Source organism: Mobula hypostoma, chromosome 7, assembly GCF_963921235.1.
Source record: "Mobula hypostoma chromosome 7, sMobHyp1.1, whole genome shotgun sequence".
In the NCBI taxonomy this organism is placed as follows: Eukaryota; Metazoa; Chordata; class Chondrichthyes; order Myliobatiformes; family Myliobatidae; genus Mobula; species Mobula hypostoma.
This window is the reverse complement of record NC_086103.1, coordinates 94,329,445-94,391,535: the sequence shown is the minus strand read 5'-3', so window position 1 is coordinate 94,391,535 and position 62,091 is coordinate 94,329,445. Positions and strand designations below refer to the sequence as shown.

Genomic DNA, 62,091 nt, shown 5'->3' with positions numbered 1-62,091 from the left:
ACATGGTATTTATTTCTCGGAAATGCTCTGCCCAGATCATATCTGCGTTAAATAAATAGAATTTAATGGATCAAATAGTTACTCAAACATTTGAACTGGAGTAATTTATACGGGACAGAACGTATTAATAATATTTAGAAGTAATTGTGCAAAGACAATATTTTCTACCGTGATCATAAATATATAGAATATACTTGTAGAGTGCGCGTGTGCCCTGCAAATTTGCATATTTAATTAGTGTTTGTTTAAATGTCAATATCTTAAGATACACCATATGTGATGTTTATACATCTGAACCCATGCCTAACGTCTTACACGTGTAAACTTGTCAAACTGCAGCATTTTTTTAAAATTTTAGTTACATGTAATGGTTGTGTGAAAATCTACAGAATTAAATATAAAGGCAAAACTCGATATTCGCACAAGTAAATAAATAAACTGCATTATTCGTAGTTCATATTTCTCGAATTTTATATTTATATATGTAAAACACTAAAGTTTGTTGATACGCACTTGGAGTGCTGATGACAGTGTAAAAAATTTGCATTTTATAATAAAAGATGCACTACTGTGCCTACATAATATGAATAGTGTGCACTGTTCCGACCGCAAAATAATTTCAGGCAAACTTCCTCTAATAATGAATACAATTTTCATATATTTTATACTATTTGTAAATTGACAAGCACTATTTTTGTGTGTTCGTGGAGCGTGTATATAACATTTAATTTATAAGGTTGTGCAAAGTGGAAAACCCCTGGTGGACAGATTTTATCCCGAATTGCTAAGCTTCCTCTCTCGCGACATTGTCGACCGTCACCAGCACAAGATGCCGCAGATTATTTAATATATCACCTCCCAAAAGTTGAGTGTCCATATTACTATTTAGGCTATTTATCTATTTTAATAAACTCTCCTTCATACTACGTTGAGGTATCCTTCACTGATCGTGAAGGTTGAGAGAGTTAGTGTTGGCGGGATCCAGTAATAGCCCGTCCGCGTCTGCATTCGCTGCTTTATTATATTTAGCGAACTTGAGGAACTTCCCGTTTGAAAAGAAAACTCCCTCCCAGAAAGATCTTTAGTAACACGGTGGGGGAATAATCTCAGATCACGAGTGTATTAGAACTGAGAAGAGACGGAGAGAGGGAGATGGCAACAGAGACGGAGAGAGAGTAGAGAAGGGAGAGCGATAGAGAATTCATCCTGTTTTTCGTGCAAAGAACGGATCTCTATCCTCCGGCTAGAAATCCATCAAATGTTCAACAACAGTCTCCATTTTTTTTTACAGCAAGTTAAAACTCCTGGAAACAGCGCACAGATCGCGGGAGGATGGCTGTTCTTATTTTATTCTGCGTCCCGCTTTAGATTGACATTACGCTCTTGTTCTCTGCGCCGCGCACGTCTTTTATTAACCCCCCCCCCCCCGCCCTCGCCCCCCGGGCTGTGTCTGCTCTTCGTAGATTTGGCTCAGAGAACGCGACTAAATCACACATTTACATAAAAAGTGTTCGTTTTTGGGGTGTTTCAGAACGTTTGTGAAAATGAATCTGTTAAGAATCCATTGCTGTTTCCGCTGTCAAAATCATCCTGCTTCACTCTGACAGCCGCTCCCATTCACTGCAGGAGAAAGGTTTCAATCCGGATTCCCTCAAATATCATCAATCTGAAAAAAATCTGCAGAGGGGAGAGGGAGTTTAGATCGGAAACCGGACGAATTGTTACTCTAAAGAAAAGCGCTGTATTTCACTTTGTATATTAGAGCACGATTCAGTGCGTAATACCTCCGCATTCGTAAAACTGCATATTCGGAAGTTGTAATACTACAAAAAAACTATGTATGCAATATTGTAAAATAAGAAGCTATATAAGACACGCAAACAGTACATGTAATTCAGCTATAATGTTGTAGATATGAGCACGGCCTAGTTACAGTACACGAAAGCGAAAAATGCAATTGGCATGTTTTAAATATTCTAACAGCAAAAGTCCATTAGAAATTAGAAGACAACAGAATAGAAAGGAGAGATGGTATAAAATTAAATGCAGCATTTAATATTGGTTTACATATCAATTTTGAACACATGAATTTAGATGTGCTCTGTGTTATATCTTGCACAAAACATAAAATTTTGCATGTATCTTATATTGATTCATATGTACGTAGATGGTTAACTATTTATTCTTGCATATAAACAAACACAGCGTGCATCTGCGTTTAATTCTGCACTTTTCCACAAAAGCAGACATGACGAATAAAATCTGTAAGAAGCTCGATGTGGTTCCTCATTGGTAAGGGAGATTGCGTCCGTTTTAAACTCTTCGCTGTTGGAGCCGTTCTAAAGCCTGTACGAGAGGAATATAAACAATTTATAACACAATGCTTATGAAATTATCTATTTCGTTGTGATATTTTAATGACTTTAATCACACAGATGTTATTTCAATAAAGGTGTTTGCGAGTGGAAAAAGTCACTTTAAGTAAAGAATCTCGCGACAAATTATATAAAATATACAAAAAGTAAGTTGTATTAAATGGAGCCTTAATAGTCTCGAGACAAATGTAGATAAAGAAGCAAGTAAACACTGAACGCCCGAATTAATTAATGAAATATATAATGGAAAATATTGCAATTTAAAATTCCTTGCAGGAAAATTAATGTTTGTGTAAGTGATGTTGGGATCAGCCTCTCAGGTCGAGAAACTCAGCAATCTGTTTCCATCTTTGCTAAGTGTTCAGCATTTCATCCAGCTATTTAAAAAAAACTATTAGAAAGAACCAGCTCTTACATTTCAGGACTGCTTATCTAGTTCCACTACATCTTCTAAACAGCAATCAGCAAATTAGAGAGATTGCTTCTGAAGCGGCTGTTTGGTGCGGTTTATTGCACTGATTTAAATTATTCAGCATGTTTGTGTAATTGAATACGAAGGCTTTGCAAAAGCTAATAATCCCCGCCTTGTAACTGTTTTTTTTATAAAATAACAGAATGATTCCTAACATGCGCTGATAAAATGCTGATTTTATTAATGTAAAATTGTATTCCCACTTTTCATTTCTCTTATAAACAGATAAGTGACTGCACGGCAAGACCGTGGCAGCCTAACCTCGTTTAATTCCTTGTACTTAATATCGTTTAATAGACTGGGTGTGGTTAGGGAGCGTGGTCAAATTTCAAATTATATCCTTTTTTCAGAACAAAAGTATTTCATAATATGTATAAAATCCTAATAAACTGGTTTGGGGGGGGCGGGTCGAACTTGATATCAATCAGTCTTTGTGCCCTGCACTAACTGGTTCTGAGTTATGATCATTTTTGTCCCTACCAATACAAGCTCAAATTTCCTGAAACGGAGCAGTTTCATTCCTGATCCGCGACTGCATGATTTTTTGGTCAATAGCAAACTCGGGAAGGTTTTCATTTTCATACAGGAAATCGACCCAATTTAACACTCCGACGTTTAAGAGTTTGTTCTAATGACTTTTTTTAATGTGAAGGAACAAAGACCAAAAACAATCAAACATAACAACCGGAAATTTAAACACTTATTTTAAAGGCAACTCCGTCAATTTCAAAGCCGTGTTTCACTACCGATTGTCGCAATCCGTTAACGTAAGGCTGAGAACTTCGTTACATTTCATTGTGTTAATTTCCCTCGATGTACCAGTAAATACTGTCTAATTTTAAAAATTAACTTCATAAAGAACAAAAAAATCATTTTAATTTGAGCTTGACCGGCCGGAAGAATTTTTAAGCACATAATTACGCAAGGGCCAGCCTGCCGAGTCTAAGACGTTTAAATAAAATATAATAAATGAGACTTTGCAGTTTAAATTGAGAAGGCAGCGTTAATCAGCAACTATGCGATAAAACTGCGATCGCCACACATCGAGATAAATCCGTGGCACAAACGTTGCACCTGGGCCGTGTCCATCGATTGCTTGGAGTCTTAAATATTGCTGCATTTAACACTGGTTGGTGAATAAAACGTTCCATGTTAATGGTCTTCCTTATCAATGATATTGCTTTGGATTCTCCAGTTAAGGCTGCTGACAAATCCACACGGCCCCTTGGCTCCCCCTTCCTGTGGATTTGCCAGGCGTCGGCCAATAGCAGGTGAAGACCTCGTCGCTCTCAACCAGTAAGGGTGGTGAGTGAGCAGGAACCAGCGCTAGGGTATGTAGTAGGAAGCGTCCGAGAGTGATGAAAGCTCCTTCTCAAAGCTTCCTCTGAAAGCCCACCTTCTTCCTCCAACCCTCGCAAAGTGCAACCAGGAGCATGCTTTGTGGATGTGTTGTGGTGGCGAGGCGCTTCTCCTGAAAGGTGTCTTTTTCTGGGGTACATATTGGTTGGTTAAGGGCGGGACGATGGATCAGTCTGGGAACACACAGACCCAGCCTCAACATGAGCCCATCAGCTTCGGCATCGACCAGATCCTCAGCGGCTCTGACCAGGAGAGCTGCCTGCAGACTAGTGCCAGAGTATCTGAGGCGAGTTACCTGCCTAATCCGGCCGGGGGCACCTACCCGACCCTCGCCCCATCCTACCCGGCCATGGGAGCTACATACGAGGACAGTCTGTCCGGATCTTACAGTGTGAATCTGAGTATGAACGTCAACGGTTTGGCTTCTGCCGGGGTGATCAGAGTGCCGGCGCACCGGCCCATCCCGCAGGCCGCGATGCCTAACGTGCCCAGTATTGGCAGCGTTGCTGGCCTCGGTGGCCTGAACTTTCCTTGGATGGAAAGCAGCCGAAGATTTGCCAAGGACAGGCTGACAGGTAGGGGAGAGCTTTTGTGTTAAACCCGAGGCTGAGGCTGAGGAACGCGGTGCCCTAAACCTGCAAACCGACTCTCCTTTCACCTACAGTTTACATTACGAACCGGTATTTGTTGCTCTGAAGTCGATAAGGTTGTGTTGTTGGTAACGCAATTTTATTTAGAATCAACGAACAACCGGGGAAATTTGCCAAAAGCCTTTGACACTTTGTGAAGTTGGTGGTATTTTACAACTCGCTTAGTTTCATTGCGATTGGTTTCAGTGCCTTGTCCTTTGCTACGATCGGTTTAGGTTTGGTAACAGAATTGGGTGGCAAAGGAATCGTTTTCAAATGTTGTTTAAACAGGGAGTCCTTCCTTGAGGAGTATTAAAGCTGATTTGAACAGATGATCAGACTGATGACATGGAAAAGACTGAATTTACCCCCAGCAATATAACAGTGAAAGAGTAGGGTAATTTGTTGAACATGCGGCTTGAATTAAAAAAGATTAAATCAAAACAAAGAATAAGCGTTAGAAGATTCTGTTGTAAAGGTGACAACTTAAACTAACGTCCTTTCAGAGAGGACAGGCAGAGTCTGGACAGAGCAAGCCCTGTCCTGGAAACCAGGTCCTGTTCCCAAAACGAGGAACTGCAGATGCTGGAATCTATAGCAAAGGAGCACTGAAAGAACTCGGCAACGTCCAGCATCTCTCTCTCTGTCTGTCTGTCTGTCTCTGTCTGTCTGTCTGTCTCTCTCTCTCTGTCTCTCTCTCTCTCTCTCTCTCTCTTCCCCCCCCCCCCCACAAAATGCTGCTTGATCCGCTGAACTGTCCCAACGATTTTTTTTGCTCCAGATTCCACGGGGAGCTGGTCTCACGCAAGAGAGCGAGTCCCAGGTCGAGTGAGCTGTTTCTAATTTAGACAGAGCAGATCGCGGTTCCGAAAGAGAAAAGATCTCAGCCGAAGGGAAGATGCGACCAGAAGCCGGGACAAAAAGATCAGACACTTCCCAAAACAATAAACTTCAGTCTGGACCGGGCAGCTGACACACCAGAGAGGCCGTGCCTCCCTACGGGGAGAGCATGTCTTGGCCCAACAGCCAAGTCCCGCTTCCTTTTTATCTATTTTTTCAGTTCTGGATAATGTTTAATAGGTGTGCCGATATCGCACTCCGAGAGTTTTAGGGAGGGATCTTCTCCGGTGTCTCTTTTCTATATCACTCTTTTAGTTCCGGGAAGGATCTTTTCGGCTCAGATACTCTTTAAAACCCCGGTGGGATCGCCAACTCTGCTCCTTTCTACCTCTTCTCGGGGATCTGGCTCCAACTAAATTTTAATTGGTCAACAGGTTATACCCGTGGTCTACGAGTGACACCGTCACCGTTGGAGATAAAAAATAAATGAATCATCCTGTGACCATTTTAGTGTCCATCGAGCAGCGGCCTTTAAATTTACCGCAACCTCCACCTGTTCCTCCCTTTCCCCCTCCCGCTAAATATTCAATTAATTCCAAATTAATGGAAGGAACCTCTGAAATACAGAGTTCTGTTTATATATTTAATGGGTTCAAATTCATTTAAATTTAGTTGCCACAGTCTTGGATTGATTCGTCAGTACGGCAGCTCCGCATCTATAAATGTCACGATGTCCATAAATGTCACAGACAACCAGTGGCTGAGTGTGTTGAGTGTGTCTCTGTGTTTGTACGTGTGTGTGTGTGTGTGTGTGTTTGTGTGTATGTATGTGTGTTGTGTGTGTGTGTTGTGTATCTGTGTTTGTGTTTGTGTGTGTGTTTGTGTGCGTGTGTTTGTGTTTGTGTGTTTGTGTTGTGTGTTTGTATGTGTGTGTTTGTGTATGTGTTGTGTGTTCCTGTGTGTTTGTGTTTGTGTGTTGTGTGTTGTGTGTGTGTGTTGTGTGTGTGGGTTGTGTGTGTGTGCGCGTGTGTTGTGAGTGTGTTGTGTGTGAGTGTGTGTGTGTGTGTGTGTGCGCGCGCGCGCGCGCGCGCTCTCGCATTTTTGTGAGACTAAGGTTAAAGTTGAGGGTGGAATACAGACTCCTGATTTCCACAGAGGAAGTGCTTTACTGTAGATTAATGGGAATGACAATGGAAGTGGGACCCCCATTTGGATAGATCATTGAGCTCTGTTCTCTTTCCTTCTGACAGCCGCCTTGACCCCTTTCACAGTGACACGGCGGATTGGTCACCCTTACCAAAATAGGACTCCTCCGAAACGAAAGAAGCCGCGCACTTCCTTCACTCGGATCCAAATTTGTGAACTGGAGAAGAGATTCCACCGTCAGAAGTACCTGGCCTCGGCGGAGAGAGCGGCGCTCGCCAAATCCCTCAAAATGACAGATGCTCAAGTCAAAACCTGGTTCCAGAACAGGAGAACTAAATGGAGGTGAGAGAAGACATATTGACCTGCAGTCTCTCGTGCCTCGAAATGTGAATAAAGTTATGAAAGTATGGAGAGAAAGCGTGAAAAGAGAGGCTGGCAATGAAAAGGCGGGGGGCAAGTTAGATGTAGATTAATAACTTAGGAATAAAAAATGCCCAAAAAAAGTTTGAATAAAAGGAACTTTACACTGGATAACGAGATAACAAAATTTAAATCCATGCCCTTAACAGCCTGGACGTCGGGGGACAGGGATTGAAGAAGATAGCTTTAAACTTCCCCCATATTTAGTTAGAGATTGAGACTGCGGGCGAATGGGTAGATTTAAACGGCGGGGGGAGGGGGATATATACAATTATTACAGATCAGCTTGTAACAGGTGATGTAAGAGATCTGGAAGAATACTCGAGTGAATTCAATAGAGTGGAGAGCGCGGAAAATATATTAACCGGTTCAAAACGCAGTGAGTGTGTGTCAATAATTTTAAACTGATAAAAGTAAAACAATAGTTATGAATGAAAGTGAATTTTCCAAAGAGGGAGAAAAATTTACATTTAACACTTATTGAGTATCGAGTAGAGAAGGGGACAGGAATATATTTAGAAACAGTGTAAATGAAAGAGAGAAGGAAAGGTCCATACTAAGATACAAGCGATACTGAGAGAGTGGGCAATTATATATTCTTTTAAACTGTGAGAGGAAAACAAGTGGAGTACAATACACGACAGTGACGCTGACGAACTTAAATACAGCAGATGACATCATCGAAGAACATCGGTTGAGAGGGTCCAGGGTAACAGAGAGAGGAGTCGAAATAGAGTTTAAAGCAGTAGGAGTCGGCAGAGTGGGAACGCGCCAGAATCGGGTTTCATTTTACGAAAGAGAAAGAGAGAGAGAGAGAGAGAGAGAGATTTTTCGAATTACAATCCAAAGAATTGAACTGGAACGATATTCTGTAATGTTGTACATGAGTAATCGATGTGTAATAATGTATGTGCAAGCAGTGTAGCCGACATCCGTACTGGGACTATTGTGTGGTGCTGTTACTGTTCGTCAAGTACGATTTGGATGAATTCGTTTTGTCGAATTTGGATGATATAATACAATTAAATGTGTTTCCAACCAGGCAATGCATGTTTAAAAAGTTCGTTGGCAAGTTTAACTTTGTGATGTAGCAAGAATCTGTTTGAAGTCGATCTGCTAACTGACAGAACTTCCAAAATGAAGCAAAGGGAACTTTTAAGCCTGCCCCGTGTTGAGAAATGTGGGGTAAAAAAGTGACCATGTGCACTGTTCGATATAGGCTCCCCATTCATAATATCTTAGAGATGCATAAAAAAAGAACTGCAGATGTGTCTTGGCATTTTTGTACTGTGCTTTTATGTATGTAATTTTCATTTTATTTAATAATTAAATAAGACATGACTGTCTGTAATATCTGGCTTTGCACCGCAAGGCTGTTTTAATTAACTTTCCCACCAGTAATAACGCCTCTGGGGAAACAATTACTTTCCGAGAGTCGGAATAGGAATGGAAAAAATCGGCTGAATGATAATTTAAATGTCTAAAAAAAAAACCAGCCCCGAGGAAAGAGGGACCATTACTATTAAGGGTTAAATAAATCAAACAATTTAAGGAAATTTGTATTTTTAAAAATTATAACCGCGCCCTCGGCTCTATTTTGAAGTTATCTTTAAGCTCCATTCAATTGACAAAGGTCTTGATAATGCCGAGAAGAAACCGAAATATTTTGGCTCAATGTTTGCTGTGAATATGTTATTGATTAAATAGTACAGCTAAGCAATTTATTCGAATATTGAAGGCGGCCTATATCAAGACGGGGAAGGTTCTGTTACCATTAACATTTGAAACGACCCTAACTGAGATCCGCACACCGATTTTTTTTTCATGATTTTGTCTATTCAGAAAAAGGAATATACTTAAATATAAAAAAGAGATTGGCATTGGAAGGGACTGAACTGTTTACAAGACTGTGTCCCAACATAATAGATTCTAACAAGATGATAGCATTTGTAATAACACCAGTAAACAGCAGCAACGGTGTTATTGGACAATCTGTTATCGACACTGACTGCCCTTCGCTCTTCCTGCCGCCACCCTGAACGGTGATAAAAAGGATTGTGTTTATTCCTCCTTGTGTTCCACAGTTATAAATCTGAAGGGCAACAAAGTGCATGTTTGGCTTTTCTTTCTCTCTGACACAGTCACCTCCGGTGCAATGAATGATGGAGAATATAGAGCAGGGCACTAAATCAGAGCTAAATATTTGAACCCGCTCCGCAAATTGATTACATCCGCGATTTATTATTGAAAACTGGGCACAAGAGGATCTTCGGTGAAATGCGTTTGAGCACGTGTCACCGTGAACGTTAGAGTGAGATTAGATCAAAGAGAATTCGCGCGCGCGCGCGTGTGTGTGTGTGTACCTTAGTGAGTTTCTGTGTGATTTTCTGCCATATTATCCTTGCGGGAAACTGCGTGCGAAAATATGTTAGTACCTTTGCTTGTCTGCTTGTGTTTGGAGGGTGGGAATGTGCACCAGAGAAAGTCCAAGAAAATATTGGTATTAGCATAGATGTGAAGACAAATCTGTTTCTGGTGTGGGATGTGTGACAGTATAAGTCTGTGAGGGAATGTTTGTTAGACTCAGTGTGACGGGGCGGGGGTCGCAATGCATGCGCTGTAGAGTTACAGTATTTAAGGGTAGTGAGTGAAAGAGTACGCGGGGAAAAATGGTTAAATCAGGTGTATTTGAGTTTGGTATATTTGTTAGTACGTTTATTTGTCTGCGTCTGTGTGACTGTTTATCTGTGTGTATCTAGTGTTCGCCTATATCTTCGTTATCTAGCTCTGTGCGTACGTGCGACTAAATGATGTGTGTGTACGCCTTTTTCGACAGGGTGTCATCAGTATTTTGATGCTGAACAAATTAACCTTAAAAAGCGACATTTGAACAGATTACATCTGAACTAGTTATAAAATCCGTGATGATTTTAAGTATACCCGTACACCTGCTCATTAATGCCGGTGCCTAATCAACCAATCATATGGCAGCAACTCAATGCATAAAAGCATACAGACATGGTCAAGAGGTTCAGTTGCTGTTCAGACCAAGCATCATCATGCGGAAGGAATGTGATCTCAGTGACTTTGACCGTGTTGGTGCCAGACGGGGTGGTTTCTGTATTTCAGAAACTGCTGATCTCCTGGGATTTTCACGCATGTCTCTGGAATTTACAGAGTATGATGCGAAAAACAATCAAAAAAATCCGGTTCTGTGGGCGAAGAAGCCTTGTTAATGAGGGAGGTCAGAGGAGAATGGCCAGACTGGTTCAAGCTGACAGGAAGGCGACAGAAACTCAAATAACCACAAGTTACGACAGTGGTGTGCGGAAGAACATCTCTGAATACATTGAAGAGGATGGACTACAGCAGCAGACCACAAATATATACACACTAGCCACTTTATTAAGTACAGGAAGGTAGTTAATAAAATTAGAAAATTAGATCTAAGAAAATTTAAACCCGAAAATGTAAGATACCAGCTGATATATATACACACACACGCGTGTGTGTGTGTGTGTGTGTGTGTGTTATTGATATACTATTATAAACACGTATATTTAAATTCCCATAAGCTCTCTGAACATGAGTTTCCAACTGAGTTGTTTCAATCATTTAAAAATATAGATTAAATGCAACCATGAAGATAACGATTTACTTCATTTGTCACACGTTCACACACAGTGAAATGCGACGGTTTGCGTTGAATCAAATAATTAACGAGGATTATACTGGTCAGCCTCACAAGTGCCGCCACGCTTCGGGCGCCAACACAAAATGCCCACAACTCACTAACCGTACGTCTGGAGCATCCGGAAGAAACCCACGCAGTCACGGAGATAATTTACGGACTCCTTACAGCCAGTGGGGGTAATTAAACCCCGATCTGTAATCGTTGGGGCTGTAAAATTGAACGCTAACCGCTACGCTATTATGCATATATTTCGAGGAACAGGACCCAACTCGATCCCACATCTCTCCCATCTCCCAATTAACCAACGGGCCCGCTCCATCCCGCTCTATTTCGTTTCTGAATCCCACAGTTCCTATTCTGTAACGGTTCACCTGCCTTCAGCCATTTGAGTCTGCAAGAGGGAAATGCAGAGTTGGGGATTCTTTGCAGGGAACAGTATATTACTGGCTCAGTTACTATATGCTCGAAGGCCTGATTTATTTATTTAGCAATACGGCGCAGAGAAGGCCCTTCTGTGGGAGAAAACTTGAGCAACCGGGGAAACCCCCATCCATGCATTGCACGGGGATGACGTACAGAACATCATACAGAACGGCGTCGGAATTGAACTCCAGACTCCGGAATCGAGCTAACCCCTGCGTTACCGTGGTCCTCATTCGCAGTTTATTCCTTCTGCATCACCATACAATGCCTTGTAAACTCTTTGTTCACATAAATGACTAATGCAACCAGAGAATTTTATCAACTTAACAGAGAGTTTTTATTTGTGAATCACATACTCCTTTTTCCACAAAAGAACTCAAAAACAGGGTAAATTGTAAAGCATGTAAAACTAAAATTCATAAACTGAAATGTCAGCTGTTCAAATCTATTTATCCCTCTTTGCTCGGTACTTGGTTGAATCAGTTTCGTAGATATTACAGCCAGTAGTCTTTTGGATAAGTTTCTTGTTAGTTTTGCACAACATAATGGGGCAAGATTTTCCCATCTCTCCTTGCAAAGTTGCTGAAGCTATGCCAGTTAGTTAGGGAGTGGCGCTGAACAGCAATCTTGCCGGAGATGTCCGAGTTAAGATCAGGACTCTCACTGGGCATCAATTTTATTCATTTGAAGCCACTCCATGGTTGCTCCGGCAGCGTGCTTTGAGTCGTTGTCCTGCTGAAAGAGGAACTTCGTCCGCAGTTTAAGCTTTCTGGCAGAAGCTAGCAGGTTTTATCCAGGATCTCTCTGTATTTAACAGAATTCACCTTCCCATCAATTCTGACCAGATTTCCAGTCCCAGCTTCTGAAAAGCACCCAAATAGCATTATGCCACCTCCACCATACTCTGCAGTAGGGATGGCGTTAACTGGCTGAAGCGAAGTATTCGCTTAGCGTTGAGCCGAAAAGTTCCACTTTTGTCTCACCTGACCACAAAAACTTCTTCCACGTCTTTACAGTATCTTCTTATAGTCTTTACAGTATCTTGTAAAGTGACGCTTTGTAAAGTATTTACGGACAAGGATATGTTTTATTTTAGCGGTAAACCGCCACTTCCCAACTAACCGGATACGGCTTGAGCAATTTTACAAGGAGAAATGAGAAAATCTTGCTCCATCACGTTGTGCAAAGCTAATAGAAACTTATCGAAGAAGGCGGCTGGCCGTAATAGCTGCGAGAGGTGGTTCGACTGTATTGGGCAAAGGTGATGAATACTTCAGAACTGCTGACATTTCAGCTCTTGAATTTTTGGTTTTCATGCCTAACAACTTCTTTGGGGGGGGGGGCTCTATTTTGAATAAAGGAGCATATGATTCACAAATAAAAATTCTCAGTTAAATTGATAAAATTCCCGGTTAGTATTATTCATTTATGTGAACACAGCGTTGGGGGCTAAATATTTTTCAAGGCGCTGTAACACCATAGGGAATTCACTGAAGACAATATTCCACCAACATTGAACTACTGACTGCACAGGAGAAAGGCAAAGATCTGAAGCAGCCACTGATGGGTAGGATAGACAATATTTTTCCACCACTGCCAAGTATGCATAAGGTGTCCCCTCCCTTATACTCTATGGGAAATAACAATATCGGAAGGGGAAGAGAACCGACAGAAGATCCGGGCCATGTGGGGCCAAGGGATATAAATGAATTAAGACTCTGCAGTCAGGATTAATCTTAAGAGCATGAGCTAATGATTAGGGGAATAGTTGAATGAAGCAAGGAAGATATCGGCAGATGCTGGAGCCACCCAAACGTCGACTGTACTTTTTCCATGGATGCTATCTGGCCTGCTGAGTTCCTCCAGCATTTTGTTGCTCGAATGAATCTGCTTGGCTGGAGAAATGAGGCAGATTCAGATTCTGCAGCCATGGTGACTTACGTTAGAAGACAGGGGATTATTGTATTCCATGCTGATTTCATAGATGCAGTGAGGAAAGATTTCCAGTTAGTTACAAAAGGATGCAAAGCAGAAACACTATTTTAGATATGGAATACAAGGCTCCCAGATGACAGAGAAGAATAAATGGCAAATAGACAATAGACGATAGGTGCAGAAGTAGACCATTCGGCCCTTCGAGCCTGCACCGCCTTTCTGAGATCATGGCTGATCATCTATTATCAATACCCGGTTCTTGCCTTATCCCCATAACCCTTGATTCCCCTATCCATAAGATACCTATCTAGCTCCTTCTTGAAAGCATCCAGAGAATTGGACTCCACTGCCTTCTAAGGCAGCGCGTTCCACACCTCCACAACTCTCTGGGAGAAGAAGTTCCTCCTCAACTCTGTCCTAAATGACCGACCCCTTGTTCTTAAACCATGCCCTCTGGTACTGGACTCTCCCAGCATTCCTGCCTCTATCTTGTCCAATCCCTTAATAATCTTATATGTCTCAATCAGATCCCCCCTCAATCTCCTTAATTCCAGCGTGTACAAGCCCAGTCTCTCTAACCTCTCTACGTAAGACAGTCCGGACATCCCAGGAATTAACCTAGTGAACCTACGCTGCACCTCCTCCACAGCCAGAATGTCCTTCCTTAACCCTGGAGACCAAAACTGCACACAATACTCCAGGTGTGGTCTCACCAGGGCCGTGTACAAATGCAAAATGATTTCCTTGCTCTTGTACTTAATTTCCTTTGTAATAAAGGTCAACATTCCATTAGCCTTCTTCACTGCCTGCTGCACTTGCTCATTCACCTTCAGAGACTGATGAACAAGTACTCCTAGATCTCTTTGTATTTCACCCTTACCTAACTCCACACCGTTCAGATAATAATCTGCCTTCCTGTTCTTGCTCGCAAAGTGAATGGATTAGTTCAGGAACAGTAGAGTCAGACTGGAGAAAGGGAATGCAGCCTAAGATGGGTTTGGGACTCGGGCAAAGCAACAAGTATGGCTAATAAGGTGAATATATTGCAAGCACAGGGCACAACCTACACCTAAGATATAACTCAAGAAAGGGGAAAACTAAGAACATTAATATTCTGGTACAATATATTATGAGAAGGGATCTTACAATCATGTTAATAATTATAGAAGTTGTGTTATTGAAAGCTCAGAGGCAGAGTACATGGTGGCATTGACAAGCCACGGAGATGTCATTGCACTGTTGGTTGGATTCTGTAGATCATTGGTCAGGCTAGAGAAGAGTTGCAACAAAAAACTGCAATCTACAGAACTTGGATAGTATATGACTTCAGTAATTCAGGCATGGATTATGATATCAATAGTAATGAAAAGAGGAAGGAGCAATTCTTGAATCCATTGAAAATGATCAATGTTTTACCTTCTAATTATGGCAGAATAAGATGCTGGATATGGTTCTTGAGAACAAAGAGGAGGAATTGGAGAGCATTTGAGTGGGTGAATATTTGGAAGACAGTGGCCATAATACCATCGGGTTTAGAATAGCAATGGCTATGAAGAAATTAACTAGAGGAGAGCAGGAAAATGGTCTGAGTGGAATGGAATTAAAACGTTGTTGGCAACTTTAAACCATGAAACAATACAACTAAATGTGAAATAATGAGAGACCGTTAAATAGGCGCTGGATTTTAAAAATGGTTGCCTCATAAAAGACAGAGAGTTGAAATCAATGTGACCTCTTCAGACTGGAGAGATTTACCTAGCGGAGTTCCCCAGGGATCGATTCTTTGTCCTCAATTGTTTACTGTTTTTTTAATAATCCAGAGGAAGGAGAAGTATGATTTGTCAATGATGCAAAGGTGGAAGAATGTGATGTGTTAAGGATACTGTAATTCTGCAAGTGAGCAAAAGATCAGCAAATATAATTTAATGTGGAGAATTGTGATACATTTGCAAGTAAAATCAACAGGCAGCTCATTATCTAAATGGAGAGAGACTGCAGGTGAGTGACGTACAGATGGATCTATACATAGAAACATAGAAAATAGGTGCAGGAGTAGGCCATTCTGCCCTTCGAGCCTGCACCGCCATTTATTATGATCATGGCTGATCATCCAACTCAGAACCCCGCCCCAGCCTTCCCTCCATACCCCCTGACCCCCGTAGCCACAAGGGCCATATCTAACTCCCTCTTAAATATAGCCAATGAACTGGCCTCAACTGTTTCCTGTGGCAGAGAATTCCACAGATTCACCACTCTCTGTGTGAAGAAGTTTTTCCTAATCTCGGTCCTAAAAGGCTTCCCCTCTATCCACAAACTGTGGCCCCTCGTTCTGGACTTCCCCAACATCGGGAACAATCGTCCTGCATCTAGCCTGTCCAACCCCTTTAGGATCTTATACGTTTCAATCAGATCCCCCCTCAATCTTCTAAATTCCAACGAGTACAAGCCCAGTTCATCCAGTCTTTCTTCATATGAAAGTCCTGCCATCCCAGGAATCAATCTGGTGAACCTTCTTTGTACTCCCTCTATGGCAAGGATGTCTTTCCTCAGATTAGGGGACCAAAACTGCACACAATACTCCAGGTGTGGTCTCACCAAGGCCTTGTACAACTGCAGCAGTACCTCCCTGCTCCTGTACTCGAATCCTCTCGCTATCAAAGCCAGCATACCATTCGCCTTTTTCACCGCCTGCTGTACCTGCATGCCCACTTTCAATGACTGGTGTATAATGACACCCAGGTCTCGTTGCACCTCCCCTTTTCCTAATCGGCCACCATTCAGATAATAATCTGTTTTCTTATTTTTGCCACCAAAGTTTCAATGCATGGATCACAATAAGTAAGCAGGCAGGTCCAACAAGTACTTATGAAGGGAACTGACATTTAAGAATAGGGAGGATTTGTAACTGTATAGTTTGTTGGTGAGGTCCACCCTGAATACTGTGTACAGTTTTGGTCCCATTACCTAAAATAAAATTACCTAAAATAAAGTCAATACTGGGTACAGTCCAAAATGAGATTCACCAAGGTAATTCATGGGATGGCATGAGATCTTTTCAAGAGAGACTAAATAGTTTGGTCTGAATTCCTTGGAGTTTAGAATAATCAAAGGTGGTCTTGTTCAGACATATGAGATACTCAGGGGGTTTGACAGGTTAGATATTGGATGTTTCCACCAGTGGGAGAGTAATAAAGGGGACACAACTACAAAATGGGCAGGGGGGTTGAAATTGCTTCTCTCAGAAGTTGTGGAATCTCAGGAATTGTCTGCCCCAATCAGTACTTGAAATCGGATAATTCTTCTTCACGTGCCTTGCGTGTTACACGCTTGGGTGATCATGGTTCTCCACATCGAACGATCCCTCGCAGCGTCAATGATATCTCGCACACTTAGATCTGTTAGTTCTTTCACAGTGTCCATATACTTTCTCCTTTGCCTTCTTCTTCTGCATTTCCCAGGCATACAGCCTTGTAATGTAAGGCATTCTATTTCACCCTTTCTGATGACATGGCCCAGCAATTTAAGTTTCCTCTCATTATCGGATCATTAGAAGTACTTAAAGTGCATGAATAGACTGAGGAGCAGAGCAGTATGGAGAAATGGCACAGAAGGGGAATTGAGGCTAGTGTGGATAGACCATGATCATATTACATTCAGGGGTCTGATGGCTTGTTCCTGCTCCTACTTTGTTTTTGTGTAACTGGTTTGAATATATACACCCATGGAGTTAGAAAGGAAGGGCACCCAAAACTAACCATTTGCAGATGTCAAAATTAGACGAAAATATAGAAATTACGGAGGTCACAATTACAGATTAAAAAAAACATAATTTGGATGTGGAAGGTGGAATATCGCTCCAAAATTGAGAATAGGGCGAGGTGAGTTGGAAGGGGTAGCCTCTGCAAAGAGAAAGACAATAGATTAGTGGCAAATCTAAAAGTGCAATTAGAGGAAGGTCATAAGGAAGCCAATTGAAATATTCGTGTGGAGGCAGGAGTGTTTTTAGAATCTCGGTTTTACACTAGAGAGAAAATTGTGCCAGTGCAAAGAAGGAAATCAGAAGTACATTATAATTATGGAGAGTGAAAATAACAAGTACGAGAAACACAAGGTCAGCCGACTGTTTTCTCGTGTAGCGAGTGAGAAGAGTGGGAAGCAAGAGCTTTTCGCCTCCACCTTACTTTGGAAATGGGACCCGTGCCAGGGGGTAGGATGTTTGTATTTTGTATTCTGATCAAAGCTGGAGCAACTCCCGTCCCAATGTCAGTCATGCAGCAAACCCTACCAGGAAAAGTCGGATCAATAAATGGAAATCTGAAGGAAAATGTACCTTGGACTCTCTTTTTGTGTACAACCTAGAAACTGAACCGTTTAGGTTTTGGACAGGGTTGGTTAAGGCTGCAGTTAATGCTATGAATATAATTTTCAAAAATAATTTGATAAAGCAAGTACAGCAGACTTGTCAGCAAAATTAATGGATCAATGACACAGTGAGAACATTCCTAAAATGGTCAAAGCAGAGATTATCTATGAGCAGAGTTTTCAGACTAATCAGGGGTGTTCTTGGAATTATTATTGGAACTTCCACTATTGCGACCATTGTCATTGTGACCAGTACTGCATTGCCTAGAACATCAGATTCATTGGTACCATTTCAAAGTGAATTGGCTAATCTTGAAGGAGTAGTATATCCCAGGGTTGCGGAAGAGAGACCGAAGATGTAGGGTCAAATGGATCAGTATAAGTGCGTCTTCTCTGCTCTGTGAAACTTCACCTATCCCACCCGTCTCTTACTATCTTATGCCTGAAAATAGATCAAAAGTTGTCCCTTTTCTATACAAATATCAGCTAACCAGCGGTTTGTGAAAAACCTTCTATATCCCAGTGAGGTCCCAATATACTAAACAGTGAATGAAGTTGTTTCTGAGGTCCTACAAGAGGATAGAAAGTCTCCGAACCAGAGCAGAAATACATCTGCACATTTTCAGTGTTGTAATAAATCTGCATTGATCAGGTGAGGGACTTCTAATAGTCCTGTCAAGGCAGGATTTTCGTAACAAGGAAAAAGCCGACCCTGCACGAGCCAAACTGCTGCCTTCTCTGTAAGTCGATGAAAATGGAGTAAAAGAAGGCTGGAGGACCCCACAGAAAATAGAGATATACGTATGATAATACATTATATACCCCAGAAATGTGCAGCTGCCTGCTTTCTCTGAACCGAACAGGTTGCGGGGTGAGGACAAACTTCCGCCGCCGGTCGCAGTTACCAGGTAAGTCAAACAGCAGACGACACATCCAAACCATTCGACTTCTGACCGAGACTAGGCTTGGCGAGCTCGCCAGATACCGCGATCAAAACGGAAAGCTTTTTGACTTTCATATGGACCGAACTGCACCTTCGGAAAAGGAAAATGCTGGAGGTGTGTGTTTCTCGGTGGTACTCCGATGTAGCGGTTTTGTCAAACTTCTGTTTCCCCGACCTTAAAGTCCTAATCATCAAATGGTGTCCGTTCTATTTGCCAAGGGAGTTCATCTCCATAATTCTGACCACAGTTTACATACCACCAGCGGCCGACTCTAATCAAGCGCTTGAGATACTGCGTGATACCGTCATCAAACAAGAAACAGTCCAGCCCAATGCATTTGAAATCATGGTCGGGTGCTTCATCCAGGCTCGTTTGAAAAAAAACCCTGCCCATTTACCATCAGTATAGGCCCCTGTAGGGCCAGAGGTCCCAACACATTAGGCCACTATTATACCACGATAAGGAACGCCTACCGTTCCCCGTTCCAGCCCAGACCATATTTCAGTAAATCGGATCACTTGACTGTCCTTCTCCTAGCTGCAAATGCTACAGATCAAAGGGCCGGAGATTATGAAAACGGAAAGGAGGTCGTGGGAGGGAGAGGAACGGCTGTGGGATTGCTTCCAGTCATTGGACTCAAGGGCCCATCTGTGAGATCTGAGTGAATACACCATGGTTGTCACTGACTTAAAACAGTTGTAAACTAGTGTGTCCCCGCAAAATCATTCAGAGTCTTCCTCTTATAAAGTTAAATCAAGCGACAAAGGCGACAAAAGGGCTTCGCTTCCAGATGAGCTCAATTCCCTCTATGCTCTTTTACACAATAAAAACATGAAGGAACCATCAAGAACTCCCACAGCCCCCGAAGATCTGTGATTTCAGTCTGAGGGTGACAGACGAGCAGCCTACAAGGGGGCGTACCCACGAAAAGTACCGGCCCAGGCGCGGTACCTGGCCAGGTGCTGAGGACTTACTAATCAACTGGCTGAACTTACCTGCGCTCCAGAAAAACATGATGGCCTCCCTCAATTACTATTGTCCAGTGGCATTTAAATGCACAGTGATGAAGTGTTTGAGAGGTTGGTGATGAAACATGTCATCTCCCGTCTGAGATCTGGCTTAGATCTGCTCCAATTTGCCTACAGGAGCAACAGGACTGCAGTAGATGCCACCTCATTGGCTCTTCACTCAACCCTGGTAGAGCAGTAGATGTAGTGTATATGGATTTCAGCAAGGCATTTGATAAGGTACCCCATGCAAGGCTAATTGAGAAACTAGGGAGGCATGGGATCCAAGGGGACATTGCTTTGTGGGTCCAGAATTTGCTTGTCCACAGATGGCAAAGACCAGTGACCAGTGGTCTGCCTTAGGGATCTGTTCTGGGACCCCTTCTCTTCGTGAATTTTATAAATGACCTGTATGAGGAAGTGGGGGGATGGGTTAGTAAATTTGCTAATGATATGAAGGTTAGGTGTGTTGTGGATAGCGTGGAGGGCTGTGAAAGGTCACAACGGGACATTGATAGGATGCAAAACTGGGCTAAGAAGTGGCAGATGGATTTCAACCCAGATAAGTGTGAGGTGGTTCATTTTGGTAGGTCAAATATGATGGCAGAATATAGCATTAATGCTAAGAGTCTTGGCAGTGTGCAGGATCAGAGGGATCTTGAGGTCCAAGTCCATAGGACGCTCAAAGCAGCTGCGCAGGGTGACTCTGTGGTTAAGAAGGCATATGGTACATTGGCCTTCATCAATCGTAGGATTGAGTTTAAGAGCTGAGAGGTAATGTTGCAGCTATATAGGACCCTGGCCAGACCCCACTTGGAGTACTGTGCTCAGTTCTGGCTGCCTCACTATAGGAAGGATGTGGAAACCATAGAAAGGGTGCAGAGGATGTTGCCCGGATTGGGGAGCATCCCTTATGAGAATAGGTTGAGTGAACCCGGCCTTTTATCCTTGGAGCGACGGAGGATGAGAGGTGACCTGATACAGGTGTACAAGATAATGAGAGGCATTGATCATGTGGATAGTCAGAGGCTTTTCCCCAGGGCTGAAATGGTTAGCACAAGAGGGCATAGTTTTAAGGTGCTTGGAAGTAGGTACAGAAGAGATATCAGGGGTAAGCTTTTTACGCAGAGAGTAGTGAGTGCTTGAAATGGGCTGCCGGCGGCGGTGGTGGAGGCGGATATGATAGGGTCTTTTAAGAGACTCCTGGATAGGTACATGGAGCTTAGAAAAATAGAGGGCAATGGGTAACCCTAGGACCTAACCACCTAAGCAAAGCGTGTGCTACCGGGCCGCGAGGAAATGATATGATTTGACGACATGAAACGATGAGTCAGCTGCACCTTTCCTCATTCCCCGTCACGCCCACTGTTGAACTTGAACGCACGTGAGGTCATCAGTTGGTCATTAAGCTGCAACTACTCGTTAGTAAAAAACAAAAGTCGCTTGAGAGTTTCTTTGGAAGAGATGGTAGGGGACATAAAAGGCCTCACGATGATGATAACGCAGAGACAGCTGAGGCCGAGACTGCAAAAAAAAAGAAAGCTTCCTTCCACAGAAAATACGACGAGTCGTACATAAAATATGTCTTTATTGCGACCGGTGACTCGCACGCTCCAAGACCCCTGTGTGTGATATGTGGAGACAAGCTGTCTAATGAGGCAATGAAGCCCTCAAAACTGCTTCGGAACCTTGAGTTCAAGCACCGTGCACTTAAAGACAAACCCGTTGAGTTTTTTGAGCGGAAAAAAACCTAAGAGCCACCACCTCCATAAATACTGCTGCTCTGAGAGCATCGTACTTAGTGGCTAGCCGTATTGCTAAGGCTAAGAAGCCTTTCATTGTTGGTGAAGAATTGATTCTGCCTGCTGCCAAGGACATGTTGGGAGAAGCCGCAGCTAGGAAGATGGCACAGGTTTCTCTTTCAGCTACCACAGTTTCAAGGAGAATCGATGCCATAGCGGAGGACATCGAAGCACAGCTGTTGGAACGGCTTAACGAGTCACCGGGTCGACGAGTCTACCGATGTCGACAACAGGGCAATACTGCTGATTTAAGTGCGATATATTTTTCAAGACGAAGTGCACGAGGATATGTTGTGTGCACTGCCGCTGCCAACTAACACACTGGGGCAGAACTATTCAAGTCTGTGAATGACTACATGTCAGGCAAACTGGGCTGGAATATGCACAGACAGGACTGCAGCTATGCCTGGATGGCTGTCTAGTTTCACTACCCGAGTCAGAGAGGTTGCTCCTGAATGCCAGTCTACACACTGTGTCACACACAGGGAAATGCTGGCTAGTGAAAAATGTCACCTGATCTTATCAGCGTATTGAGTGACGTTGTTGAAGTTATCAATCACATCAAAGCAAAAGCCTTTAACTCACGTCTGAGCAGTTTTGCGAGGAAATGGATGCAGAGCACAAACTGGAACTGTGGGGACGGCGAGTGGACAGGGGCATATTTGACATGTTCCCGACATTAGCTGGGATTTTGGTAGAGACTGAGGCTGCACCGTCTTTCTCACAGCTGGTGTGTGATCACCTGTCTTCGCTGTCGACAGAATTCGAGCGTTACTTCCCAACCGCAAATGACCCAAGACGTGCAAAGGAATGGGTCCGTGACCCATTTGTGAATGTTCCCGGTGAATCATCCATGTCAGCGCGGGAAGAAGATCAACTCCTCGAGCTTGTAAATGATGGCCGGCTGAAAAGTATGTTTGACATAACATCTGTGCCGGCATTCTGGATCAAAGTCAAGGCTGAATATCCCGAGATAGCCACGAAAGCACTGAAAACGTTGCTTCCATTTCCAACATATCTCTGCGAAGTGGGATTTTCTGCAATGAATGCAACGAAAACTAAATTGCGGAATGGACTGGACATAAGGAACCCCATTCGAGTCTCGCTGTCTCCCATCACCCCTCGATGGGACTGTCTTGTTGCAGGAAAACAAGCCCAGGGCTCCCACTGATTCAGCGATATTGGTGTGTTGCAATGATTTTATATGTTCATACGAGGAAAATATAGGCAGTGTGTTTAACATCCAAACGTTACTTAAAATGTTATGATGCTCTTGACTTATAAGTGACTTATAATTGACTTATCACTATAATCATGCGAGGAAAATATACGCTGTGTGTTTAATATTAAATTCGTTAGATAAACTCCTTTAGAAACGAGATTGAGTGTATTAGCCATTTATAAATGACTTATAGTTGACTTATCACCTATCATTTCGGAGGGCATGTCCTGGGCCCAGCGCGTAAGTGCAATTAAGAAGAAATCATGACCTCTGCTTCCCTGGGACGTTGTGAAGATTCGGCATGACACCTAAAACTTTGACAAACGTCTTTAGATATGTGGTGGAGAATATGTCGCCTGGCTGCATCACACCCCGGCATGGAAACACCAATGCCCTTGAATAGAAAATCATAAAACAAAAGTGGTGATGACGGGTAAAGCACTCCCCACCAATGAGCACACTTACATGAAACGCTATTGAAGGAAAACAGTATCCCCCATCAGGGACCCTGGCCCCCACCATCACCTCCCAGGACATGCTCTCTTCACGCTGCTGTCATCAAGAAGAAAGTTCAGGAGACCCAGGACTCACATCACCAGGTTCAGGAACAGTTACTATCCCTCAATCACAACCAAAGTGGATAGGGGATAACTTCACTCAACTTTATTTGTCCCATTGTTGAATTGTTCCCATACCCAATGGACTCACTTTCAAGGACTCTTCTTCTTATATTTTAGATATTTATTGCTTATTTATTTATTATTATTTCTTTCTTTCTTTTTGTGTCTGCACAGTTTGTCGTCTTTTGCAAACTGGTTGAACACCCAAGTTGGTGCAGCCTTTCACTGAATCTGTTATTTTTTTTATGGATTTTTGAGTATTCCCACAAGAATATATATCTCAGGAATGTAATGGTGACGTATATGTACTTGATAATAAAGTTACTTTGAACTTTGAACTTTTGAACCTCCTGATCAATGCATATGTAGTTCACAAAACAATTTAGAAAGGGCAATCACTGTCCTTAATTCTAATTTTTATCTCTCTGGAAGCCTGCTAATACAAGGGCACAATAAAGTTGGAACAGGAGTAGGCCAATCGGCCCCTCAAGCTTTTCTCACCATGTATTATGATCATAACTGATCTATTCTGGCCTCTTCTGTGGCATATATCCATACCCTTCCGTTCTTCAAGTTATCAAATATTCATGAACCTCCAGTTTGAATATAGAAGTATTAATGATCTAACTTCCACCACCCACCAAAGAATTCCAGATATTCACCACTCTATGTGAGAAGAACTTTGTATCCATCTCAGTTTTAAATGGCCTTCCCTTTATTTTGCAGCAGTGTCCCCTCTTTATAGACTCGCGGAGGTGCGTGCGCTGCTGAGGACCCGTGACTCCGCCTTCAGAGCAGGCGACAAGGCAGCCCTAACAATAGCGAAGGCCAAACTGTCCGGGGCCATCAGAGAGGCAAAGCGTGCACACGCCCAGCGAATCCACAGCCACTTCCAGGACAGCGGCGACACGTGGCGCATGTGGAAGGGCATTCAGGACATCACCGACTACAAGACAACATCACCTGCCTGTGCTGCTGATGCCTCACTCCCAGATGCGTTGAATAACTTCTACACTCGTTTTGAGGTGGGAAATGATCTGAGGAAAACCCTGTGCAGGGTCAACCCATGGAAGGCTGCTGGACCAGTCAATATTCCTGGCAGAGTGTTTAGAGGATGTGCAAACCAGCTAGCAGATATTCTCTCTGACATCTTCAACATCTCCCTGAGCAGCGCCGTCGTTCCTATGTGCTTCAAGGCCGCCACCATCGTCCCCGTGCCAAAGAAGTCTTCAAGTGTCCTGCCCCAACGACTACCGTCCCGTCGCACTCACATCCATCATCGTAAAGTGTTTCGCGAGGCTCGTCATGAGGCACATCAAGACCCTGCTACCCCCTCACTGGACCCCCTGCAGTTCGCATACAGTCCCAACCGTTCAACAGACGATGCCATTGCCATCACCCTCCACCTGGCCCTAACCCACCTGGTCAAAAAAAGACACGTATGTTCGAATGCTGTTCATAGACTTCAGTTCAGCTTTCAACACTATCATTCCTCAGAAACTGATTGGAAAGCTGAGCCTACTGGGCCTGAACGCCTCCCTCTGCAACTGGATCCTAGACTTCCTGACTGACAGACCTCAGTCAGTCCGGATCGAGAGCAGCATCTCCAACGCCATCACACTGAGCATGAGGGCCCCCCCAGGGCTGTGTGCTCAGTCCACTGCTGTTCACTCTGCTGACCCACGACTGTGCTGCAACACACAGCTCAAACCACATCATCAAGTTCACCGATGACACGACCGTGCTGGGTCTCATCAGCAAGAACGATGAGTCAGCATACAGAGAGGAGGTGCAGCGGCTAACGGACTGGTGCAGAGCCAACAATCTGTCTCCGAATGTGAACAAAACAAAAGAGATGGTTGTTGACTTCAGGAGGACACGGAGCGACCACTCTCCGCTGAACATCGACGACTCCTCCTTAGAGATAGTTAAGAGCACCAAATTTCTTGGTGTTCACCTGGCGGAATCTCACCTGGTCCCTCAACACCAGCTCCATAGCCATGAAGGCCCAGCAGCGTCTCTACTTTCTGCGAAGGCTGAGAAAAGTCCCCCCCCATCCTCACCACATTCTACAGAGGTTGTATTGAGAGCATCCTGAGCAGCTGCATCACTGCCTGGTTCGGGAATTGCACCGTCTCGGATCGCAAGACCCTGCAGCGGATAGTGAGGTCAGCTGAGAAGATCATCAGCATCTCTCTTCCTGCCATTACAGACATTTACACCACACGCTGCATCCGTAAAGCAAACAGCATTATGAAGGACCCCATGCACCCCTCATACAAACTCTTCTCCCTCCTGCCATCTGGCAAAAGGCACCGAAGCACTCGGGCTCTCACGACCAGACTATGTAACAGTTTCTTCCCCCAAGCCATCAGACTCCTCAATACCCAGAGCCTGGACTGACACCAACCTACTGCCCTCTACTGTGCATATTGTCTTGTTTATTATTTATTGCAATGCCTGCACTGTTTTGTGCACTTCATGCAGTCCTGAGTAGGTCTGTAGTCTAGTGTAGTTTTGTGTTGTTTTTACGTAGTTCAGTGTAATTTTTGTGTAGTTCGTGTAGCACCATGGTCCTGAAAAACGTTGTCTCCTTTTTACTGTGTAGCGTACCAGCAGTTATGGTCGAAATGACAATAAGAAGTGACGACTTGACTTCTATGAGTGAAAAAATACCAATATCTACCCTGTCAAGCCTCCTTAGGATTTTGTGTGTTTGAATAAGGTCATCCCTCATTCTTCTAAACTCCATGGAATATAAACTCAAATTGCCCAGCCTCTCTTTATAGGAGAACTTTCTCATCTCAGGAATTACTCTGGTAAATATCCTCTGGACTGCCTCCTGTTAGACTATAAGATTGGGGGGCGGGGGGCATTAGGGCAGCAATCCTGTGCATTGTTCCAAGTGTGACCACACTAACACCTTGTACTACTGAAAAAAAATCTTAAACTCTAACTCCTTTGCAATAAAAATCAACATGCAGTTTGCTCTTTGAACTACTAGTTGGACCTGCCTGTTAGCCTTTAGTCATTCACACACAAGAACACCAGACTCCCTGAATTGCATTCTTTCGTTGTCTCTTCATTTAGATGATATTTTGCCTTCTGATCCTCTTACTGATATGAGTGACCTCGTACTTTCCCATATCAAATTCCATTCATCGGGATTCCTACTAATCACACAATCTATCTGTTGCAGAATCACAACGTGCCCTCCCACCTTGTTTTCATATAATCAGCAGACTTGGAAGCCTCTCATTTTGTTCTCTCCTCTGAAACATTAAGGCATATAGTGGCCAATTGTGGGACAAGAACTAATTCCAGAGTACATCATTGACTATGCCCCTCCAGTATCAAAGTGACTCAATTACTCCAACTCTCTGTTTTCTATGTGACAGCCAGTTTTCAATCTATGCTAACGTACTTCCTTCAATATCTTGGGCTCTTCATTCATGCACCTGCCTATTCCTTTAGGATCTCTAAATGCACTATATCTACAGGTTTCCCTCTATTAACACTCATTGGCACATCTTCCAAGAATTTGAACAAATTTATCAAACATGAATTATTTTTCATAAAACCACGTTGATTAGCTTTGGTTTTATTCAGTGTTATTCAACTAAATGACTAGTTAGTACCCTCTAATTATTGACCCCTGGTATTTTACCAAAATTAGTTGTTGAACCAGCTGGTCTGTAGTTCACATCAAAGTTGCTGGTGAACGCAGCAGGCCAGGCAGCATCTTTAGGAAGAGGTACAGTCGACGTTTCGGGCCGAGACCCTTCGTCAGGACTAACTGAAGGAAGAGCTAGTAAGAGATTTGAAAGTGGGAGGGGGAGGGGGAGGGGGAGATCCAAAAGTTCAAATCTCTTACTAGCTCTTCCTTCAGTTAGTCCTGACGAAGGGTCTCGGCCCGAAACGTCGACTGTACCTCTTCCTAGAGATGCTGTCTGGCCTGCTGCGTTCACCAGCAACTTTGATGTGTGTTGCTTGAATTTCCAACATCTGCAGAATTCCTCGTCCTTACGTGGTTTGTAGTTCTCTGCCTTCTCACTTTGTTTTTAACAAGGGGGGTAAGATTAGCTGATTTCCAGTCTCCTAGTACCTTCCCAGAATTAATAGAGTTTTTAAAGGGTTCGACCAATGAATCCGCTAATTGCTTTAAAAACCTTGGATGCAGGTCACCAGGTCCCTGTAATTTGTCTGCCCTTAACCTCCTCTAATGCTCAATCCCTCACAACTGGGATTTTTACAAGTTCTTTCCTGTTATTTGAAAGCAGCCCATCTCTTATTTGAGGAAAATTTACAATGGATTCCATAGGAAAATCAAATGTAAACCCTGATATGATATGCCTGCCATTTGTTTGTGCCCTGTTGCTAATTCAATATCTTCGTAATCTAGAGGTCCCACAATTTCATTAGCCACCTCCTTCCTATTTATGTATCTGTAGAAACTCTTCCTGCTTCTTTGATTTTAGGCTTTTCTCTCAAGACTAATATCCTCCCTTGAATATTTTGCTGCGGGATCCTAAAAAATCCCTCCCCTCTGACCCCTCCTTACTACCACTTTGAATGTACAAACCCCATTTCCAGAAAAGTTGGGATATTTTCCAAAATGCAATAAAAACAAAAATCTGTGATATGTTAATTCACGTGAACCTTTATTTAACTGACAAAAGTACAAAGAAAAGATTTTCAATAGTTTTACTGACCACTTAATTGTATTTTGTAAACATACACAAATTTAGAATTTGATGGTTGCAACACACTCAACAAAAGTTGGGACAGAGTTAAAATAAGATTGAAAAGTGCACAGAATATTCAAGTAACACCGGTTTGGAAGACTCCACATTAAGCAGGCTAATTGGTAGCAGGTGAGGTATCATGACTGGGTATAAAAGTAGCGTCCATCAAAGGCTCAGACTTTGCAAGCAAGGATGGGTCATGGCTCACCCCTTTGTGCCAAAATTCGTGAGAGAATTGTTAGTCAGTTCAAACGGAACATTTCTCAACTGAAGATTGCAGAGAATTTAGGTCTTTCAACATCTACAGTACATAATATTGTGAAAGATTCAGAGAATTCAGAGAAATCTCAGTGCGTAAAGGGCAAGGTCAGAAACCACTGTTGAATGCGCATGATCTTCGAGCCCTCAGGCAGCACTGCCTAAGAAACTGTCATGCTACTGTGACAATTATAGCCACCTGGGCTCGGGAGTACTTCGGAAAACCATTGTCACTCAAGACAGTCCGTCGCTGCATCCAGAAAAGCAAATTGATACTGTATTACGCAAGGAGGAAGCCATACATCAACTCTATGCAGAAACGCAGGTGAGTTCCCTGGGCCCGAGCTCATCTCAGATGGACCGAAAGACTGTGGAACCGTGTGCTGTGGTCAGATGAGCCCACATTTCAGCGAGTTTTCGGAAAAAACGGGCATCGATTTCTCTGTGCCAAAGATGAAAATGACCATCCAGATTGTTATCAGCGAAAGGTGCAAAAGCCAGCATCTGTGATGGTATGGGGGTGCATCAGTGCCCACGGCATGGGTGAGTTGCATGTATGTGAAGGTACCATCGACTCTGAGGTGTATATTAGGATTTTAGAGAAACATATGTTGCCATCAAGGCGACGTCTCTTCCCAGGACGCCCATGCTTATTTCAGCAGGACAATGCCAGACCACATTCTGCACGGGCTACAACAGCGTGGCTTTGTAGACACAGAGTGCGTGTGCTCGACTGGCCTGCTGCCAGTCCAGATCTATCTCCTATTGAAAATGTATGGCGCATCATGAAGAGGAGAATCAGACAACGGAGACCACGGACTGTTGAGCAGCTGAAGTCTTATATCAAGCAAGAATGGACAAAATTTCCAATTGCAAATCTACTACAATTAGTATCCTCAGTTCCAAAACGATTAAAAAGTGTTATTAAAAGGAAAGGTGATGTAACACAATGGTAAACATGCCTCTGTCCCAACTTTTGTTGAGTGTGTTGCAGCCAGCAAATTCTAAATTTGTGTATGTTTACAAAATATAATTAAGTTGGTCAGTAAATTGTTAGTCCTGACGAAGGGTCTCGGCCTGAAACGTCGACTGCGCCTCTTCCTATAGATGCTGCCTGGCCTGCTGCGTTCACCAGCAACTTTGATGTGTGTTGCTTGAAAATCTTTTCTTTGTACTTTTGTCAGTTAAATAAAGGTTCACGTGAATTAACATATCACAGATTTCTGTTTTTATTGCATTTTGGAAAATATCCCAACTTTTCTGGAAATGGGATCACTCTTTCTAAGTGTTCTTGACAAGCTATTGAAAACATGCCTTTGTTCATCTACTTTCTCGCTTCACCCTCATACTGCTTTAAGTTGAAGACAACGGTGTTCACCCTCCAACTGCATTTGAAATTATCTCATATTGCGTTCACTCCTCTAAAGGGATCCTGAATAAGATATTTTATTAATCCTTCCTCATTTCTTATGATCAAAACTAAAATAATCCGTTCCCAGTCAGGTTCTGGAACTTAGTATTCCGGGTAACAGATGACACACTCCACAAATCTTCTTTTAAGATACCCTTACCAGTTTAGATCCCCTAATCAATAGGCAGATTAACATCTCCAATGCTATTTTGAGCGCCCTTCAAACATATCCCCGATATTTTCCCGTATGTGCTGTGCGTTACTGGGAGGTCACATTTTGGGGTCTATGGATTATTCCTACTTCTGCTTTCTATTTCCTTCTATTCGCGATTTCAAGGTAAACCAATATACGTAGATATCATCCATATCACAACATTCTCTGATACATTCCTTCATTAACAGCGCTTCCCCGGCTCCTTCTCCTTTGACCTTTCGCTTACCAGAATGATCCTACACTAATATCAACTTTAAACACAGCTCTAAATACGGATGTTGAACGAGAATCAACAAATAACTAAAACACAGTGAAAACATTTTGGGAACGAAAAGAGTCTGGTTTATAAATCCATTCCCCACTAAGCACTGAAAGGCTGGCGGTTTAAGGATTGAAGCTGAACCTTCTATGGATCAGAAGCGAGACCCCCGGCAGCGTCCCTGTCATATTCCCAGTCTGTCCGGTACTTCAGCGGTAGTTTGACTTTGTAGACGCTAAACTCCTTCTTGATTCTTCCAATCTGCTCCACGCGCTATTGGTGACCAACAGGGTGCACATTTCTGGTATCTTTACACTTCTATCGTCTTTTTAGGAAAGCATTGGGCGCTTGTTTTAGGAATGTAAATGTGAATCGGTACGAGGTAGATGTAAGTTATTTACACCACGTCCTTGAGTATTTTTACATCTTTTTTGAAGACACGGGGATGAATTGAACTGAATATATTTTCTGGTTAGAAATTCGGTGAATTTATAATCCTCTAAGGTTGCTGGGAGTCTACAGGGAGGGCGGAGGCATTCTGCTAAATGTTCGAGGATAAAGGAAGTTTAAGATATACGTTGAAAGTCAAATGCCAGTGGTTCTGCTTTCGGCTGTGAGACTGAGACCAATAATTTCTGAGGGAAAACGGAGAGAAAAAATATTTGATCTAGGACAGAAAAAAAATGGGGTTATGCGAAGCTAACAAAATGGTGAGCGGTTACTTAACAAGACAGGCATATTCTACATTGCCACTGCGTGAGTTTATAATACAGGTATATAGCTCCACGAGGAGTGGCTTTCTCCGAATTATTAGAAAAACACTGCAAACTGTATGTTTAAAATATAATTCAGTACTGAGCTGGGCATTACCCGACTTATCCCTACTGTCGTTTGCACTTTCCATCGTCACACGCGGGTCCTGGTTACCTGTGCAAAACATTCGCCGTTTCACTGTGGGCGCGGATAACGTCCACCAAATCTCTAGCAGGGGAAAGGAGTGTTTTTTTATTGACATCATTTATCTAAGAAATAAATGCTGCCAAGTTGTCAGTCACGTTTTGCTCTGGCAGTATGAGATTCACATCAAGAACGAGGTCTGTGAAAGCCTCCCGCAGCCTAAGACGCTACCCAGTGCGCACCAGTCGCGCTCCGACTGAGGCACATTCTGAGCAGTCATGGAGGTGCTCGTCCTATCAGAATTGTAGATGGAAAAGACGCAAACTGGAATTGCTTTGCAATGACTATTACCAATTATGACGCAAATAAGCGATAGTGAAGGAATTACGGAACGGACAGAGGTGGGCTCCGACCCGTTAACTGATCTTGAGTCATGGTCTTCACGAAGGGGGAAGATTGAACCCACAGGTGGATAGATATTGAGAGGCCTCCATGATTCTTCCCCACTCTCTCACAGTTATAATCACACGTAGGCTTGTTAGGATTAATCTGAGCCTGTTTAAGGTATTGAAAAGCCCATTGCCAGGACTTTGAACCACTACTTTGGGGCCCTTAAATTTAGAGCAGTACAGTACAGGAGTAGTCAGATTAAAGCAAATCACTGTGACTGTACATGATTCATAACCCCCCCCCCCCCCCGTTCCCTAGATACTCGTGCGTCTCTCTAAAAACCTCTTAAATGCCACTATGTATACACTTTCACTGCAATCCTTGGCTGTGCGTTCCAGGCACCCCCACTCTCTGTCTAAAAGTCTTAACCGGCATATCTCCTTTAAACTCCCACGCCCTCCACCCGCCCACGCCCCCCGTCCCAATACGTGTCAGTTCTACCCTCGGAAATGATACCGACTGTTTACCCTGTCTCTGCCTCCCAAAATGTTATAAACTTCGGCCAGGTTGGCAGCGAGGGGCGAGAGCTCGGTGACAGGGACAGATCAATCACTTCCCTCGCCCTTACTGGGTCCAAGGTCCAAGAGTTGGCTTCCGATCTAACGACCTTTTTGTGTCTCTATCCCACCCAGACGGCAGACGGCGGAAGAGAGAGAAGCTGAGAGACAGCAGGCTAACAGACTGATGTTACAGCTCCAACACGACGCCTTCCAGAAGTCCCTCAACGACTCCATTCAGCCCGACCCTCTCTGCCTGCACAACTCCTCACTGTACGCGCTGCAGAACCTACAGCCCTGGGCCGACGAGAACAGCAAGATTCCAGTGGTCACGTCTTTAGTGTGAGGTGGACAGAGCAGGATTCTCCGGGCGTTTATTTGTGTTGTTTTTCTTCCCGTGCTAAATTAGAAAGAGAATGTGACCATGAATAAGTTACAGGTGGGGGTCGTGGTCTCTTATTACAGGGACTAGGGCACTGGGTACTGCCAGCGGGCACGTCCTGGAGACATTAAAATACAAACTTTCCGACACACTCCTTTAACGCGGGCGTCCCAGGAACTGCAGAGTGCGGCAAGTCGCAGTCACCTCTTACTCTGACTTTCTTCCCAGACTCCTCGCATTTCGTGGAATTTTAATAGGTTCGTTTCGTTAACGCTTAAATTTTTAAAAAGAACCCCTCAGAAAACAAAAGCAGAAATTCAAACATTTTTGATCATTTGATCTGCCTGAAGTCTAACTTTGTAAACGTTAATACACGCGGTTGGTGGCGTTGGCGTTTGCCGGTGATGTAAATATGAACCACTTCCCTCACTGGAGAAACCCGCCACACACAGCTGTCTTGCGCCTGCTCTCAAAGTATCGAATTTTTTAACCCGGTTACCGGCAATTTCCCTTTTGGCTTCCCGCAGAACTGCAAAATCCCTATCAGACCCTGAAGCAAATTGAGAAGGAATCCTGAACTAGATATCATTGTGAGAATTCAACGGACATTATCAGACCACGAGCAAAACAACAGCTATGCTCCAGTTTAGTTTATGACTGAAATAATCGCCCTTCTTTCGACGCTCTCTTGTTCACTGAAATCCGGCCTTCAACAGTACAGGCGGCGGGGCGCCGTCATCTTACCTTTCTCTAACAAAGCATGCGCCAGAGCATTCTTTTAATGTATGAGTCCGTATAACGCCATCGACTATAGGTTTAAGTAACGGTAATATAATGTATATAACAAGCACTGTACACTATTACTTTGTACTTATGAAATATGTAAATAAAAGTCTGTTTTCATTAAAAAAAAATCTTGGCCCTAATTTACAGAATTTACACCACTGATTCACAATACGGCTTCGCAGCTCTGTCTAACTCCGAGAACAGAACCCCTCTCCTCCCGCCCCCCCCCATTAATATGCCCTGATTTCTCTGAACATGCAACTGAATATTATCCCCAAATAACTGCAGCCTATTTTATATGAAATCTGAAGTAAAAGATTTACGGCGTTGCCATAGCCCAAAGGACAATAAATACTCTTGGCCGTGGGGGCTAATTTTGCACAGCAAGATCCCATATAAAAAACATTGGTTCTACAGACGCTCTCCGAAGGCGCATCGCTAGCAGTCTCAGCCGAAAGCCCAATAACGGAACACCGCAGATGTGTCTGCCTGTGTTAGCACCTTCAAACCGATGAAGAAAGCTGGTGCCCCTGGTGCTCTGATCCCGAGGCGAGGACACTGGTGCCTCTTCTCTTCTTCCAACTTCCATTCTGCATAGTTTTACTAATTTCATTTTAGCCAAACCCGATCAGCGGTTCTATTGACAACACCGATGCCCCGTGATATGGACCCTTCCCACATAGTCAACAGTGAACACACCCTGAACCCAGGTCAGGGTTCTTGTTTTTGTGTAACCATCAGGGAGTGGTGAAGTTTCCGAGACAGTTCACAGTCCGGCGCAGTACTGACACCCGGGTGCTCTCTGTAGGAGTCCTGCCGAGATTCTAGTGATGTTAAAACTGTCCTCACTGTCACTCTGGCACGGTCAAATACAAGGTTGTAAGCGTCTGCGGAGGACAAACTCAGGGAAGGTGGGGGAATTGATCTGGTCAGTAACCTCAGCGACGGTGCAATGAGAATCGAACCCCAGTGCTTCATTGTGAACATCACATGTGGAGAGGGTGAAATTGGTGGGATATGGAGGGTGGGAATGAGACTGGGAATGCGCAGTCGCCCAGTCTGCGTTGGTCTCACGGAGGATTCAAACCCCTCTTCTCAATCTTCTTCTGCTCGCTGCCTGGATTTCATTCGAACTAATTCCTTCTCCACCGTTTCCATACACTGTCTCCTTTGGACTGAAGGACAGCCCCAAGCATCACACCTATGTGGAACACCGGGTGAGGCCAGGCGCAAACTGAGCGACGGCTTCGCCGACCACCTGCATCATGGCCGTTAGGAGCTTCAGCTCCTAATTATCCCCCCTATGTCTGTATTCTATTTCCTGCTCTTCTGCCCTCATCCCATCCTTCCCAATCAGAACGCGATGGGGCTCCCTTGGCCTTCACCTACCGCCCCACCACCCTATGCGGATTATTCTTCACACCTTCCAGCAGCAACAATGTGATCCTACCAGCAGCCACATCTTCCCCTCTCCACCCTTCTCTTTGTGACCCCCTGGTTCGCTCATCCCTCCTCCCCCAAGGCACTCTCCACTGTAACCATAATCGGTGTAACAGCTGTCTCTGCATCTCCTCTATTACCACTATCCAGGGCTCCAAACAACTTTCCCGTGAAGCAGACCTGCATCTCGTCCACACCTCCCAATTGCGTCTAGTGCTCTGAACGTGGCCTCCTCCCTGACGGCGAGACCAAACACAGACTGAGTGACGTTTTTACATAGCACCTGTGTTCTTTCCACCATCGATGTCAGTGACAGGTTTGCCCTCATGCTCCACCACTGCCAGGGTGAGGCTAAACGCAAACTAGAGGAACAACATCTCATATTCTCCTTGCATAGACTACAGCCTGGTGGCATGACAATTGAATTCTCCAGTGTTTAGGAGTCTGCTTGACCTCTGTCCTTTTCTGTCTCTTTCTGATCTACCAAGTTCCTCCTACACTCACCCCACACATGTTAACCCCGTCAGCCAGTTCTTATCCTCTCTTCTACCTACTTCCCTTCCCCATCACCCACACATGTCTTCCACTAGGTCCTCTTCCCCTTCCCCTTCTTTTCACATCTAGCCTCCCTACCTCTTTCTCAATTCCTTGCCTTCTCCCAATTATATTTCAGTCCAGATGAAAGTCTCAACCTGAATTGATGACTGTACATTTTCTCCACAAATGCTGCCTGGCCCATTGATTTTCTCCAGCAGTTTGTTTGTTTTTTTTTTGTTTTTTGCTCCAGATTCCAGCATCCATAGTCACTTGTGTCTCCGGATTCTAATTCTGAAACCAGGGTGTAGGATAGAGGTGTTCAAATTTAACCTGATTTTTCCCTCACCAGCAATCAACCAGGTACCCACCTGGAAAGTGAGTGCCAATGAGAAATAATCCAACAATTCAATTAGCAAGTGGGTGGCTAACCTAAGGGAGGGTTTAACCTAGCGAGAGGTTACATGATAGGGGGATTACATCAGAAATGGTTACCTAGGGAGGGTTTACACCAAGGAGGGGTTACATCAGGGGAGGAGTTTACGCATGGGAGTGGGTTAACCCGGGGTGAATTAGATGTCATGGTAAGCTACCAGTGCTGGATTTATTCCTGAGCTATGCCTTCATGTTCTTTTAGGTGAATGTAGTGCTGATCTCTGAGGAGAAGCAGAGATCAAAACTACACCAAAGGGGTGGTTAGAGAGTGAGAGCCAAGACTTTTCACACAGTCCTGAGAGCTACAGTAAGGATGTCTTTTTTATGTGATGTAATAACGTATCAAAAGATGTACATCCTTTCCTTCAGTATATTTACAAAACTTAATTTAAAACACAACCATCTTTGTTCATGACCTACCATAACCTCTTCGTTGCCCATCAGTCCCCGAAACCCACAAGAGAGCCAATGGGCACCATGCACTCTCTGTCCTGGGACAACCGCGGCCTGTTGTATAGAAACATAGAAAATAGGTGCAGGAGTAGGCCATTCAGCCCTTTGAGCCTGCACCGCCATTTATTATGATCATGGCTGATGATTGTATCCTGGGAAGAGTTGCATCCAGTTCACTCCACTGGAACTTCAGACAGCTCACTGCCTGGACAACGTAGTCGAAGACCAGGAGCTATCTCATGAGGAAAACACCAGCCAACTTGGTCTTCAACACTTCTGCAACTACTTTGTTTCACCTCAATCAGCCTGAAAATGGCCATTCTCAACCTCCAAGCCCTGATGTCCAGCAGTACCACCTTAATCAGAATGAATCCTGGACAAAGATCCCTCATTTACTTTGGGAAATTGTCTTCAATTGCAAAGATAAAATGGAATTAATATGTGCAGTTATATTAGATCTCTTGTTACTGCCAGATGTTCAAGTGCTTTACAATGTTTGAGGTACTGCATGTTTGAAGAGTATTTCTAATTGTAGGAACCTCAAAATACAGCAATGAAATAATGCCCAAAATTGACAAGCTTTTAATAATGCTAAGATCATATTTTAGTTTAATTTATTACAACTTTGGTGGCAAGAACAGGAAGGCAGATTACTATATGAATGGTGTCAAGTTAGGAAAAGGGGAAGTACAACGAGATCTAGGTGTTCTTGTAGATCAGTCACTGAAAGCAAGCATGCAGGTACAGCAGGCAGTGAAGAAAACTAATGGTATGCTGGCCTTCATAACAAGGGGAATTATAGGAGCAGAGAGGTCCTTCTGCAGTTGTACAGGGCCCTGGTGAGACCACACCTGGAATATTGTGTACAGTTTTGGTCTCCAAATTTAAGGAAGGGCATTTTAGCTATTGAGGGAGTGCAGCGTAGGTTCACGAGGTTTATTCCTGGGATGGCGGGACTGTCATATGTTGAAAGATTGGAGCGACTGGGCTTGTATACACTGGAATTTAGAAGGATGAGAGGGGATCTGATTGAAACATATAAGATTATTAAGGGATTGGATAAGCTAGAGCCAGGAAACATGTTCCCGATGTTTGGGGATTCTAGCACCAGAGGCCACAGTTTAAGAATAATGGATAGGCCATTTAGAACGGAGTTGAGGAAAAACTTTTTCACACAGAGGGTTGTGGTTCTGTGGAATGCTCTGCCTCAGAAGGCAGTGGAGGCCCATTCTCTGGATTCTTTCAAAAAAGCGTTAGATGGAGCTCTTAAATATAGCGCAGTGAAGGGATATGGGGAGAAGGCAGGAAAAGGGTACTGATTGTGGATGATCAGCCATAATCACAGTGAATGGTGGTGCTGGCTCAAAGGGCAGAATGGCCTACTCCTGCACCTATTGTCTATAACTGTTTTTATATTAGGACTGTAATTTAATTATTATATACTGTAGGTATGTAGCATAAATATTCATGCTATTAGAATAATTGTTAGCATCGTTAATCACAGGACAAGTAGTAAAGTGAGGGGTAAAATCATTAAATACTCGAATTTCTAGTTTACAAGCCGGAGTAAGAAAACTCTAAGAGGCATTCTCTGGTGTAAAGTGGTGGATATATCAACAGTGTACAGACTAAGAAAGGACAGAACACATCAAATAAAGGAGAAACTTACTGAAAAGTTTCATGGTCAGATAACCCCTTCTTCTATCAATCAGGGATTCCCAACTTTGGGTCCATGAGCCCCTTGAAAAGTGGTACTGGTCCATGGTATAAAAAGGTTGGGAACCCCTGTTTTATAGCTGATTGATTTGTTCAGATATTTGACATTGCATTTATATTTATTTGATTGGGAACAGCACCATGCTCAATAGATTGTAATCGGTTTGTGATCCCTGCACTGATACTAGCGTGGTGTTAAATTGACTGACACCAGAGCTATGGCCAGTTGATTAATCAGTATTCAATGGGTTGATTTAAAAGTGAATGGTGTCATGTTCAATTCATTTAAATTGGAGCTTGGGTTAATTGAGCAATATTAGGAGTGAAATAATTTGACTGATAGTCGGACACAGTTGAGCTAAATGATAGTATAGCTGCTGTGTACGTACATCTATTGATGCTTCTGGACACATCTTCAGTGATGTTCCTGGAATCATCGGGTGTTTCGGGTCTTTCAACATCATACAACCTCCTCCAGGTGACCCAGCCGGGGCTGATCAGACCCCAGCTAGTATCCAGATGGCTAGCTGCATATGACTCCATGGCTCCCCTCTTTTGAGCCACAGCCATCTTGAGGCCCTCTCTGCTGCGTCAGTGGTACTGCGGATGGGTCTCCTCTTCCTCTCTCCCTCGATGCCCAAAATGCTGAAGGCTCTAACTAAAGAATGGGCTACGAATCCCCTACAACCACCCTCCACTGGGAGACACCTCGCTCTCCATCCAGCCTGCTGACAGTTGCTGACCAGTCCTGCGTACTTGGAGAGCTTCCTTTCAAAGGCCTCCTCCAAGCTATCTTCCCTTGGGACTGTCAGCTCCAGCAGCACCACTTGCTTAGTAGACTCAGACACTAGGACAATGTCTGGTTGCAGGGTGGTGGCTGCGATATGGTTGGGGAACTTCAGCTGCCCTTCAAGGTCCACCAACAGCTGCCAGTCCCTTGCAGAGGTCAAAATGCCTGCAGATGTTCTTTTGGCAGGTATTGGCTGCTCCCCAGCTCTAACAAAGGCAATGGTCTGCTTGGAGGGTCGAAACCACTTCGCCCACTCAACTCCTGTGCTGACTTCTTCAGCGATGGTCTTCAGGACCTGATCATGCCACCACCTGTACCGTCCCTCACCAAGTGCCCTTGCACAGCCGCTGAGGATGTGCTCCAGGGTTCCTCGCTTGGAGCACAGTGGGCACGCAGATGACTCTGCCTTGCCCCATGTATGCAGGTTTGATGGGCTTGGAAGCACATCGTACACTGCCTGGATGAGAAATTGGATGCGGTGTGGTTCGGCTTTCCAAAGATCAGCCCAGGTCACTTTCCTCTCAACCGCATTCTCCCATCTTGTCCAAGCTCCCTGTTGCTTCATTCCCACCGCCTTGCAGGCTCTCACCTCCTCCTGAACTAGACAATGCCTTTCCTTCCCTCTGGTGTCCATTTGGGGAGTTGGAAAGGATCCTAGCCCAGCTCGGCCTCGTATGACCACTCCCACCAGCCTCCTGTGACTCAGCCTCGCCTCTGCCTCCTGAACAGCTTCCTCTGCCCTCCACTTCCTGCCAGTACTTACTTGGATCCCTGCTCTAGCCACCTTTGGGTCACTTGAGTCCCTATACTGTAGCACTTCTTTGGCTCTTGTTACCTTGAATTTTTCCACCAAGGATTTGAAGGGCAGTTGCAGTTTGTTGTGGTGTCCATAGTGCGATGCTGCTCAGGCTCTTTGGAAGCCCCAGCCATCTCCTGAGGTGGTTGCTAACCCTCCTGTCTAAGGTTTCGACTATTGAGATCGGACCTGTATAGACGAGGAGGGGCCACAGGATTCTGGGAAGAATGCTATGCTGATACACCCAGGCTTTAAACTTCCCAGGTAGGCCAGACTTGTCCACAGATTTCAGCCAGTCATCCAACTCAGTGCAGGTTGCCTGAATGGATGTTGTGTCCCTTGAGGAGCTGTCAAAAACTTTGCCTAAGCTCTTGACTGGCTTTTCTGTGATGGTTGGGATGGCTGTGCCTGCGATGCTGAACCAGAACTTGTTCTCCACCTTCCCTTTCCTCAGCACCATCGATCTTGATTTGGCAGGTTTGAAACGCATCCGGGCCCACTCCACCAGCTTTTCGAGCCCTTGCAGAATCCTCCGGCAGCCTGGGACTGATTCTGTGGTGACTGTGAGGTCATCCATGAATGCCCTGATAGGTGGTTGCCGTTGAGCGGAATTCATTCTGAGCCCTCTGCACTCTGGTTCAGCAGACTTAGTGAGCATGTTCATGGCTAGGGAGAACAGTGTCACTGAGATAGTGCACCCTGTGATGATGCCGACCTCCACCTTGTGCCAGGTTGATGTAATTGCTCCTGAAGAGACCCTCAGCCTGAAGTTGCTGTAATAGTCAGCGATAAGGTCTCTGATTCTGCTGGGGACGTGATATTTGGTCAGTGTGAGCTGCAACAGCTTGTGTGGAATGGAGCCATATGCATTTGCCAGGTCGAGCCACAACACTGACAGGTTGCCCTTGTTCTCTCTGGCCTCCCTAATAAGTTGTGTCACCACACCGATGTGCTCCAGATTGCCCGGCATCCCTGAAATGCCCTATAGGTGTTCTTTGCTAGGTAGGTGCACAGCCAGTTAGAAACTGCACTGAAGAAGATCTTCTCGACACACAGCAGGGAGATGATGCGAAACTGATCTAGCTGGGTGCATTTGAAGTTTTCGAAATTGGGACTCTGTTCATTGAGGCTGATGTGTTTGCGTCTGGACACTGAGGTGACAGATAGTGATTGATATTGGAGTCCCGTTGAGTTGACTACTATTGGGATTGTGCTCAATAGAAAAAAGTCTTCACCATGTTGAATTGATTGATTATAACTGTTTGCAATTTATTAATTTAAGACAAAACATAGGAGCAGAGTTAGGCTATTTAGCCCATCATCTCCCTGTTCCATTATGACTGGTTTATTATCCCTCTCAACACCATTCTCTTGCCTTCTCCCCATAATGTTTGATACCCTGACCAATCAAGAACCTGTCAACTTTACTGTGAATACACACAATGATCTGGCCTTTACAGCTACCTATGGCAATTATTTCCACAGATTCACCACCCTCCAGCTAATGAAATTTCCCATCATTTCTGTTCTATTCTGAAGATGTGTCCTGTAGTCCCAGACTCACCAGCTATTGGGAATGTCTTCTTCACATCCACTCTATTTGTTAGCAGTTTGTTAAGTGTGTCCAGGACCGATTCCTGTCACAGTATGCTGACAGGCTGACCAGGGGGAATGCCATACTAGATCTAGTATTAGGTAACAAACCGGGTCAGATCACAGATCTCTCACTGGGTGAGCATCTGGGGGACAGTGACCACCGCTCCCTGGCCTTTAGCATTATCATAGAAAAGGATAAAATCAGAGAGGGCAGGAAAATTTTCATTTGGGGAAAGGGCAAATTATGCAGCTTTAAGGCTAGAACTTGCGGGTGTGAATTGGGATGATGTTTTTGCAGGGAAATGTACTATGGACATGTGGTCGATGTTTAGGGATCTCTTGCAGGATTAGGGATAAATTTGTCCCAGTGAGGAAGATAAAGAACAGTAGGGTGAAGGAACTATGGGTGATGAGTGAGGTGGAAAATCTAGTCAGGTGGAAGAAGGCAGCATACATGAGGTTTAGGAAGCAAGGATCAGATGGGTCTATTGAGGAACATAGGGTAGCAAGAAAGGAGCTTAAGAAGGGGCTGAGAAGGGTAAGAAGGGGGCATGAGAAGGCCTTGGTGAGTAGGGTAAAGGAAAACCCCAAGGCATTCTTCAATTATGTGAAGAACAAAAGGATGACAGGAGTGAAGGTAGGACCCATTAGAGATAAAGGTGGGAAGATGTGCCTGGAGGCTGTGGAAGTGAGCGAGGTCCTCAATGAATACTTCTCTTCGATATTCACCAATGAGAGGGAACTTGATGATGGTGAGGACAATATGAGTGAGGTTGATGTTCTGGAGCATGTTGATATTAAGGGAGAGGAGGTGTTGGAGTTGTTAAAATACATTAGGGCAGATAAGTCCCTGGGGCCTGACAGAATATGCCCCAGGCTGCTCCACGAGGCGAGGGAAGAGATTGCTGAGCCTCTGGCTAGGATCTTTATGTCCTCGTTGTCCACGGGAATGGTACCGGAGGATTGGAGGGAGGTGAATATTGTCCCCTTGTTCAAAAAAAGGTAGTAGGGATAGTCCGGGTAATTATAGACCAGTGAGCCTTATGTCTGTGGTGGGAAAGCTGTTGGAAAAGATTTTTAGATATAGGATCTATGGGCATTTAGAGAATCATGGTCTGATCAGGGACAGTCAGCATGGCTTTGTGAAGGGCAGATCGTGTCTGACAAGCCTGATAGAGTTCTTTGAGGAGGTGACCAGGCATATAGATGAGGGTAGTGCAGTGGATGTGATCTATATGGATTTTAGTAAGGCATTTGACAAGGGTCCAGACAGCAGGCATATTCAGAAAGTCAGAAGGCGTGGGATCCAGGGATGTTTAGCCAGGTGGATTCAGAATTGGTTTGCCTGCAGAAGTCAGATGGTCGTGGTGGAGGGAGTACATTTGGATTGGAGGGTTGTAACTAGTGGTGTCCCACAAGGATCGATCCTGGGACCTGTACTTTTCGTGATTTTTATTAACAAGCTGGATATGGGGGTAGAAGGGTGGGTTGGCAAATTTGCAGACAACACGAAGGTTGGTGGTATTGTACACAGTGTAGAGGATTGTCAAAGATTGCAGAGAGACATTGATAGGATGCAGAAGTGGGCTGAGAAGTGGCAGATGGAGTTCAACCCAGAGAAGTGTGAGGTGGTACACTTTGGAAGGACAAACTCCAAGGTAGAATACAAAGTAAATGGCAGGATACTTGGTAGTGTGGAGGAGTAGAAGGATCTGGGGGTACATGTCCACAGATCCCTGAGAGTTGCCTCACAAGTAGATAGGGTAGTTAAGAAAGCTTATGGGGTGTTAGCTTTCATAAGTCAAGAGATAGAGTTTAAGAGTCACGAGGTAATGCTGCAGCTCTATAAAACTCTCATCAGGCCCCACTTGGAGTACTGTGTCCAGTTCTGGTTGCCTCACTATAGGAAGGATGTAGAAGCATTGGAAAGGGTACAGAGGAGATTTACCAGGATGCTGCCTGGTTTAGAGAGTATGGATTATGTTCAGAGATTAAGGGAGATAGGTCTTTACTCTTTGGAGAGAAGGAGGATGAGAGGAGACATGATAGAGGTATACAAGATATTAAGAGGAATAGATCGAGTGGATAGCCAGCACCTCTTCCCCAGGGCACCACTGCTCAATACATGAGGACATGGCTTTAAGGTAAGGGGTGGGAAGTTCAAGGGGGATATTAGAGGAAGGTTTTTTTTTCACTTAGAGAGTGGTTGGTGTGTGGAATGCACAGCCTGAGTCAGAGGTGGAGGCAGATACACTAGTGAAATTTCAGAGACTACTAGACAGGTATATGGAGGAATTTAAGGTGGGGAGTTATATGTGGGCCTGTACTGTGCTGTACTATTCTACGTCCTATCTAGGCCTTTGACATTTCAATTAGATTTCCCCCTTATTCTTCTAAACACCAGAAAGTACAGGTCCAGAGCCATCAAACACTCGTCATACATTAACCCTTTCATTCTTGGACTCATTCTCATGAACCTACTCTGGATCCTATCCAATGCCAACATATCTTTTTTTAAATAAAGGGACCAAAGCTGCTGACAATACTCCGTGTGGTCTGACCAAAGCCATATAAAGACTCAGTATTCCATCTTTGCTTCTATACTTTAGTCCTTTTGAAATGGATGCTAAGAGTGTATTTGCCTTCCTCACCACCTATTCGACCTGCAAGTTAACTTTCAGAGGATCCTAAATGAGAACTCCCAGGTCCCTTTGCATCTGATTTTTTTTTAATTTCCCCCCCCCATTTAGAAAATAGTCTACACCTTTATTCCTTCTACCAAAGTGCATGACCATACACTTCCTGATACTGTCTCATTTGGTTGACATGGCAACTGGTTCAAAAGATTGATTTTGAGCTCTGATTTATTGATTGATATCAATTAATGGTATATAGATGTGATTATTGATGCATGGTCAGTTACATAGTGTGGGCAGAATTGTGTGTGATATTAGGATACTGTCATTTGTGTTGATTTAATTGAGATTGAGCCTGTGATGGGTTGTTTGGTGAGCTAACTTCTTAAGCCATTGTGCTCTTCTGGTGAAGGTGCCCCCAGTGTTCTGGGGAGTGTGTTCCAGAATTTAAGTCTAATGTGAGCTGGCTAATTAGCATTGAGATAGGAGAGAGGATAGTGGTGGATGGGTGAGTTCTGATAGGAAAGCTGTGACCAGAGGTGTCCTACTGGGATTGGTGCTGAGTTTGTAGGAGGTATGATGAGTAAGTCTACAGCTAGCATGAAAGTTGGTTATGATGTGGAAAATGAGGAAGGCTATCTAAGGATTTTAGATAAAATGGAAAGTTTGGTAAAATGTTAGCAAATGGCATTTAATCCCAATGTGCGAGATGGTGCAATTTGGGGAGTGAATTCTGAGTAGGATGTACACAGTAAAATTGTAGGCCACTGAGGAATGTTGATTAGCAGAGCGAAATTGGGGTTCAAGTCAATGATTGCCTAAAAGTGGCAATACAGGGTAATGGAGTGGTGAAATGTTGCTTTCATAGGTTGGGAATAGGATACAAATTGGGACTTAGTGTTAACACACAAAATGCTGGAGGGATTCAGCAGGCCAGGCAACAACTATGGAAACAAGTACAGTCGATGTTTCGGGGGAAATGACTGTACTTTCTTCCATAGATGCTACCTGGCCTGTTGAGTTCCTCCAGCGTTTTCTTATCATCTGATGATGCTCCTGTGGCCGGTGAGGATGCAAAGATCATTGTCAAGGACACAGCAATGTCTTCCTTCACTTCCCGTGTTGATCAGGTTTCCAGCATCCGCAAATTTTCTCTTGTTTGGGATTTTGTGTTGCAACTTTTCCCTGGAAAGAAAGATGTTGATAATAGAGTGGTATAAAATTTATAAACGCATAGATAGGATAGATAATATCTTCCTTCCCAATGGTTCGGCCTCAAGTGCAAAAAGGTATATGCTGAAGATGAAAGAAATGAGTTTTACATACAGCATTGAACATCACAGCACAGTTCATGGACCACAAGATCCCGCTGTTCTTCCACACTGCTAAGAAACCTGTCATTAACCCTGTATTTTGCCTTCAAATTCAACCTTCCAAAATGAACCACTTCAGGTTTTTTTTCAGTAGAACCCCATCCGTCACTTCTCAGTCCAGCTCTGCATTCTGTCAATGTCCCATTGTAACCCACAACCTTTTACAACTCTAGCAATCTTTCTGTCCTCAGCAAACTCTTCCACTTGCTCATCCAACTCATTTCTAAAAATAAGGAAGGGCTAGGTTCCCAGAACAGATCCCTGCAGAATATCCCCAGTCACCGATAACCAGGCAGAATATTTTCCCCTCTACAACTACCTTATGCCTTCTATCAAGAAGCCAACTCTAAATCCACACAGCCAAGTTACCCTGGATCCCATGCCTCTTGACATTCTGAATGAGCGTACCAAAGGGAACTAATCAAACTACATACACCACATCCACTGCTCTACCTTCAATGTGTTTTGTCACATCTTCAATTAATTCAGTCAGGCTCCTGAGACACGACAGAGCATGATGGCAATCCCTAATCAGACTATGCTTCCCCAAATGTTCATAAATGCTCTATGAATCCTTTCCAATAATTTGTCCAGCACTGAGGTAAGACTCACTGGTCAATGGTTCCCTGCACCACTCCTTGAACAAAGGAATAAAATTTACCAACTTCTTATCATCTGGTGATGCTCCTGTGGCCAGTGAAGATTAAGATCATTGTCAAGGACACTGCAATGTCTTCCTTCACCTCCCGTAGTAACCTGGGGTATACCTTGTCTGGTCTCAGGGACTTTCAGTATCCATCCAATATTTTTCAAAAGTTCCAGCATATCCTCTTTCTTAAAGTCAACATGTTCAAGCATATCAGCCTGTTTTACAGAGTCCTCACAAACGTCAACGTCCAAATGGTGAACATTGAAGAAAAGTATTCATTAAAGAGCTCCATTACTTCCTGTCTCCTGTCCCTGATAGGTCCTACACTCAATTTAGTCATCCTTCTATTCTATACACAAGTGTAGAATGCCTTCAAAGATTCATTTGGGGTTTTCCTTAGTCTGAATTTTAAGGCCTTCTCACACTCTTTCTAGCTTTAAGTCCATTCTTCAGCTTTTTCCTGGCTACCTTGTAACTCTCTAAAGCCCTGTCTGGCCTGTGCTTCCTAAACCTTAAGTAAGCTTCTTTCTTCCTTTTGACTAGATGTTTGACATAGAAACATAGAAAACCTATAGCACAATACAGGCCCTTCGGCCCACAATGCTGTGCTGAACATTACTCAGGGTTACCCATAGCCCTCTATTTTTCTAAGCTCCATGTACCTATCCAGGAGTCTCTTAAAAGACCCCATCACATCCGCCTCCACCACCCTTGCCGGCAGCCCATTCCATGCACTCACCACTCTCTGCATAAAAAAAACTTACCCCTGACATGTCCTCTGTACCTACGTCCAAGCATCTTAAAATGGTGCCCTCTCGTGTTAGCCATTTCAGCCCTGGGAAAAAGCCTCTGACTCTTCACACAATCAATGCCTCTCTTGATCTTATACACCTCTATTAGGTCACCTCTCACCCTCCAACACTCCAAGGAGAAAGGGCCAAGTTCGCTCAACCTATTCTCATAAGGCATGCTCCCCAATCCTGGCAACATCCTTGTAAATCTTCACTGCACCCTTTCTATGGTTTCCACATCCTTCAGAGAGGTGACCAGAACTGAGCACAGTACTCCAAGTGGGGTCTGACCAGTGTCCTATATAGATGTAAAATTACCTCTCGGCTCAAACTCAGTCCCCTAGTTGAGAAGACCAATGCACCATATGTCTTCTTAACTACAGAGTCAACCTGTGCAAAGTATCCTATGGACTTGGACCCCAAGATTCCTCTGATCCTCCACACTGACAAGAGTTTTACTGTTAATACTATATTCTGCCATCAGATTTGACCTACCAAAATGAACCACCTCACACTTATCTGGGTGAACTGCATCTGCCACTTCTCAGCTCAAGTTTTGCATCCTATCAATGTCCTGCTGCAACCTCTGACAGCCCTCCACACTATCCACAACACCCCCAATCTTGGTGTTATCAACTCTTGGCTCCATCCCTCCCCCTCCTGTCTTCTCCTATCATTTTGGATCCCCCCCCTCCCCTTCTCAAATCTCTTACTACCTCTTCCTTCAGTTAATCCTGACGAAGGGTCTCAGCCTGAAACGTCAACCGTACCTCCTCCTAGAGATGCTGGCTGGCCTGATGCGTTCACCAGCGACTTTGATGTGTATTGCTCGTAAGGAACAACCTGCCTTTGACAAAGCTATGCTGACTATTCCTAATCATTATGTTCATAAATGCTGCCTCTCAGGATCTTTTCCATGTAAGACTCACTGGTCTATAATTTCCTGGGCTATCTCTACTCCCTTTCTTGAATAAAGGAACAACATAAAGAATGTAAAAAGAATCTTAAGAAAGAAATTAGAAAAGCTAAAAGAAGATACGAGGCTGCTTTGGCAAGTAAGGTGAAAATAGATCCAAAGGGTTTCTACTGTTATGTTAACAGCAAAAGGATAGTGAGGGTTAAAATTGGTCCCTTAGAGAATCAGAGTGGACGACTATGCGCAGAGGAAAAAGAGATGGGGGAGATTTTGAACAATTTCTTTTCTTCGGTATTCACTAAGGAGAAGGATATTGAATTGTGTAAAGTAAAGTAAACAAGAAGGGTAGTTTTGGAACAGTTAAAGAAGAGGAAGTACTGGCACTTTTAAGGAATATAAAAGTGGATAAGTCTCTGGGTCCGGACAAGATATTCCCTAGGACCTTGAGGAAAGTTAGTGCGGAAATAGCAGAGGCTCTGACAGAAATATTTCAAATGTCATTAGAAGCGGGGATGGTGCCGGAGGATTGACGTATTGCTCATGTGGTTCCATTGTTTAAAAAGGGTTCTAAGAGTAAACCTGGAAATTATTGGCCTGTGAGTTTGACGTCAGTGGTGGGTAAGTTGATAGAAAGTATTCTTTGAGATGGTATATATAATTATCTGGATAGACAGGGTCTGATTAGGAACAGTCAACATGGATTTGTGCGCAGAAGGCCATGTTTGACAAATCTTACTGAATTTTTTGATAAGAAAGTTGACGAGGGTAAAGCAGTGGATGTTGTTTATATGGACTTCAGTAAGGCCTTTGACAAGGTTCTACACAGAAGATTAGTTAGGAAGGTTCAATCGTTAGGCATTAATATCGAAGTAGTAAAATGGATTCAGCAGTGGCTAGATGGGAGACGGCAGAGATTAGTAGTGGATAACTGTGTCAGATTGGAGGAGGGTGTGTAGCGGTGTGCCTCAGGGATCTGTACTGGGTCCAATGTTGTTTGTCATATATATTAATGATCTGGATGATGGGGTGGTAAATTGGATTAGTAAATATGCAGATGATACTAAGATAGGTGGCGTTGTGGATGATGAAGCAGGTTTTCAAAACTTGCAGAGAGATTTAGGCCAGTTAGAAGAGTGGGCTGAAAGATGGCAGATGGAGTTTAATGCTGAAAAATGTGAGGTGCTACATTTTGGTAGGACTAATCAAAATAATAGGATATACATGGTAAATGGTAGGGCATTGAAGAATGCTGTAGAACAGAGGGATCTAGGAATAATGGTGCATAGTTCCCTGAAGGTGGAATCTCATGTGGATAGGGTGGTGAAGAAAGCTTTTGGTATGCTGGCCTTTATTAATCAGAGCATTGAGTATAGGAGTTGGGATGTAATGCTGAAATTGTATAAGGCATTGGTAAGGCCAAATTTGGAATATTGTGTACAGTTCCAGTCACCGAATTATAGGAAAGATGTCAATAAAATAGAGAGAGTACAGAGGAGGTTTACTAAGATGTTGCCTGGGTTTCATCTCCCAAGTTACAGAGATCTCCTAAGTTAGGTCTTTAGATATTTAAAATTATGAGAAGGATAGATAGAGTTGACGTGGATAGGCTTTTTCCATTGAGAATGGGGGAGATTCTAACAAGAGGACATGAGTTGAGAGTTAAAAGGCAAAAGTTTAGGGGTACATGAGGGGGAACTTCTTTACTCAGAGAGCGGTAGCTGTGTGGAATGAGCTTCCAGCAGAAGCAGTTGAGGCCGGTTCAATGTTGTCATTTAAAATTAAATTGGATAGATGTATGGACAGGAAAGGAACGGAGAGTTATGGGCTGAGTGCAGGTCGGTGGGACTAGGTGAGAGTAAGAGTTCAGCACGGACTAGAAGGGCTGAGATGGCCTGTTTCTGTGCTGTAATTGTTATATGGTTATATATCTGCAACCCTCCAATCCTCCGGAACCTCTCCCATCCTCATTGATGATGCAAAGATCATCACCAGAGGCTCAGCAATCTCCTCCCTTGCCTCCCACAGTAGCCTGGGGTACATCTCATCTGGTCCCAGTGACTTATCCAACTTGGTTTCCAAAAGCTCCAGCACATCCTCTTTCTTGATGTCTATATGCTCAAGCTTTTCAGTTCACTGTAGGTCATCTCTACAATTGCCAAAGTCCTTTTCCATTGTGAATCCTGAAGCAAAGTATTAATTAAGTACCTCCACTACCTCCTCCGGTTCCATGCACACTTTTCCACTATCACACTTGATTGGTCCTATTCTCTCAGGTCTTATCCTCTTGCTTTTCACATACTTGTAGAATGCCTTGGGGTTTTCCTTAATCCTGCCGAAGGCCTTCTCATGGCCCCTTCTGACTCTCCTAATTTCATTCTTAAGTATATCGCGAGTATTTTTTTTAAGATTATGAGGACATGCAGTCCTCTTATTGTCATTTGGTAATGCATGCATTAAGACATGATACAATATTCCTCCGGTGTGATATCACAGAAACACAGGACAGACCAAGACTGAAAAACTAACAAAAACCACATAATTATAACATATAGTTACAACAGTGCAACAATACCATAACTTGATGAAGAACAGGCCATGGGCACAGTAAAAAAAGTTCAAAGTCTCCCAAAAGTCCCACATCTCACGCAGACAGGAGAAGGCCATGCCTGACCACAGTCCGATTCTGAGTCGTCCAAAAACTTCGAGCCTCCGACCAGCCCTCTGACACAGAGTACCGAGCACCATCTCTGCCGAACGTTTCAACTCCAGCCCCGGTCGCCAGCAGCAGGCAAAGCCAGGGATTTTGGGGCCTTCCCTCCAGAGATTCTCGATCGCACAGTAGCAGCAGCAGCGAACCGGGCATTTCAGAAGTTCCTCCAGATGTTCCTCTGTGCTCCTCACGTCTGTCTCCATCAAATCAGAATTGTGCACGGCATTCTACTTACAAATACGATATCATTTCACCGGAGAGATGCGCACGCTGCTTACACCGCCATCCTCTCCTCTCGCCTTCTTAAGTACAAGACATCGAGTATATCTGTTCCCAATTTTGCTCCTTTGGTCCAGAATAATTGCAACATAACTTCCCCTCTCCTAATTAAATATTTTCCCCATCTGGTGTGTTCCTATCCCTGTCCCAGATTATGGTAAAGGTCAGGGAGTTGTGGCCACTGTCTCTGAAATGCTCACCTACTCAGAGATCTGAAACTTAACCTGGTTTATTACCTAGCACCAGATCCAGCATGGCTTCTCCTCTAGTCTGCCTGTCTACTATTGTGTCATGATTCCTGGACATATCTAACAAATTCACCCCTATCTAAACCTTTTTACATTAAGGTGGTGCTGATCAACATTGGGGAAGTTCAAGTCACACATGTTAACAACCCTGTTATTTTCGCACCTTTCCAAAACCTGCCTCCCATTCTGTTCCTTGATATCTCGATTGTTTTTGGGATGGTGGGGTGGCTATGGAATTCCCAATAGAGTCATAGAGCCATAGAAAAGTGCAAAACAGACCTTTTGGCCCATCTAGTCCATGCTGAACCATTTTAAACTGTCTACTCCCATCGACCTGCACTGGAACCACAACCATCCATACCCCTACCATCCAAGTATCTATCTAAACTTCACTTTAATATTGAAATCAAGCTCACATACACCACTTGTGTTGGCAGCTCATTCCACACTCACAGCCCTCTGAGTGAAGAAGTTTCCCCTCATGTTCCCTTTAATCTTTTTACTTTTGTCATCTATAGCAACAATCTGGATGACAATATGGTTAACTGGATCAGAAAGTTTGCGTATGGCACCAAGACTGGGGGTGTAGTGAACAGAGAGAAAGGCTATCATGGCTTACAGCGGGATCCAGACCAGCTGGAAAAACTGGCTGAAAAATTGCAGGTGGAATTAAATGCAGACAAGTGTGAGGCATTGCATTTTGGTAGGACCAATCCAGGGTAGGTCTTACAGAGTGAACATTAGGCCACCGAGGAGTGCGGTTGAACAAAGGGATCTAGAAATACAGGTCCATAGTTCATTGAATATGGTGTCACAGGTAGACGGGGTCATTAAGCAAGCTTTTGGCATGTTGGTCTTAATAAATCAAAGTATCGAGTACAGGAGATGGGATGGGATCTTGAAGTTGTATAAGACATTGGTGAGGCCTAATTTGGACTATTGTGTGCAGTTTTGGTCACCTACCTTACAGGAAAGATGTAAATAAGTTTGAAAGAGTACAGAGAACATTTACAAGGATGTTGTTGGGTCTGGAGGACCTAGTTATAAGGAATGATTGAATAGGTAGGACTGTATTCCTTGGAACATAGACTGAGAGGAAATTTGATAAAGGTGTACAAAATTATGAGGGGTATAGATAGGGTAAATGCAAGCAGGTGTTTTCCATTGAAGTAGGGTAAGACTACAACTTAAGGTCATAGGTTAAGATTGAATGGTGAAATGTTTAAAGGGAACATGAGGGAAAAGTTCTTCATTCAGTGGGCTGTGAGAGTGTGGAATGAGCTGCCAGCACAAGTGGTGCATGCAAGCTCAATTTCAAAGTTTAAGATAATTTTGGATAGGTACATGGATGGTAGGTGTATGGAGGTTTATGATCCTGGTGTAGGTACACGGGAGTGGACAACTTAAATGGTTTGGCACAGACTAGAAGGGTCCAAGGGCATGCTTCTGTGCTGTACTTTTCTGTGACACCTTAAACAATGACCTCATTTTTCAGCCCATTTTTCCAACTGGTCCCAGTCCCACGGCAAGCCATAAATAGTAACTACACCCCCAATCTTTGTGTTATTTGCATATTTACTGATCTAGTTAACCACATTATGATCATATTATTCATATAGATGACAAACAACAATGGATCCAGCACCGATCCCTGCGGCACACCACTAGTCACAGGACTCCAGTCAGAGAGGCAATCATCTACTACTACTCTCTGGCTTCTCCCACAAAGCCAATGTCTAATCTAATTTACTACCTCATCTTGACAGAACTTTCTGAACAAACCTTCCATGCGAGGCCTTGCTAAAGTCCATGTAGACAACATCTACTTACCTTCATCAACTTTAATGGTAACTTTCTCCAAAAACTCTTAAGATTGGTTAGGCTTGACCTAGCACACATGAAGCCTTGCTGACCATTCCTAATCAGTTCATGTCTATCCAAATACTTATATCTGGTCCCTTAGAATTTTCCCACTACTGATGTCAGGCTCACCGGCCTATAATTTCCTGGTTTATTTTTTAAGAGCCTTTCTTAAACATTGGAACAACATTGGCTATCCTCCAATTCTCTGGAACCTTACCTGTCGCTAAGGATGATTTAATTATCTCTGCTAGGGCCTGGCAATTTCTGCACTTGACTCCCTCAGGGTCCAAGGGAAAACATTGTCAGGCCCTGGGAATTTATCCACCCCGACTTGCCTCAACACAGCAAACAGCTCCTCCTCTGTAATCTGTACAAGCTCCATGAAGAGTGCTTGCTCCTTTCCTGTTTTTAGCTTCCATCCATACAGACTCCATAGGCAAACCTTCCACAACGTGCTCCCTCTTGGCAGTTGTGACACAATCCCTAATTAACAATGCCACTCCCCCACCTCTTTTACCTCCCTCCCCATCCCTTCTAAAACATCTAAACTTCAGAACATCCAGCAGCCATTCCTGCCCTTGTGGCAGCCAAGTCTCTGTAATGGTCACAATATCATACGTTATGTATTGACCCACACTCCAAGTTCATGCTTGTTCTTGATATTTCTTGCCTTAAAACAGACACATCTCAACCCATCCCACTGACTGAAATTTTGGTCCTTCAACTGCTTATCCTCCCTCAGTCTCTCTACACCAGGAAGTCCCAACCCTTTTTATGCTAGGGACCAATACCGTTAAGCAAGCAGTCCATGGACTCCAGGTCGAGATCCCCAGCTCTACATGCTGCACCTACCTGTATACCAACTGCCCCATCCTCTGACCTATCCCCCTGCCATATTAACTTAAACCCTCCCCAGCAGCTCTAGCAAATTTGTCCACAAGGATATTGGTCCCCTCGAGTTCAAGTGTAACCTATCCTTTGTACAGGTCTTAAACTTCCCAAGAACTGATTCCAGTTATCCACAAATCTGAAACCTGCCCCTGCGCCAGTTCCTCAGCAACACATTCATCCATCAATTAATCCTATTCTTGCCCTCACTGGCATGTGGTACAGGCAACATTCTAGAGATTAATACCTTTGAGGTCCTTCTTTACAGCTTCCTACCTACCTGATTATATTCCTACTTCAGGATCTCTTCCCTTTTCCTATCCATTGTATGTTGTCGGTACCAATATGTCACCTGCCTCCACAACTGAAGTTTATTACATAGACTAGAGTGGTGGATACCTGGAACTCACTGCCAGAGGTGGTGGGGAAGTCAGATACAATCACTGCATTTGAGAAATGACACTTAAAAGACAAGATTTGGAAGAATACAGTCCTAATGCAAGTGAATGGGAAAAGGACAAAAAGATCAACATAGATGTGGTAGGATGAAGGGCTTGTTTCTCCTGTACAACTAAGACTCCATGATTCAGACTTTGTGTTCAATGAATTTCAGATTGGGATGCTGTTCAGTTGATATTCAACTTACACTCAGTTGATTAACAAGTGAGATGCATTCGGTTGGTTAGTACTGGGTTCCTGTCCAGTTGATGAACAAGTGAGATGCATTCGGTTGGTTAGTGCTGGGTTCCTGTCCAGTTGACTGAGTCTTTATTCCATTGACTGATATTGCACTGTGTTCAGTTTGTTAAACTTGGACTGAGTTTACCTTTTTAATTTTAGTATTCACTCCAGCCTAGTGACAGTGGAACTATGGAATTGGAATTGGTTCATTATTGTCACATGTACCAAAAAGCTTGTCTTGCAATTTGTTCATACAGATTAAATTATTACACAGTGCACTGAAGTACAACAAAGTAAAACACAAAGTGGAAAACCTACCAAAAATGCAGAGTAGGTAAACAATGACGTGTAAAATCATAATCAGTTATATTGAGAGGTCAAGAGTTGGTCTTATCAAACTACAGAACTATTAGTGGTCTTATTATAGTGGGACACAAGCTGTTCTTGAGCCTGCTGGTACAGTACATGCTTTTAAGTTTTTGCATCTTCTGCCAAATGGAGGAATCGAGAAAAGAGAAAAGAGAGTCTTTGTTTATGTCATCTTAGAAACACAGAAACATAGAAAACATACAGCACAATACAGGCCCTTCAGCCCACAAAACTGTGCCGAACATGTCCCGACCTTAGAACTACCTAGGCTTCACCTATAGCCCTCTATTTTTTTAAGCTCTATGTAGCCATCCAGGAGTCTCTTAAAAGACCCTATCGTTTCCGTCCCCACCACCGCCACTGGTAGCCCATTCCACGCATTCACCATTCTCTGCATAAAAAGCTTGCCCCTGATATCTCCTCTGTACCTACTTCCAAGCACCTTAAAACTATGCCCTCTCAGCCTAGCCATTACAGCCCTGGGAAAAAGCCTCTGACTATCCACATGATCAATGCCTCTCATTATCTTGTACACCGGTATCAGGTCACCTCTCATCCTCCGTTGCTCCAAGGAGAAAAGGCCGGGTTCACTCAACCTATTCTCATAAGGCATGCTCCCCAATCCAGGCAACATCCTTGTAAATCTCCTCTGCACCCTTTCTATGGTTTCCACATCCTTCCTATAGTGAGGCAACCAGAACTGAGCACAGTACTCTAAGTGGGGTCTGACCAGGGTCCTATATAGCTTCAACATTACCTCTCAGCTCTTAAACTCAATCCCACGATTGATGAAGGCTAATGCACTGTATGCCCTCTTAACCACAGAGTCAACCTGTGTAGCAGCTTTGAGTATCCTATGGACTTGGACCCCAAGATCCCTCTGATCCTCCACACTGCCAAGAGTCTGACCATTAATACTACATTCTGCCATCATATTTGACCTACCAAAATGAACCACCTCACACTTATCTGGGTTGAACTCCATCTGCCACTTCTCAGCCCAGCTTTGCATCCTATCAATGTCCTGCTGTAACCTCTGATAGCCCTCCACACTATCCACAACACACCTAACCTTCATATCATCAGCAAATTTACTAACCCAACCCTCCACTTCCTCATACAGGTCATTTATAAAAATCACAAAGAGTAGAGCTCCCAGAACAGATCCCTAAGGCACACCACCGGTCACCGGCCTCCATGCAGAATATGACCTGTCTACAACCACTCATTGGCTTCTGTGGGCAAGCCAATTCTGGATCCACAAAGCAATGCCCCCTTGGATCCCATGCCTCCTTACTTTCTCAATAAGCCTTGCATGCAGTACCTTATTAAATGCCTTGCTAAAATCTATATGCACTACATCTACGGCCCTACCTTCATCAATGTGTTTCGTCACATCCTCAAAAAATTCAATCAGGCTCATAAGGCACGACCTGCCTTTGACAAAGCTATGCTGACTATTCCGAATCATATTATGCTTCTTCAAATGTTCATAATCCTGCCTCTCAGGATCTTCTCCATCAACTTACCAACCACTGAAGTAAGACACACTGGCCTATAATTTCCTGGGCTCTCCCTACTCCCTTTGTTGAATAAGGGAACAACATCCACAACCCTCTGTGGTACATTTTACTGTAAATAAAATTGATGCACCATCAATAACGCCAAAAGACTGGAAGTAGGGTAAATACAGATACACCATTCGTGACACCGAAGGGGACGCACAGGAATTGATAAAGCCTGCTGTCCGCCTCGAAGGCGGTGTAAGGGCGGTCCTCCCAGCGGATGGGGAGCTGATGGTAAGCGGATTTTAGGTCTATGGTCGAGTACACCTTGTACTGTGCTATCTGATTGACCATATCCATGATGCGGGATAGAGGGTACGCGTCGAGCTGCGTGAACCTATTGATGGTCTGGCTATAGACCTATCCTATTTTATAGTCCCATCCTATTTTTCTCGCTGTTCCAAACAACGACCACCTGCGCCCTCCAAGGGCTTGTGCTTGCCTCAATGACCCCTCCCTGAGCAGCCACTGCACCTCCGACTTAATGAAGGCTCTGTCCCCCGCTCTGTACATCCTGCTTTTAGTTGCCACAGGTTTACAGTCGGAGGTCTGGTTGGTGAACAGCGGTGGGAGAGGGATCTTGAGGGTGGAGAGGCCGCAAGTGGTGTCGGTAGTGCGGCTGTTGGCATGGTGTTGGGTGGGATGTGCAGGTCGGTGTGTGTGGGTGGTCAGTAGCAGGGTATGTGACGTATTCCTACAAAACTGGGGATTTATGACAGTGACTGGCGGGAGGGGCCCGTCATACTCCATTGTCACGCTCTTTAGGTGGCTCTGGAAGTCCAGCCCCAATAGCACAGGGGCACACAGTTGAGGCATGACCAGTAACGCAAGGTCTTGATATTCTGTGCCCTGCACCACTGGCGTCGCTACACAAACCCCCCCCCACCCCTGACCCCCGGATGTCTGTTGTATGTGACCCGGAAGCCATGGCGACCCTCTGACTTACCGGCCGTATCGCGAGTCCGCAATGCTGCACCGTGTCCAGGTGGATAAAACTCTCAGTGCTGCCCATGTCAAACAGGCGGCTTGTCCTGTGCCCCTCCACCAGGATGTCCGTCATTGACCTTAGTTAGTGGGGAGTGCTTTGGTCGAGGGTTACGGAAGCCAGGGTTGAGTCGCTGTCTTGGTCCGGCGCGGTGGGGTGCCCCATGAGCACCCGTTGGTCATAGGCAATGGGAGGTGGTGCTGCCCAAGATGGCCGCCCCTATGTCTTGCACGTGGTGGCGGAGTGCAGGGAAAATGGTGGCAGGCAAGATGGCGACCTCCCATGTCTCGCACGTGGTGGCGGTGTGCAGGGAAGATGGCAACCCCCATGTCTTGCACGCGGCGCTGCTCGATCCCGCTCGCGGTTTGGACTTACAGACCTTGACGAAGTGGCCCTTCTTTCCACAGTTGGAGCATGTAACTTCTCGGGCCACTTGTGGTAAACCATGTACATGTTGTAACTGAGTTACCTGTCTGGACACGCCCCTCTGCTGACTACCCCTGTGGTTCCTCCCACAGACCCCTGAATAAAGGCAATTTTGCCATTGCTCCTTCTCCTCAGTCCAGGGGCAGACACTCAGCATGCTGGAGGTCACATTTTACTGTGAATAAAAGCCTTTCAGTATTTATCCTATTTCCAGTCTTTTGGAGTTATTGATGGTGCATCAATTTTAAACCCCCTTACTCCAATTAAACATTTCCCTAACTTGTCTGTTCCTATCCCTCTCCAATGCTATGATATAGGAGATAGAATTGTGATCACTATCTCCAAAATGCTCTCCCACCAAGAGATCTGACACCTGATCAGGTTTATTTCCCAATACTAGATCAAGTACAGCCTCTCCTCTTGTAGGCTTATCTACATATCGCGTCAAGCAACCTTCATGAACACACCTAAAACTCCACCCTATCTAAACCCCTCACTCTAGGGAGATGCCAATCAATATTTGGAAATTAAAATCTCCCACCATGACAACTGTTATTATTACTCCTTTCCAGAATCTGTCTTCCTATCTGCTCCTCAATGTCCCTGTTACTGTTGGGTGGTCTATATAAAAAAAAACACCCAGTAGAGTTATTGACCCTTTCCTATTCCTAACTTCCACCCACAGAGATTCAGTAGACAATCCCTCCACGACTTCCTCCTTTTCTGCAGCCATGACACTATCTCTGATCAACAGCGCCACACCCCCACCTCTTTTGTCTCCCTCCTTATTCTTTCTGAAACGTCTAAAGCCTGGCACGAAGTAGCCATTCCTGCCCCTGCACCATCCAAGTCTCCGAAATGGCCACAACATCATAGCTCCAAGTGCTGATCCACGTTCTGAGCTTGTCCACTTTATTCATAATGCCCCTCGCATTAGAATAGACATATCTCAAACCATCGGTCTGAGTGCGTCCCTTCTGCCTATCCTCCCTTTCACACTTTCTCCAAACTTTCTCTGTTTGTGAGCCAATCTCCCTTTCCTCTGTCACTTCAGTTCAGTTCCCACCCCCCAGCAATTCTAGTTGAAACTCTCCCCAATAGCCTTAGCAAACCTCCCTGCCAGGATATTGGTCCCCCTCGGATTCAAGAGCAACCCGTCCTTTTTGTACAGGTCACACCTGCCCCAAAAGAAGTCCCAATGATCCAGAAATCTGAATCCCTGCCTCCTGCTCCAATCCCTCAGCCACACATCTATCCTCCACCTCACTCTACTCCTATACTCACTATCACGTGGCACAAGCAGTAATCCTGAGATTACTACCTGAGGGCCTGCTTCTCAACTTCTTTCCTAACTCCCTGTAGTCTTTTTTCAGGACCTCCTCACTTTTCCTACCTATGTCATTGGTACCAATATGTACCACGACCTGTGGCTGTTCTCCTTCCCACTTCAAAATATCGTGGACGCCATCAGAAATATCCCGGACCCTGGCACCTGGGAGGCAAACTACCATCCACGTATCTTTCCTGCATGCACAGAATCGTCTGTCTGACTCCCTAACTATAGAGTCCCCTATCACTGCTGCTGTCCTCTTCCTTTCCCTACCCTTCTGAGCCACAGGGCCAGACTGTGTGCCAGAGGCACGGCCACTGTTGCTCCCCCCAGGTAGGCTGTCCCCCCCCCCCCAACAGTACTCAAGCAAGTATAGACAGGGTCCATGGAGATGAGGCTGGTCCTGTTATGTCTGATAATATGTTTGTGTTCAAGGTTTGGCATTCAGATTTCTCCAGTGCCCAGGAGCAGCTTTGTTAGTCCCCCAACAACTATCTACCAGTTGCTCTTTAGTTACCCCAGATGCGTGTGTTTTCTCCTTCTGCTTTCTCAGGGATTGCTTTCAAAAAGGCATCACCACCATTCTACACAATGGCTGTCACAATGCAGATTTCTTATCACATCTTTTCATGACAAGGAAGGGGGTTATCTGATCTCGAAGCAACCTCATCAATTCTATTGCCTCACCTCACTGTGACTGATTACCCTTCCCCCTCATTCTCCTGCCATCCATCTACACACTGCAGGACATTTAAAACAGCAACAAACCTGCCAACCTACATGTTTTTGGGATGGAAGAGGAAATCAGGGTGCCCGGGGGAAACCCACAAGGTCAGGGGAGAACGTACAAACTCCACAGAAGGAGCAGCAGAAGTCAGAATTGAACCTGGGCTTTTCGCAGTGTGAAGGAGTAGCACTAGCTGTCATCCAGCTCACAGGCCGTTGTTATACAGCAGGGAAAGAGTGTTCCTCAAGCTAATATTGTTTGCCTGCATGAAAGAGAAATGGAAGGCTATCTGGGAGGGAAAAGTTAGAGCTGGATGCTGATATGAAAATGGAGTTTTCAGAAGCTGCAAGGCAATCACACAAAGAGAATGAAAGGAAATGAATCACATGCAGATAGAAGTGATTAGTTCAAATCGGCATCATGTTCAGCACAGATACTGTGGCCCAAAAGGCTCGTCCCTATACTGCTCCGTGTATCAACTCACTGAATCAAAATCCCTTCAGGGAATCAAGTTTGTGCCCCACTCTGTATTGCTGTAGTCATGTCATACTCAGAGCATGGAAGCAAGTACTTTGGCTCACTGACCAGTAATCCCAGAATGAACACGAGAAAACATCCAATAACTGAAGCTTCCAGGACCACCCTGGACCATCAGTAACTCAGCAATGGATCCCAGCGCTGGGGAGCACAGGAACTGTGTTACCCAATTAGTTCCTGGTCCTTCAAGATTGAGTACAAATTAATGGTGGTTCAGGGTAGAAAACAACTCAAATTGAGGAGAGGAAGCTCTCTCAGAATAGAAGTGGTGGCATTAGAGAGGGTCCAGAGGAGGTTCACAACTATGAGCCTGGAAATGAAAAGGCTAGCATATAAAGAGCTTGATAGCTCTGGGAGGAAATATAGAAGCCTAAAGTCCCACTCCACCATGTTCAAGAACAGTTCACTGTTCACTTCTTGGACTAATTGGCACAACCTTAATCATTACCCTCATATAGCATAATTTTGACCAATCTGTACAACAATAGACATTTTTTGTTCTAATTGTTCTTTTTTTTAATATGTAGTATGTTTTATTTATACATTTGTGGGAACGTTGTCTCTATAATGCTATGCAACTGTGATGTTGCTGCAGGCAGGTTTTTCATTGCAACTGTGCATATGACAATAAATTCAGCTTTGACTTTACATGTCTAAATGTTTTTAAAATGCTATAATTGTACCCACGTCTGGTTGCTCATTCCAAGTACCACCGTCCTCTGTCTGGAGAGGCTACTTTAAGTTTCTCCCCCCACTCACCTTAAATCCATGCCTTCTTGTTTTCACTCCCCAATTCTACAGGGAAAGACACTAATCTTATTTTTGCCACTCTGATTTTGTGTATCTCTAGAAGTCAACCCTCAGTCGGCCTCTTGCAAACAGTTCCACCCTATCCAGTCTCTCCTTACAGCTCAAGCATTTCAGTCCTGGTAGCATCTTCATGAATCGTCTCTGGTCAGCCCTACATGGATCACAAAGTTTTGGACTGCACAACAAGTGAAAACAATGCATCTCACCTCCAAAGGTGCCTGCAAAACTAACCCAAAAAACATGAGCGGTTCAGCTCCTCTGTTATCCAGTGCACTCCACTCCTCGTACCTACGACATCAGAATCCACACCTTTTCATTGCAGCCTTGTTCACATCATAATCAGCGCTCCATTCGTCACTTTAGTGGAAGGCACTGATCTGCACTGAAAAAACAGCCTGTACAGATGTGCACTGTGCTCACTGACTGGGACAACTGTCACGTAATGAAGCTCAAGTATTCACCCAGAGACTTCAGTTCCTGTGGGGCCTACCAAAAACCACAACCACCTCCAGGAAAGGGCAATAAGGTAAAACATGTGCCCTTCTCTTCCTAGAGGAACTCCTCCTCCCCCATCAAAAAGTGCAGGCCAAGCACACAGGGAGATGCAACACCTGCCATCACTGCTAGGGGCTGTAGCTCAGTGTGCACCTAGGCTTGCTCTGAAGTTGTTTCAGATCGAGCAGATTTTGGACAAAGCTGTTCCTGCAACACATTGGGCAGGGTCACATGTTGAGCTTTGGGTCAAGACTCCAGACCCTCGTCAGCCTCACTCTGCTTCTGGCTGGTTACCAGCAAAAATATGTAATAGGCAAGTTCTTTGCTTTTTCCACCAATAAGGGCCAACAGGTACACAGTGGAACTGCACCAAAGACACACGTCAGGATACCTCCAGCAGATCACCTGACCACCTGCAGCTACTACTGTCAAACCAAAACTTAACACAGTAAAGAGAAATTCAACATCAAGTTTGCAGACTGCCAGAATCAAGTGCTGCTAAACTGAGCTCAGCTTTACTTTTTATATAAAGCAATACAAAGGAGATGTACAAATTACTGTGGTCATATACAAAGGAGATGTACAAATTGCTGTGATAATATTTTCTGAAAAGTCAAAGATATCACAGAGTATAGGAGTACACCAATGTACACCAATGTACTACAGCGAAACAAACTTTTGAGGCAGACTGGTAGACCCATGAACAATTGATGGATAGTGGGCAATACAATCCATGTACTTCCCATCTTACAAGAGCCCGTTGCACCTTTGGAAACAGAAAATCCAATTGAAAGCTCTATAGCAATTCAGAAGGTTAATAGTTTGGTGGATGTGTATGTCTCCACTGAGATACAAATATGCCCACATGCAACACTGGTAAATTCCAACAACCACTGTCAGTGAC

At 44.2% G+C, this 62,091-nt stretch overlaps 1 protein-coding gene across 1 annotated transcript; it reads left to right on the top strand.

Moving 5' to 3' along the window:
- The first annotated feature begins 4,369 nt into the window (after positions 1–4,369).
- On the top strand, positions 4,370–32,327 carry LOC134348980 (T-cell leukemia homeobox protein 3-like). Its single transcript, XM_063052797.1, has 3 exons — positions 4,370–4,781; positions 6,902–7,163; positions 32,117–32,327. Exons 1-3 carry the CDS (start codon positions 4,370–4,372, stop codon positions 32,325–32,327), a joined length of 885 nt encoding a protein of 294 aa, XP_062908867.1.
- Positions 32,328–62,091: the final 29,764 nt, after the last annotated feature.

What these genes read in the sequence shown, in the direction of transcription:
- LOC134348980 (XM_063052797.1), top strand. Translation starts at nt 4,370, where the DNA reads ATGGATCAGTCTGGGAACACACAGACCCAGCCTCAACATGAGCCCATC. An exon ending in TGCCAAGGACAGGCTGACAG is followed by an intron (nt 4,782 to 6,901) that starts GTAGGGGAGAGC and finishes TAGATCATTGAG; the next exon opens with CTCTGTTCTCTTTCCTTCTG. An exon ending in AACAGGAGAACTAAATGGAG is followed by an intron (nt 7,164 to 32,116) that starts GTGAGAGAAGAC and finishes TATCCCACCCAG; the next exon opens with ACGGCAGACGGCGGAAGAGA.